At 52.1% G+C, this 61,963-nt stretch overlaps 1 protein-coding gene across 1 annotated transcript; it reads right to left on the bottom strand.

Moving 5' to 3' along the window:
- Nucleotides 1–10,213: 10,213 nt before the first annotated feature.
- Nucleotides 10,214–48,026, bottom strand: LOC119089862 (kelch domain-containing protein 3). Its single transcript, XM_037212670.1, has 6 exons — nt 47,993–48,026; nt 47,799–47,960; nt 33,488–33,645; nt 27,398–27,593; nt 10,947–11,096; nt 10,214–10,323 (listed from the first exon to the last, which is right to left on the bottom strand). Exons 1-6 carry the CDS (start codon nt 48,024–48,026, stop codon nt 10,214–10,216), a joined length of 810 nt encoding a protein of 269 aa, XP_037068565.1.
- Nucleotides 48,027–61,963: the final 13,937 nt, after the last annotated feature.

Here is a 61,963-nt window from a genome sequence, read left to right as displayed (position 1 = left end):
CGTCTATATAGGACGAAACTGCTGTCATAACTACCATGACAGTGCTATACATGTGAAATAGCATATACGAACAAAACAGCGCAAAAACGGGTTGGTGAGTTCATAGAAGGCACAGTTCAAAGTTAACAGCATGACAAGATTAAAAGTTCAAATAAAAGTAATGCATACAAAGTTTGCGAGTCGAAACCGTACCGTACAACGAGCTAGGCGCGGTGTTCAACACGCGCTCAGGTACTGATGAGCTTGGCCCTCCGAAGATTTCCCACAACAACTTTCGGCAAGCACGGCGCAGCCACCCCCAACTTCCACCGTCTGTAAGTTATTGAATAGCCGGCGTCTTTGCACACACAAACGAAACATACCTTGTCAGGTCCCTGACCTATGGCGGGTGAAAGGCACGGCGTGGCTGTCAAGGAAGGCCATCGCAATGGAGTTGTTCAAAATGATGTGACAACGTAGCGTTAAACAAAGTCATAAAAAGATGAGATGGTGTTTTGGACAGCTACACTATTGCAATCAGGACTGCGACTGATTTATTTGACCTTGGGTCAGATATGAAATACATGTATAGCTGGAAAAATTGTTTAATGAGGCCGTTGTTGACGCGCGCTTTAAATTCCTGGATAAGGGCGACGCCAAAATATGTATTATTTTAGTTTTATGAAAAGGAGAGGTTACTGACCTGAACTGAGCTCGGCAAACACTTTGTTTTAAATAGTATACTGCCAAGAGAGGTATTTGGCGCGTATTGTAAGTTCACATGCCCAAATAATCCCCAAGGTTTTGGGCCATTTGCGCCTTCCAAAAGTCAGACATGGCCACTGGCCTGATATAAAGACCGCTGACACTTTGCTTGTTATCCATATTAAGGCTGGTTGCATGAGATCAGAGTGCACTTCGGACACCGATCTGGAGTTTGACCTTATCTGACCGAAGGCCATGGCCTAAGGACCTCAGCAATGGGCAAAGCGAGTGTAGATAGAGCCCTATCCGACCTGCAAAGTGCGGTGTCTCTAGCGTTCTCAGCTTTTGAGACCTCAAGAGGTCAAATTGCAACCCCTACGCACACTCGCACGCGGCAGATTACACCAGCCACTCGGGGGCGTGTTAAGCACACAGTGCGGGAGGTCTCCAATGGTCGCTGGTCGACGAGCGTCGGATATTTGGAATGGCCCGACAAACGGGTGCTTTAGATAGGTGATAAGCCTGGGGGCGGATGTATGAAACCTCGTGGACAGTCATGTTGCCGCAGGCTTGTCGTCGCATCAACGTAAATATCGTAGCCCTCACACATGCCGACTTCTAGGCTTGCTCGCATTGTACACGACTCGTTGGGGGACAAACAGGTGGGTCAGCCAACGGTGAGCTCTAATGGGACGCTTTACCTGCGCATGGATGTAGCAGAGAACGACACAGACACAGACACAGACACAGACACAGACACACACACACACACACACACACACACACACACACACACACACACACACACACACACACACACACACACACACACACACACACACACACGCACACGCACACGCACACGCACACGCACACGCACACGCACACGCACACGCACACGCACACGCACACGCACACGCACACGCACACCACACCCCACACTCCACACCCACACCACACCACCCACACCCACACCCACAGCCAGTCACAACTTTGCTAATTGCTTGTTCAAACACGTACGCCAGCGCACCACCTAAAGACAGGGAATGCCTGAGGCGGATCCATAACACTTTCGGAGATAGAGGACTGGGTCCTGAAACATTACCAGCATAAAGAGCCTGTATTAAATACGGAATCTTCAAGATGCTGGGGACGAAGACAAATTGCGAGCATTTAGCCACGGCTTTATAACTGGGCTCCGTATAGTGGCCATAAACAAACTCACACAAACAGGACGCTCAGATTCAGGAGACCATTAAGGCACTAGATTCTGAGGCATACAAGCGCCACAAACTGTAGTACTTCAACTCCTTTCAGGCAAAAAAGTGAGATCTCAAGGAAAAAGAACACATAACCATATCGAAACTCAGGAGCATTCAGCCATCCGTCACACATATTCACTGTCTACAACACATCAGCGTCTGGCGTTCGGCCAAACCCTGCTGTGTGGTCCTGCTGTCCGTGCCCGGAGGGGACGTCCGGAAGCCGACGAGTCGCATGCCACCGGCAAAACCTCACCACGGGCGGCGACACGCGCCGCATTCGTAACTATTTACCGCTGATCAGCGACAACGGCAGCCAGTTAACGAGGTATTGATTCGGTCGCCGCCTGGGACGTGGATTAGCGCGCCCCGCTCGGCTCCGGCGCCTCTGACAGGACGCGGAGGCGTGTCGCTTCTCTGACGGGAGGCGGGGGCGTGCCGCTCTCGTCTCTGGCGGGAGGCGGGGGCGTGCCGCTCTCGTCTCTGACGGGAGGCGGGAGGCGTGTCGCTTCTCTGACGGGAGGCGGGGGCGTGCCGCTCTCGTCTCTGACGGGAGGCGGGAGGCGTGTCGCTTCTCTGACAGGAGGAGGGGGCGTGCCGCTCTCATCTCTGACGGGACGCGGGAGGCGTGTCGCTTCCCTGACGGGAGGCGGGGGCGTGCCACTCACGTCTATGACGGGAGGCGGCAGCGTGCCGCTCTCGTCTCTGACAAAAGGCAGCGACGTGCAGCTCTCGTCTCTGACGGTGGCGTGCCACCCTCACCTCTGAAGGGAGGCGGCGGCGTGCCACTCTCGTTTCGGACAGGAGACGGCGGTGTGCCGCTCTCGTCTCTGACGATGGCGCGCCACTCTCGCCTCTGACGGGAGCCGGCGGCGTGCCATTCACGTCTTTAACGGGAGGCGGCGACGCGCCACTCTCGTCTCTGACGGGAGGCGGCGGCGTGCCACTCCCGTCTCGTCGTCAGCAGCAGCGGCAATGTTCGCATGCCCAAAGGCTAGATGCCGCTCGCAGAAGAGGTCGGAGTGTCAAATGCTCGTGCAGGTTCACAGCGGGAAGAAGAAAGCTTTAATAAAAACTGTTTGCAGATGTTGAATCAACTGCACTTATGTAATTATATGAAATGCTACGCTAATTTGAGGACAAATTGCCTTTTTGAACCCTGCCTTAGCCTAGAATACCGTAGCCTTGAAGTGGAGCAACTGGAGCAGCAAACGCAGTCCGCAGTTCTTGCTAGAGGAGAAGACGTGGTTAATGACTCGAGCCGGCGGTCAGACGTAGACAAACCGGCTATCGGAATGCCTTTCGGGTCCATCCATTGTTTAGCAAGCAGCTATTCCTCTCATTTTTTCTCTTCCTTCTCATCTGGCTCTATTTTTGTTGCCGGCGGAACATGTCTCCTTTGGATGCACGCGTCTATTCGAATGTCAGCGTTCAGTTGTAATCCCAGTGAGGAACCGACAGTGAGATAAAGCGCATGGGCCCACACTGATGCCACGGTCGTCCGTCTCGCTGAGCTCGGAATAGACCCAAGTTGAAAAGGTCACCGACTCCGTCAGCACAAACTTTTACCAAGTTCGCCGCCATTTCGTATAGAAAGGTCACGGCTCGCCGTGCAGCACGTAGAAATAGATAAATCTGCCTGTCCCACCACTAAAGCACCTTGGCCACCGAAATCAGCACCCAAACCCAGTGAGCCTGACGCGACCGGGCGCTGATTACGAAATGTGCGCCAACTGCGAAGGAGGGTTCTCCGATCGCAAAAACTGCTTCCGGCTCGGCGGGAAGCCTGGAAGGACCAGCATGTTCAGCCATCCGGCCCATCATTCCCCCAACATGTCCATGGCCCATCAGGCAATTCTCCCGATGAGCCCATCGCTGGTTCATGAGCTCCACACTCTTGCCCACAATGCACGTCGATCAAAGCTCCACTTCCGAATCGTCTCCAGACCCGGACGAGGTCCAGAGGCGGGAGGCACAGGCCTATCACATATCGTCTCCAGACCCGGACGAGGTCCAGCGGCAAGAGGTACAGGCCTATCACATATCGTCTCCAGACCCGGACGAGGTCCAGCGCAAGAGGTAAGCCCCATCACATATCGTCTCCAGACCCGGACGAGGTCCAGAGCGGAGGTAAAGACCTATCACATATCGTCTCCAGACCCGGACGAGGTCCAGCGGCAAGAGGTAAAGGCCTATCACATATCGTCTCCAGACCCGGACGAGGTCCAGAGGCGAGGTACAGGCCTGTCACATATCGTCTCCAGACCCGGACGAGGTCCAGCGGCAGAGGTACAGGCCTATCACATATCGTCTCCAGACCCGGACGAGGTCCAGCGGGAGGTAAGACCTATCACATATCGTCTCCAGACCCGGACGAGGTCCAGCGACAAGAGGTACAGGCCTATCACATATCGTCTCCAGACCCGGACGAGGTCCAGCGACAAGAGGTACAGGCCTATCACATATCGTCTCCAGACCCGGACGAGGTCCAGCGACAAGAGGTAAAGCCTATCACATATCGTCTCCAGACCCGGACGAGGTCCAGCGACAAGAGGTAAGGCCTATCACATATCGTCTCCAGACCCGGACGAGGTCCAGCGACAAGAGGTAAAGACCTATCACATATCGTCTCCAGACCCGGACGAGGTCCAGCGGCAAGAGGTACAGGCCTATCACATATCGTCTCCAGACCCGGACGAGGTCCAGCGACAAGAGGTACAGGCCTATCCACATATCGTCTCCAGACCCGGTATGAAATGCAGCAGCAGGGGGTGGTACCGGCCTTCATATCAGCCGACCAGCGGCTGCTATACAGCTGGGACGGGCAGGCCAAGGTGCTGACGGGCAATGCCAAATCGTCTCACATATACAGGATCACAGAGAGATCACAGGCATCGAACCGAAGGCGCGTCAGAGTTACAGCAACAGGTGGAACTCACCAACACAAGAACAAAGAGAGCTCAGAGTTAAAGAGCCGAGGGTGATCAGAGGTAAAGGACCAGAGGGTCATTGATAGGCGGCAGGGGTGCAAGGGACGAGCGGGGGGACACGCAGAGAAACTCAGTAATCTCTGATCAGGAGCGTTCACAACGGTATGGCCCAGCAGGTCTGCCAGCCGTGTGGTCTGGGGCGGTGGAGGAGCTCACGGCTGGCCGTGTGGCCCTGGGCAGTGGAGGAGCTCACGGCTGGCCGTGTGGTCCTGGGCAGTGGAGGAGCTTCACGGCTGGCCGTGTGGGTCTGGGCGGTGGAGGAACCAAGGCCGGCCGTGTGTCTGGGCGGGTGGATGAGCCCACGGCCGGCCGTGTGGTCTGGGGTGGAGGAGCCAGGCTGGCCGTGTGGTGGGCGGGCGGTGGAGGAGCTCACGGCCGGCGTATGGTCTGGGCGGTGAGGACCCAAGGCCGGCCGTGTGGTCTGGGCGGGGAGGAGCCCAAGGCCGGCCGTGTGGTCTGGCGGGAGGAACCCAAGGCCGGCCGTGTGGTCTGGGCGGTGGATGAGCCCAAGGCCGGCCGTATGGTCTGGGCGGTAGAGGAGCACACGGCCGGCTGTGTCGCTCACGTGTGACAGCCCTCGGATGGCGTACCCCTCCGGCGATATCAGCCCGCACAGTCTATGTACGTAATCATCTCAGGCTTACATATTACCCGCTTAGCTACCCCAAGCATCAGACCTACTGGCCGCCAATCTAAATTATTCAGAGATGTTGTCTTCCTTTTAAGACATCTGACCTACTGACCGCCAATCTGAACTATTCAGACATAATGCCTGCCGATTAAGACATCAGATCTGACGATAGGCGCTTGACACAACGCGCGCCTATCTAAAGGCATCAAATACCACCCTTATTTGAGATGCTAGGCCTGCCTGCCTGTCTGTGACGTCAGGCGTGTGTTTGTTTATATTATGAGTTAAACGCACATCTGAGGCATCAAGCCATTTACGCGTCAGCCATTGGGGACGGGGACGTCGAGGTTTTGAATGCATGGCTTCCACCCAACTAGCCACCGTTGACACGACGCTTGATTTCGGACAACAGATGCGTTCCGTACCGCATTCCTTTGCGAACCGATGATAAGAGTGATAGATGTGTGAAACGCCAAAAGAAAACGCTCGCTAAGCAGCGCTTGTCGTGCGTGAGAGTGAGCCCACAAACCAAGTTGTGTCATTCCAGCTTGTCGCACAGCTTTGCTTCAGGTGTTTAGGAGTACAGAACTGCAGAACTGGCGCGACGGGGAACGACAGATACAACACGGCGCTCAGGGACTGGAGCTTAATGAACAGAAAAGTGACGTCTGGCGCCTCTTAAACGCGATATCCCACCTGCCCAGGCCATACAAGACATCCGCTTGCCTCCGGTGGCGGCAGCCGTCCATTATTCTCCTGCCGAGCCGCAGCAGACGTCCATTATTCTCCTGCCGAGTCGCCGCAGACGAGGGCTGCTTCCCGTCTCGGACGCTACAGAGCTGACGCCACTCACGGCGGCCTCGCAGCCGAGCCGGCCAACAAACGCTGGCAAGGCTCAGGCTCAACCCCCCGCCGCGAGCAATCGACCCGGCCTGTGTCCGACGCAAAATCGATGACGTCAGTGGGAAAGGGAAGAGTGAAAGTTGCTTTTTTAAAAAGGAAACACTCGCGAGCCACGCGCGGTGATGAACATTTCGGATGCCAAACATGTAGAGTGGGGCGGCTGGATAGGATGTGAGCGGCCTGCGACGGTCATGCTTAAGGTGCAATAAAGTTTAAATGGCTTCTGAGACTGGAGATAATGGGAAAGAATTGCTGGATTAATTCAAGCTCAAACTATCATTTAGCTGGCGAGGCTTGCTAACAGCACTAACTCGGGAGGAGACAACATCAGCTGTACAGACGGGATTTTAATTGCCCCGGCATTAGCAACCGGCCCTTTTAGCGCTTTAGAAAAAGCCAAGTCTGGCTACATTAGCATAGCAGGCACATTCGAGCATCGTTTCACTGGCGCTGTTTCTAAGACAGCCATAGCGCACGGATCACTTGAGATATCAACTCTTGCCAGAGAGAGCCGTTTTTTACACTCTCAACCCACGAGGGGGAGTTTGGCAGGCACCCCACTAACTCTTAAACTAGGACGGCTATAGCATCAGAATGAAAACCAGCGTGCTTGCTCGTGGTCAACGATATCTTGAGATGTTCAGAGCTTTCTGTGTGATAGCCATAATCCAAATTGAAACAAAATGTTCTCGACTGTATACCTACCACACTGCGAAACCAGAAAAATGCATTGAGCATTGGCGCGTTCTCTGCTTTTTCCGGTTTTGAGAATATTCAGATTTCTTGGTCTAAGTCAACTGAATGCCCCCACCCCACAGGTCAGAAAGCATCACCACAGGGGAATCATTCATTGGACCACATGGCATATAGTTCACTACTGGTAGCTGTAGCACTAAACAAGGAAAAGTGACGGGGAAAACCCGATGTCGGGATCACCCGCCGAAGCTATCCAGTTGCACCTGTTTTGTTTTTAGTTCAGTATGTAACAATATATAAGGACAAGCTACGTCGTTGGGGTAACGCATGTTGTACTGCTAATAAATGCAGATATTTGCTTAACAATAATCGGATGAACTTACTGTGGGCTTGCTTTCACTCTTCCAGTTATGAATAATTTGCAACAGATGCATTTGACCTTGACGGGTCAAGGCCAGGCACGCTTATAAAGCCAAAAGATTCGTCCCGGTTAGCTCAGGTAGCAGAGCACTGGATTCGCAATAAAAAAGACCCTGGTTCGAGACGCAAGCAACGCCACAGGGACAATTCGGGTTAGCATGCATACGTGACTGAAAGTCCAACCAACCACAGTCAGGTGTTGTTGAGTCAGGACTAAACAACACCTGGCGATCGGAGAGTTAACTGGCGGGAACGTGTACCAACTGATGCATGGAATGGTGAAGATTCAGCTGTGGGCGGAGCAGAAGGCTGAGACCGGAACTGTCTGCTTTTGCATGTGATTGTTGTTATGGAAAAATGGTCGAACACCCTTCAGTCGCGTTTTTAAAGTATTTGACCCTAGGTCCAGTCACAGTGTTGTCCCCCCCCCCCCCCCCCCACCCCACAACTCATTGCGTTAAATCGATTAATTTAAATCGGCGAATATTTCAAAGCGATCGGATGAGCGGTTCGTAGCACCAGCATGTATGCTGGATATGCCAGTTCTTTGGTCCTATCCGAGTAAGGCCCTATATACGAAGTAAGGTCACCATGTGATTTCTTTAACTCTGCACAAGCCGCCGCGTGACGTCAGTGGGAGCCGCTTGGTCGGTGGCCCCCGGCGACCACCGAATAGGAGAGCCAAGATTTCAGCCACCAGAAGCCGCTCCAGCAGCAGCAGACCCATGCGCCGCACTCCAGCAACGGCAGACCCAGGCTTCCCACCCGCCCCCCCCCCCCCCCTCTCTTGCAGGTTCAGACCCGCTGCTCGTCCAGACTAGCCTAAATCCCCTTTAACACCGGTGACAAAACTTTTAAGATCAACAGGTGAATATCATTGTAAAGGGGATGTTCCGCATTCGAAGATATTGAAGCAGGCATCAGATGCGGTGAAATTGGTATTCTTTTTAGCGTAAAAGACTGCTCTAAAAACACAATTCCGTGTTCAGTAAAAATGCTCCTCAACCCGTCATTGTCTGATTACGTCATCGTACCTTGAAAAACATTGAGAGCCAAGTGACAGCCATTATATCTGGAAATCGTGCTCACAAACACCATATATGAACGACTCGACAATTATATTTCGTTTGGCCGTGATCGTCATACGGTTAACGGAATGACAGAAGTTTAATGACATGATTATGACGTCATAGACTCTTGGAAACCTTGAAATGATCTCCTAGAAACATTCTGCATCCGGTGTGTAGCTCCGAAACTACGGGGGTTTAGGCCTCAAGAAGGGCATGGCTGTGTGCTGCACCAAATGACCCTCAAGATAGCTATTTCAGCTCAAAACCCCCATACAAACGTAAAACACTCCCTATTAAGCCGCGATGATCACGCCCAGCCCGGCCCCAGCGGTCCACCGCTCATCCAAAAGTTGTTGAACAATCAAAATGATCGCTGGATTGTTGACGTTTATGCCACTCCCATCGACGTCACTGTGGGGTGGTTGCTAGATAACTTGGTTTCCCTATGACCCTCAACACTGGTGGCGACCCATCTGCACAGTGTTAGGCTAGTCGATTTGTGCTATGCGCAAATGTCGTTCCTTCGTAATCCTTGCGCAATGTTTGGGAACATATCGCTATGCATGGTAAGCAGGGCCCTGTACAGGCCGTAACAGCATCTCAAGTAATTGGTCTCGCAAATTTAACTCGTAGGCCCACAGTTCAATCGCTACCGGACTTCACGTACATGCTTACGTGCTTCATCCTCCGTTGGGCCCCAGTGCCGGCGCACGGCCAGTGCATTCAATTGACAGCCGCATTCCAGTTCATCCTCACCGTCCTCTCTCGCGCTCAGGGATTCTTCCCTCCACCCATTCATGCTCAAGTCCGCCATTTCTGCCACGTCTGCGCTTCTCTATGGATGCATGCTATCAGACAATAAGTTCCTGGCAACCTGAGCCTCTACACGAGCCTTGGAAATATTATATATGGTCAGATCCAACCAAAACAAGCTCACAAACAACACGAATCGTAACGCTAAGCTCATCTCTCGCCTCCTGTTAACGCATCCGCTCCTCTTATCCGGCGATTCGTTCCCGAGTTGTTCATCGGATTGCCAGCCATCCGTCACCAACCGGTCAATTCGCCTCTCCCCACACATGTTTGCAAATCTGCCCCCTCACCGCCACACACCCTACCCCCACCGACACACATACACACACACACACACGCACGCACGCACGCACGCACGCACGCACGCACGCACGCACGCACGCACGCACGCACGCACGCACGCACGCACGCACGCACGCACACACACACACACACACACACACACACACACACACACACACACACACACACACACACACACACACACACACACACACACACACCACACACACACACACACACATTCGTCCCACGCCGTCGGGCCCCCGGCCCGAGCGTGTGCCGGAAACACCCACCGAAGTGGAGCCGCCAGACCTCGGCCGTGGTTTGGCCACGCGACTGGCCGCCGTACACCAGCATCCAGGCGAGCAGGCGGCAGGCGGCGTGGCCGTGCAGCGGGCCCGGCGGAGAGCCGCGCCACCGCACCGCCGTCCACAGCAGCGAGTCTGCAACACAGCACGCCTGTTAGTGCCGTCCACAGCAGCGAGTCTGCAACACAGCACACCTGTTAGCGCCGGCCACAGCAGCGAGTCGGCAACACAGCACGCCTGTTAGTGCCGTCCACAGCAGCGAGTCTGCAACACAGCACGCCTGTTAGTGCCGTCCACAACAGCGAGTCTGCAACACAGCACGCCTGTTAGCGCCGTCCACGGCAAAGAGTCTGCAACACAGCACGCCTGTTAGCGCCGTCCACAGCAGCGAGTCTGCAACACAGCACGCCTGTTAGCGCCGTCCACAGCAGCGAGTCGGCAACACCAGGAAGGTATCACTCGCCCTCTTCAGTAGCGATATTGCAACGGGGAAGGTTTGTTGGTTCTGTGCACAACAGCTATTATGCAGCACTGGAATGCCTCCTGCTCTCTACATTCGGGGATCTGTAGCTAAGGAGATGTCGTTACTCCCGACAGCAGCGAGTCTGCAACAACTGGAGGCTAAACGCGATAAAGTCTTCCCCCAGCCACAATAACATCCAGGCACTGAATGAAGCACCGCGCAATCGTCTCCGTCTTCAGGCGGCCTCTTGGCAGGCATTGCGAGTTATGTAGATGATAGTACAGTTTGTTCATGTGAACCAAACCGCAGATGCATCGCTTCACACACATCTAACATGTCCAGGACCTGTTTGGTGCCCCGTTGGCTACCCACCACGGGTGCCATGGTGAGTTCCCCACTGGGCGGGGGGGGGGGGGACACGTACCGAGGTCGAGTTTCCAGAGGTCGGCGCGCTCGGTCAGGTCGGTCATGCCGCCGAACACCCACATGGCGCTGTCGTGGACGACGGCCGAGTGGGCGTGGCGTCCCTCGGCCGGACCGGGCCCCGTGCGCAGCTCCTCCCACCGACCCGAGGCTGGCGGCAGGCGCGGCACTTCAGAAACGGGCACGCACACACGTGCGCGCCCGCAATCGCGCACGCCACACGCACGTGCGCAGCGACACACACGCAGGCGCAGCGACAGCGGGCTCACACAGCACGTAGTTGATGAACTGACGCAATGGTCTCAATTTGTTCAGACACACCAATAGGTCCTGTGGTGTGACAGTGTGTCACCAAACACACCAGCTTCTTTAGCACAGCACAGTTCCTCTAAAACTTGTTCGTACTGTCCCTTTACCACCTACTTGTTTGCCACTATTCCGCTCGCGAGGAAGTGCTTACAGCTTCGTGCGCGTGATGTTTCGCGAATGCTCCCGTGATAACTGAGCCAACTCTGTCTATCTTCGTGGGTCGGTTAATTTGTATAATTGACATTGCCATCACATGCAGACAAAAGAGGGACGGCTTATGCCAGCAGACGACAACCAACACTCACAGAGCTACCGGGCAGAGCACAACGGACTCGCGCTCCCAAAATCCCGCAGTTGGCACACAGAGTCGCCGAAATTGACGTGCTCCAACTGCATTATGAAGTGAGTCTATGCCATTGACGGGTGAGAACAGCTGTGACCCGTGCGTGATAACCACCACGCCATGTGGCAATGATCCACCACCTTACTTCAAAATTTCCACACACTAAGCGACAGCGCCAGGATGTTGCCGCTGCTATAGTCTGCCAAAACAGACGTGCCACCGGCGCTGTAAGGTGCGAGCCTCGTCTGCCAGAGGAGGCGTTTCCCAGAACAAAACCCAGCAATACCGCCACCCTGAAAAACCGGAGAATAATCCCAAGCGGCGGACCCAGACGCCTGGTTTGGCGCGAGGAGCACACCACTGCATTGGTATTTCCTCTAAAATGTGAGACACTTGATTTAACAAAATGCATCAGAAATTGACATATGCAGCCCATATCTGGAAGATCGACCACAACCAATAATTTTGTACTGACTCTCTTTAAGACTAGAACTTAGTAAGTAAAACTATTCAACTTTGCTTTAAGTACGCCACTGGTGGATCCATCCAGTTAGGGATAGGGACTAAGCCGTTCGGGCAAATGACGTACAATATACATGCACGAGGATGCGTTTTTACGAGGATATTCCTTAAATTATTCAATGCTAAGTTACACGATAACAGAGATAGTCGACTACCTGAGATTAAGCTCCGGGCATCCTGGCTGCACGCCCGCGTGCAGTCCGACCGGCCTGCTCCTCATGGAACCACGCATCATGAATGCATTTCAGCTTTTCACCTGTTTCAACTTGTACCCAACCTTTGCCATACGCTGGTTACACTGTTCAAGGAGCTTAAGGATGAGGAAAACATGCACTAAATTCCAAACTGATCCACATTTTTTAATTCTCTTACCTTCATTCTTATCTAAATATGGCGGCCTTTCTCTTCGTCTGTTCTCGAAAAAGTTTACAAAGGTCACCTGCCCCTTCATTTTCACCGCAGTTCTCTTCCAGTTACTGTCAGGCCCGCCTGGGTACTGTCTCTTTGAAAGATGGCTCCAACCAATCACCTCGCGTGAAAATCCCATGTTTTGCGAGGAAACGTACTCATAAGCATAATTATCCAAACTAAGAGAAGAGGCTGAAGTGCTTCCAGATGGAAACACAAGCAAACTTACACAACTCATCCACGTTCGCTATTCTTGTTGCTCGTTTTATTATTGCCAAATCAGTTCCCAACAGACCAACATATTTGGGATCAATGCCCCTCTTTTGAGCGTATGAGCAGGGGAAGGCTGGAATGACCCCTGCCATCGATTGGCCGATACAAGCGGATGACTTTGGTCGGGCGCTTTTTCATCCCGATGAAGCCCTGGAACTCTGCAGCCGTCAGACCTCGCTCCGTTCGCACCGCACAACATGTGCCATCCCGCTACGATTGGATGAACCAGGGGGGGGGGGGGCGCACCTAGGGCACCGAAGCACACGGGCTTGGCTGAATAATGGAGGCTTAATCGAGTCCGAAGCTGATTTGTCACAATGCATTTTATTACCTGATTACAACCTCCTGATTGAATCCTGACATCATGCTCGCTCCAACCAAAAAGAAAGAGCCTCACGGAAGGAACAACAGTGGATTGGTCTCAACAAAATCTCGTGAGTTGTGATCGGTTTGATTTTGCTGGGCACATAATTGAACATTTCTTCCTGAAAATCATACTATTTTAGACATACATGCCCAAATTTACAAAAACATCGTACCTAGAAAAACAAACTCTGAACGTTCAAACTTTTCGTTTAATTCTGAGCACACCAATATGTAGGGTGGCGTGTGCCAGCGTGCTTTATAATGCAGGGCTTCATTAAGGTACCAGAGTCGACCTGCCCCGGGCGATCGGTGGATTCCTCGGTTCCCGACTGCCAGCCACGCCGGCCGTCGAACGCCTTGCAGTGTTCCCTAAAAACCGCCGCTATCCAGAAACCAGAAGTGCTGGACACAAGGGTTTGCTCTCAAAACACACCGTACCATGAATTCCCCACAGGCTCTTACCACTTGAGCGCAACTGTCAAATAAGCCGGAGAGATATCTTCAAAAAATGGATGGCGGAGGTCGCCTCGACCACCTCCCCATCAGGCGAGCGCTAGTAACACAATGGTATGCGAGCTGCTAGGCGTGCAGATTGTGTACTCGCAGATCAACTCGATATTGTGCAAAGTAAACCCTGTTGGGCCCGTGGCATAAACGTTCTGGCCGACCAGATATCTAAAAAGTAAGGCTTCATTAGCTACAAAATTGACAAAGGGGTTCATAATACATTTGTGTCATAAAGCAGGCTGTCTTGAGGTACGATTCATATCAGATTTTCTGCTTCAACAGAGAACATACGGTTTAGCACCAACACAATCGGTGTATCGTAAAAACGTATTTGTTGTCATCACGTCCTGTTGCAACACTCTGATAACAAGTATGCCAGATGCGTGATATAAATGACTGGTTATTGATCTCCGATCAATTCAAGCAGACAAAAAAGACGTGCTTAGAAGTTAAAAAGCCCAATGCCAGGGTTCGGTGATCTCACATCAGCATCGTTGGGGCGCATAGGTAAAGTTGCTCTTGCCAGCATAGCGATCACCAACCAGAAGCGGAGTTATACGCTCAACTGAGCTTGCACATAATGAGTGGTCAGCTTCATCGTCAACATTAGGCCAAGTCACGCTAATTCAGCCCTTCAGAACGCTATGCTGCATCTGCTTTCGTTTTCTGTTGGGGAGGGGGCTCCCTGTCACAATTTCTCACCCGAATTATCGCAAGACTTTCAATGAGATACCACAGCTGGTCGCAATTACTTTTCACTCCCGCCTATCAACTTCTGGTTGGTCTTCACTGAACGGACATCGAAACAGACTGAGCATTGCGTTGGCTTAGACTGTCTTGAGGCAACCGACGAGAAACCTTCAACGTGAGGTTGAGAAAACAATGTAAAATTCTGATCGCAAGTCGGAGACACAGACTGCCGACATCGCCCGACGGCGCAGGTCATGAAAATGGACACTAAACGGCGCTCAGCCTGGGGACCAGGCTGCAACCATGTAAGGTATCAGAAATAATCATGGTCTCGATCCACATTAATCTAACAGCTGCCCACTTTATTTTATCTGGACCCTCTCCGAAGCTTTGTGTGGCTTGCCATCCACCCAGCTCCTTGCCCTTCCATCCTCTGTTTCCACGCATCTGCTGCGTTGACGGTATTGCGGGCAACTTCGGCCGAATACAAACGCCTCATATGAGCATTATTGGATCATATTTTGGTTGCAGATGGCGCCTCGGCTAGAAGAACTCTCGAGATGGCACCGAACTCCAGAGGAAGAACTCCCGGTACTCCAATTGGCGACGCCCATCCCCTTAACACGACTCTTCGTTTTGCCCGCCCTAACAATGCCCACACTGCGGCCCGTGAGTGTGCAAGAAAACGAGGGATGCAATCTACCTCAAGGGCGTGTGACGCACGCAGTTTAAACGCTCTGGTTGAAAATCAATGGCGTTCCGCTTATGGACGTCAAATTGAAACCGGGAAACCTTTGGTGACAGTTTGATGGGGCCCAAGGCTGGGTTTGCCTCTGGCTTCGTTGGCTTCAACCGATGGGGGCGTCAACCCAATGCTAGTGGAGCGGAGGTAAAATAGATTTCATTGCAGCTTTGGGACGTCAAGAGAAGTAAAATGCATTCAAGCAGCGGCTTAAATGCAGCAAATGCGGTTTGACAAATAGTGGTTACAACTCACAACTTTAGAGAATCAACTGGCCGATACGCCAGTGGAATACTAACGACCATTTGGCGTGACGTTACAGGATGAGCACGTTTGGGAACACGTTCCATGTTCCCTGAGGCGCATCCCATGTGCTTATCTGCCCAGGCAGATGGACTAGGCGGACAGGTTTCGCCGTAATGATCGGGCTGCACTGCAGCCTACCATTTTGGGAATATCATAGCACTGATTTCGGCAAAGCGACCATGCCTGCCGTTTGAATTATTTTTCATCGCATCAATATTATTTTATTGAAATCAGGCTTTTGATAGTCAGCATTCCTAACGGTGTTTTAAGTTGGATATCACGAATTTGTGCTGCCCATAACACAAACTTGACATGCTGTCATTGTTCAAAATACAATTGACATTAGCAATGAATGATTATCAGCAGCAGTTCCTTGAACACGCTGAAGGATTTAAACACTATCACGACGCTGCACCGTTGGCTTGTATGTGAGCATGGTCATATGCCAACGCCATAAGCTGATACGTCAGCTGTCTTGTTTATGCTTTTATGCTTAATAGGATCGTCGCAAACGGAGCCCTCTCCACTAACAGGCGAAGTCGGCAGAAATAAACACAACCTGTATAGCGCACGCTGACAAAAATCTACATTTGAGGAAACATTCGTCAGAAACTGCACTGACTGTGAATATTACCGCAAGGATTCTGAGAGCAGTAATCTCATCAGCAGCCACATTGGGTTCGACGGCGTCGCTTCATACAAAAGCGTCGATCAGCTTTGGTGCCCCACAGAATAGCCTGAATCTCACGGCGGTCACCCGCGCCGAGCGAACTTCCATCGGTGCCTGTGTGCGGGTCGGCCGCCGAGGCATGTACAAGGTGGCGCCGCGCGGTAACATGTGGGGGTCTAATTTTGCTGGAAAAACGCTCCAATTGCACGTAATACTGCACTCTCCGTGACATTCAAAAAATAAGGTGAAAGTGGCGCAAAACACTTTGATACGAAAGAGACTGCAGACATGGCAGGAAGGGGCAGCACTTTAAACTTGGAAGTTAAGAGCGAGCGAACGAGGGAAAGGCTACAAGGTATTATTAAAGGCGAGGGGTCGGCTGGCTGGGCTGGCAACATTTGAGACACGAGCGGCAAAGGACAGCGTGGTGTCCAGAGTGGCTGTCGGGTCACGAACCTCTCCAACGTGTTCCACCTCCGTGCCACTGATAACATTTGCTGTATGGATGGAAGCGTGCCTGAGGACCATCATGGCAGATTGGCGTTTGATAGCATTCAGTGGTGGTTCTTATCTGACAGACCAGACCGTCGGACGATCGAAGGATTGTTGCCACTGTGCCTATGTATGAAAAAGTGTGTCAAGTCTGTGTAACACCGCTGCTTGAAAATCGCACATATACTGTTCAAAATAGCCAAAACACTTTCAGCTTCAAATAGCTCATGAGCATAGCATAAATAAATAAGGCGATACGAAGAACACTGCACGGCGACGAACTGCCGCCGCAGGCAACGGTCGGCGACCCCGAACCGGCCACTGATCGTGGGCGGTGGGGGATGACACTGTTCCCTTCGGCGACCAACTGCCGCAGCGGGCAACGGTCGGCCACCGCCGAACCGGCCACTGACCGCGGGCGGTGGGGGACGACACTGTTCCCTTCGGCGACCAACTGCCGCAGCGGGCAACGGTCGGCCACCGCCGAACCGGCCACTGACGGCGGGCGGTGGGGGACGACACTGTTCCCTTCGGCGACCTACTGCTGCCGCGGGCAACGGTCGGCGACCCCCGAACCGACCACTGACCGCGGGCGGTGGGGACGACACTGTTCCCTTCATGGAACTCTGCATGTTCAATATTTGCTCCAAACACACGAAACCACACAGCTCAACATGCTCAACGTGATCCACATTTCGGTTTGGGGAGGTCCCATCGAAGAGCAAGCTCGGCCGGCCCAAAGCATGGCAAGCCTCGCCAAGCGTCTGGCTACTGGAGCCCGCCCGCGGCAGTATATCACACCTTTGCCAAATCAAACACAGCGGACCAAAATGGACGTCACGGTGGCGGAGCGGCACCGTCCAAAGCTTTGTCGACTCTGGGAGTTCCTGGGACGTGAGTACTCCTCTGGTAGACTTCGAGTCGTCGGGCAAGAATTCACGCACGAGTCTGCCTCTGGAAGTCGTCGGGCAAGACCTCACGCATGAGGCCGCCTCCGGAAGTCGTCGGGCAAGACTTCGCGCATCTGGGAGTCCGCCACTACCGGGTCTCACTCCGTACAACAACCTTTCTTTGGGTTTATGCGGGCGTTCGCGTTCGTTCATGACTAATGCATGCCACGTGCTCCGAATAACAGGGGCTACGGGGATCAGCATTACGTGTGGGTGAGCAAAGGGCGGATGACCGGCACGGCCGCAGACCTGTCCGCCTTCAACGTCAGTGGACCGTTGATCCTAGTCATATCCTCCCAGCAGCAGCAACCGAAACAACGGCCTGGTGCACATTTTGCCGGCATGCCTTTTATGATCAGCTAGCCTCCTTCCTACGACAGCTGCTGGCGGTATCAGTAAACGCTCCGCGGGTGATATCGCCACCATCATCCGGATGGCCGTGTCATAATGACACTTGCCCGAGACTTTGCTCAACAGGGCGACGGAGATCCATAAATCGAGTCTGGCGCCATGCATCATGGGGAGTCAGACAGGCGTGGTAATTGGCAATCGTAGGGGAATGATTACCGGCTCATTTCCAGAGTAATCCGATGCCGCAGGAATATATAGGTGTACGACGCAGGCGCCGTCCTTCTCCTTAATTCCGATGGAATATAATGCGATTCGGGGATTGAATTCATTTTGGGCGGGATTGGGCTTGAAGTTGGCCTCCGTGATTGAATCGGGCGCGGAGTTAACTCACACGAATTGAATCACTGAATTGAATCGGACACGAAGTTGATTCACACGAATTGAATCACTGAATTGAATCGGATGCGGAGTTGATTCACACGCTGTGCCAGCCAGATTCAGACTATACGCCAGTTCCCAACAGTCGCTTTGAATCAAATTTAGACTCAGCTCTATTTGCTTTTATTCGGGTTCGGAATCGATTCCGCCAAAGTGGGGTCAAGTATAATTATGTTAGGCACAATGAGCCATTGGGCTATCTGGACCCCTCACTATTTCCATCACATGGAAAGGCAACTGGGGTAATGAGACGTGGACGATGGAAGAAAGGTGGATGGGAGGAAGGGAGTAGTGTGAAGAGGCGCCGGGCCTAACCAAGGAGACCTGGTTTACATACAAGAAGAAAAGCACAGAGGCTTATGACAAAGGAAAGCATGTTCATAGTTATCCATGTGAACGTGTCAAAAATCCACATTCAAACACAAGCCAGGTCGGCCCTCTCGGCGACTAGCGTCCTCGCTCCCTCGCACTCAACCATCAGGTGCAGATGGCAGGACGCCACCGGCACCGTGTCCGAGCACGGCGCCGAGGACGGAGCGGGGTCGCGCACGGTGGTCGGCCGCCCCCACGTGCGCGCGCGCGCCTCCACCAGCCGATGCCACCCGCCCTCCGGCGGTAACGTCGGCGCGCCCGCCCAGCATGTGTTGCTTCCCCTCCCTCGTAATGACTCTCTTACGCGAGCGCGGAGGGGAGCGGCCGGCAGTGGTGCATACTGGGCAAAAGACGAGAGCGGAGAACGAGAGCGAGGATGGGCGACGGGGGAGGCAGGGGGAAGGGACCGCCGCCCTGCGCACGCGTACAGAATGCCAATTGGATGGTTTGGTTTATGAGGCACTGGCGATGAAGCAACGAACAGGGAGAAAGGACATATCTGCAAAAAATAAGATAGACATAGGTCGGGAATATAAGCAGATGCCATCGACAAAAAAAGAGGACAAAAAAGAAACAGCAGACGGCGGCACTAACTAGAACAAAAAAAGTACAGACAAAGAATGTAGAGAAATGCTCGGCGATCTTTGAGAAAAGTACACAGCTCACCGCTCGTCGAACGTAAAACAAAACCAAAAACGATCACAAGGAGATATCGGGACATGATCTTCGAAGACAAGCAAAACAAGAACATGGTGTTGCGAAATTATATCCAAAATGGGTACAAAGGCATCGCACATGACGAGAGGGTCACTACACTGAAGACAAAGTATAGTTTTGCTGATAGCTGGTACGCAAAAACAACCTGGCCTGTAAGTGGAAACTGAGGTGTGCAGGGACCTGTGCAACCTCATTCTGACCTGTTTCCATATGTAAAGTTACGTCCATAGGTGTGCAAAGCAGACAATCACGTGACAAAAAGTCGAGTAAAAGAAGTCAAATGACGAGAAGTCCACAATGCTACGCAATACAAATGTAATAAAAGTTTAGTTCAAAAATTCAAGCCAAGACGAACCTATAAGGAACCAGTCACATGGGACAAAAACCCAGGTGGCAGTCAACGGTCGAGCAGTTGAGGAATACAGTCCAAAGAGATAGGTCTTATAGAAAGCGATCCAAGGGTACAACAGGCAACAAAGCCAAAGCGACATTGTGATATTGGAATAGGATGACACTTGAGATTAACAACATAATTACAGAATAGGATCTCATAAAAACACAGGCCAAAAAGTGAACGGAAAGGCAAAAAGTGGCCGCGTTTCATCTTCACTATCGTGCTACCAATACCCAAAATCCTGTTCTATGATTGGTCTGGTGGCCATAATGGATTCGTGGCGCGGAGGGTGTGACGTCACACTTGTCGACTACAGGGCTCGCAAAAAGTTTTAACATCTCGGTAGTCGGCGGGGCGTTCATGAGCATGGCGGCACGCAGCGCAGGCGACATCATGTTAGTGCTTCGGCTATTTTAATTAATACGTGGGCTACTAGGGATTTAGCGGGACGTTATCTTTTTAAGCTTGCGGCTTGATGATAGGTGACTGCTTCTAAGCTTACAAACTTATTTTTCCTCCCAAATTTTATGGGCACAGATGTGCGGGCTAATGTAACGCTTTCCAGTAGTCGGTAGCTGGTATGAAACAGCCCAGCATACGAGTGGGCGGGGCTTGTGTTGTCTGCCAATAACACGGTAGATGGAATGAAACGCGGCCAGTGGAAAGATCAAAACGGTTCAATGGACTTAAGACAGCCATGTCCGATTCGGGTGATTTCAGAATATTTTACCAATCGGTACAGATTTGTATGTTAACACTGGGACCGAAAATGACGAGCTAGGCTTAGAGTCTGAACATTTGCTGATATCTCAAACGTTGAACTGCTGGTTATAACATTACATCATTTGGAAATTCATCTGACCAAAGAATTCTACCAGTGCTGGCAATGACATAGGGCATTGTATGATTCAGTGACACGTGCTCTTATGAGAATAAAAAGCGTAGTGAAGATCCACAAAATACTAACAATTCAATTAAGCTGACTTGTTCCATTCTTAAACTGATCCCCAGCACAAACTACTGGTAACAAAGCTTTCGCTAAAGTCGTCTCTTATAACTTTGCCTAAACTGCATACACGGAGGGATTTTGTGTAATGCTCGTTTTTTTTAACTACCTTCTGGTGGGCAAGAATTATCTAGCGGTTTCAAAGCTTAGCAAAATTCGTCGCCAGATAGTACGGAAAACTTGAGATTACCCAACGGGGCTGTAACCCGGACCTCCGGAATGCCGGTCCAGTATGGTAACCAATACACCAATGGTGCTCAATAAATCGACCGCACGTTCAACCTTGATGTTGTAGCACATGTGAATGGTAAATATGTTAAGTTTATTCAAGCTGGGTATGTGGATATTTGTGTCGGGCTGTTTTTCGACTACTCTAGCTTCGGCGGGCCAGAACTCGGCGGGCCGTCTTGCAGTTCAGCGATATTGTTCGACAGATAATGCAGAAAATTTGCGGTCTTGAACTTGCATTGAATAATGCCCTTTTAAAATCTCGTTAAAAAACCGTTCCAAGACAACCGTTTGCAAGTGTAAGTGGCCGCGTCGCTACTGGTCTTCGATGCTCACGCAGGCTTTACAAATGCTTGAAATAAAATGGAAATTAAATGAAATGATCGTGCACCTTTTGCTGGTAAATTGGATGTCATACGCACAGGTGTTCGTACCATAAGTTACCGCGTGCCCGAAGGAAAAGCACAAAATTGCCTAAATTGTCAAAATTCGCATTGCTGTTGTCCGTCGATGCTTCTGTATGAATTGCAACACGGTGGTGACCTGCTGAAGCGGCTTAATATTTTTCATATCTGATGACCAATCTGTCGACTTGATTCTAATTAAATATGGCGCCATGGGCTGGATTTTTTGGGAAGTGGCCGTCTTCGGCGGTGACTTTAAGGAATCTTTATATCGACAAAGCAAAACTACATAAAACTGATTTTATCATTACCAAACCCGTATCAGCCCAACGCAACCCATACGCATTCTCAAGCCAAATGACCCAACGCAACTCTGCATAGCCAATAGCCATCATGCCGCCGTTCCATGTAGCCAATTCATCAAAACATTTTCAAAGGCATGCAATGCCTGAAAATGTGAGATATACCTTGATAAATGATACCTTATATTATATATATATATATATATATATATATATATATATATATATACCTTGATAAATATACCTTGATAAACGCCTCTCAAAACGCGCCTGGGTTGCCGGTTGAATGTCCTTCCCTTGGGTGAGGGTCAACTTGGCCCCACTGAGATCTCAAAAACAAAGGAAGCTAAAGACACCAAAGTAATAGGGTGTCTTTGCCTGTATGTGAACTCACCTGCATCAAAAGTTGGAGTTCCTAGGTCATGACCTTAGGGTTGAATAAGTTCAAACACGTTCACACTCCAGATTAGTGTCCAAAGTGCCCCAGAACCAAGATACCTGTTCTCAGTAAAAATCATTGGTGCTCATTTAAGTTCAGTGACCTTGCCTGACCTTCTAGAGGTCATGTTAACCAAAATCATACAAAAAATGCCTAGTTTTGCATTTGAATTAGCATCAATGATTACGCTAGGCAATCTGTTGCTAAAAACAAAATGTTGATCTAGGTTATTTTGTGTCAGTGACCTATCCTAGCCCTTAGGAAGTCTATGGAAGATATATAATGCAGTTCCTGTCATCAATAAATTCGGAATAACCACCAGAAACTACCCCATATAGCAATCTCTACAGTAATACAACAGGTTGGTTTGACCCAGGTTTGACCTTCAAATCTGACCCTACGCCAATGGAATTGGTTAATTCAATTGTTATGTTGCCTAAAAAGCAATCTCAGAAATGAAAAGCTTCGTTTAATACCCTGTCGTTTCATCAGATTGAAGGGCTCCCCAGAAATCGTCTTCGCTGAATCCATGGCCTGACTTTAACCCAACGTAGTCCAGCGACTTTACAAGGCATATCTATACTTTTGACACCAAACAATCCGCTATTCAATTGCCTACAATTATGAAAAATTTGGCATGGCTACACCGTGCCGTTTGGAAACGATTCTAGAAAATTATTCGGGGTCAGATTAACCACCAACCGAGCGCATGTTAAAAAATAACGGATTTTTTCTGTGACTGAGCATAAAGCGAATAGATTTACATCAGTTTGCGCTCAACCAAATATTTCGACTCCGACTGGTGTCAGTAGTTAATGGATAGGACAGGACAGGACAGGACCTTAGATAGGACATTTTGGAATATCAGGTTGAGATAGAACCTGCATAGTTGAGATACAGTTATTTTGGTATTCCTGTCCCGAGGACGGCTCTGGTATTGTGAGCGCACCAGTCCTTCGATCAGGACGGAGAGGGCGGCACTGGTAATATGAACGTACCTGCCCTACGCTCGGAACCGAGTGGGCGGCACTGGTACTATGATCGTACCGATCCTGCGCTCGGTACCGAGCGGGCGGCACTGGTACTATGATCGTACCGATCACACGCTCGGTACCGAGTGGGCAGCACTGGTACTGTGAACGTGCCGATCATACGCTCGGGACCGGAGTGGGCAGCCACTGGTACTGTGAACGTGCCGAATCACACGCTCGGGACCGAGTGGGCAGCACTGGTACTGTGAACGTGCCGATCACACGCTCGGGACCGAGTGGGCAGCACTGGTACTATGATCGTACCGATCATACGCTCGGGACCGAGTGGGCAGCACTGGTACTATGATCGTACCGATCATACGCTCGGGACCGAGTGGGCAGCACTGGTACTATGATCGTACCGATCATACGCTCGGACCGAGTGGGCAGCACTGGTACTATGATCGTACCGATCATACGCTCGGGACCGAGTGGGCAGCACTGGTACTATGATCGTACCGATCATACGCTCGGGACCGAGTGGGCAGCACTGGTACTATGATCGTACCGATCATACGCTCGGGACCGAGTGTGCAGCACTGGTACTATGATCGTAGCGATCATACGCTCGGGACCGAGTGGGCAGCACTGGTACTATGATCGTAGCGATCATACGCTCGGAACCGAGTGGGCAGCACTGGTACTGTGAACGTGCCGATCCTGTTTGACTTGTCGTCAGTTGACTTCTCTCGCAGTTTGTTTTGTGACCGTGTTGACTCGTGTCCCTTCCCCATTTGACATTGCACCAGGGCACCAAACAGAATGTGACTCAGGGAGCACGCTATCGTACGTGACGCACGTAGGCACGATCCGACAGCCTCGTGGAGGCGGTGCCCCGCACGGTTCGACAGTCTCGTGAAGGCGGTGCCCCACACGATCCGACAGCCTTGTGGAGGCGGTGCCCCGCACGGTTCGAAAGCCTCGTGAAGGCGGTGCCCCGCACGATCCGACAGCCTCGTTAAGGCGGTGCCCCGCACCGTGAAAGCGGTGCCTCGCGCGGTTCAACAGCCTCGTGAAAGCGGGTGCCTTCGCGCGGTTCAACAGCCTCGTGAAGGCGGTGCCCCGCACGATTCGACAGCCTCGTGAAGGCGGTGCCCCGCACGATCCGACAGCCTTGTGGAGGCGGTGCCTCGCACGGTTCGACAGCCTCGTGAAGGCGGTGCCCCACACGATCCGACAGCCTTGTGGAGGCGGTGCCCCGCACGGTTCGACAGCCTCGTGGAGGCGGTGCCCCGCGCGGTTCGACAGTCTCGTGGAGGCGGTGCCCCACACGATCCGACAGCCTCGTGGAGGCGGTGCCCCGCACGATCCGACAGCCTTGTGGAGGCGGTGCCCCCGAACGGTTCAACAGCCTCGTGAAGGCGGTGCCCCCGCACGGTTCGACAGCCTCGTGGAGGCGGTGCCCCGAACGGTTCAACAGCCTCGTGAAGGCGGTTGCCCCGCACGGTTCGACAGTCTCGTGAAGGCGGTGCCCCGCACCGTGAAGGCGGTGCCCCGCACGGTTCGAAAGCCTCATGAAGGCGGTGCCCCGCACGGTCCGCTAGCCTGGTGATGGTGGTGGCTCCGCACGATTCGGCAGTCTGGTCGACGCGGTGCCCCGCAAGGTTCAACAGCCTCGTAGAGACGGTGCCTCCGCGCGGTTCAACAGCCTCGTAGAGACGGTGCCTCCGCGCGGTTCAACAGCCTCGTGGAGGCGGTGCCCCCGCATGGTTCGACAGCTTCGTGGAGGCCGTGCCCTCGCGCGGTTCGAAGTCTGATGGAGGAGGTGCCGCCGCAAGGTCCACCCGTCTGGTGAGGGTGGTACCGCTGCACGGTCCGGCAGCCTGGTGAGGGTGGTGCCACCGCCCGGTTCGGCAGCGGAGCGAGCTGACACCGCCGTGCCGCAGGTCGCCTGGCTCGAGGCAACGGCGCGGCATCGGGGCGTCGGCGGCAGGCGCCGCGTCCCAGATACGATCAATACAGTGAGTGGAAGTCACCGGCCAGTGATCTGCCATGCCGGTGAACAAACAGGGGGCGGGACCTGCTCTTGATGGAGGGGTTGAGGGATGGCACGGGGAGGGGCGGCGACTCCATCCGGCTGCTGCCACCGTCGTACGGCAGCAGCATGGAGAGCACCGGGGCGACACCATCAAGCAAAACACCCGCCGTCGCCAGCGCGGCGCTCGAAAGCAGGCCTTAGCGGGATTATGGCTACGGCGCTGGTGTTTTGTCGGCCGGCGATGATAACGTCGCCGCGTCCCCTCCGTCCCTTCTCTCCAGACACGGCGAGACGATTTATCGTTCCGCAGATCCCTTTTTATTTCTGGGCCACGAAATGAAAATCAGAATGGTTCCCCGAGGGCCCAGCGGCAATATTTCAGGCTACGTCGTCCAGTCTTTTTTTGCGACGGTGAGACCCAATAGAGAAAAGAACGGCCACACACCAAAGAGCAATGCTCGAAGCCAGGTTTCTCCTCGATATCAAAACGCAACAAATTGGTTTAAAGTCGTTTCCCCTGCCACATCGATCACAACCCGCCGTGGTCGAAAGAAATGATTGCCTGATTCGGTATACTGTGGCACTGAGTACAAACTGCAGAGTTTGCTCGCTTTGGCTCCGCATGAACCGAACGATCAGATGCCAACTGGCCAGTGCGGGATGACTCAGTGTGGACCGGTGGTTTTGTAGCACTTTACAGCAGGGCAACAAGCCCGCCGCAGGCCTGCCAGAATAAAGTGGCCCGTAGGTATAAATGTCCCAGGATTGGAACAAGACAACTTCGATCACGGAAGTTCATAGTAAACCCAACAAGACCTGTAGCGCAAATCCTCCCGAGTTCAAACCGCCCGAAGAGATGAAAAAATAACATAATATCTGATAGTTCAATGGTGCACGCGTTGCAGATTTATCGACTTATCCTATCAATGATAAAGGACAATCATGTGAAGTGTGGTACATAGTCGTTACTCATGCTTAGAACATGGCCAAAGGGGTGAATATGATTCAGCCCGCATCTTCTACAGGACTGAAAAACAGACAAGCTTAGTTTTTTTTTAAAAAAAAGGTCGCGTTCCCAACACTTTGGCTAACTTCTGAACTCGCTAATCTTCATACAGATCAAAGACAACTAAAAAAGCATATACAGAACGTCAAAGGGACAGATCAAATAACGATAAAATCTCACACACCATTGGCCGCTTTCAGCCAAATCATCATTTCATTCCCTAACTCTCTCCTTTTTCCTCCTCTCAGAATTCTGACACCAAGTGGAAATACACCATTGATAAAATTATTGTGAAACAGGTAAATATTGGTTTTTTTGTTTTGAGCTCTTGTAAATGTGATTCTCATTTGTGGAACATTCTTGCGTGTGCGTCATGCCATGATGTGGAACGTAATAAGGGCATATTATCTGTTAAGGGTATAGCGTAGCCTTTATATAGCCAGCCTACATGTTCGTAAGATATGATATTCTAAATCGCCATAAATCATTAGCGGAATAAGATCGTAATATGCATATAAGATAACGTGATGCAGTCACGGCAAAACTGGTACAAACAAACGGACATACAGTCAGTGATATTGCTCATAAATGATCTCGCTTCAGGGCACGTTGACGGCGATAAGACACATTTAGTACAAATATAAGCACTTGTAAGTCAACATGCAGTTCTTTCATCAACGGCATATTTCCACGTGATGTAAACATTCGGTGAGTAAGAGGAGAGGGAGGGAGATGAAGAATGCATTGATGGTGTGGCTGAGGAAGGTCTGACGATGTGCAATATTCTATTCTTGGATCTGTCGATTCTATGTTATATATATGCATTGTTGTGGCAGTGGACTTTACACATAAGAATGCCGGCGAAATCAGATCTTAACCAAATATTGACCTCGTGAACATTTTTCTAACAATGTCTTCTTGTGCCGACTTTTCAGCCCCGAAAAGCCGCAAAACGGCACACATTAGCTCTCTTTGTTGGCCCATTTCTATGACATAGTCAAAGACTATTTACTATGCTTCGCCTGTGCTCGAAAAAAAACAACATCCAAACTACAATTAAGACAATGGTCTGGTCATGGTAGGATGATCCCTGTCCCAAAACACAGCTTGAACTCGCAATAGGTACAACCTCATAAGTCAGCGAAGGCCCAGTGTGGTAAGTGACGTTCGCCGCCCGGACCCACGCCTGCGCCTCGCTGCCCACTCACCGAACTCATAGCGCCAGAGTTCACCGGTGGAGCCCAAGAGGTCGCGGTAGCCGCCGTACAGGTACATGGCGTCGGCGTGCACCACGGCCGAGTGACCCCGCAGGCCCCTGGGTGACCTCTGGGCGGTCGGCGGCGACGCCCGCTGGCCGCCGCGGGCAGGCGTCGGCCTCGACGACAGCTTGGTCCACAGGTTCGACTGGAACAGGGCGAGATATGTGACGTGCGGTGACGCAACTGTCGGCAATGGTGATTGATGCGGTTAGTAATGGTGAGCATGTGAGACGCAGGGACGATTTCAAAGTGAGCGACGTACGAAAAGCGACTTGCAGAGCACGCCTCCCCCTCCCCATTTTCTCCCAAAAGTCTGACAATTCCGCTTTCAAATTCAGCGAAAAAGGATATTTGCCTTACTTAAATATGCATTGCCGATGTCAACACGTGCCCTGTTCCGAAGTCAAATAGAGGAACAATGCCGAAAGATTTAATATCCTTGAGCCGCGAAATTTTCGTATCCCTCGCATCACATGGTTTTATAGTATATTTTATTCATAATCTATATGCATTTCCTATCTTATGTGATAATGCACTAACAGTTTCCTACAAATCACGTTACGAAGTGTCTGCAAAACGACTTTACAAAAGTTTGATTGCACAAGCTCGTTGCCTCTAATGGCGCAAGGTGCAGCAAGATTTATGGAAGCTTCCAATATTCCAAATGGAGGAACGCTACCCATTTGCCAAGCTTTCTCCATCTGTGATTTTCCAGGAGAACAGTTTCCAAGTAATCGAGGATCTTTTACAGTTTTCTGAGCAGCCGTTTATAATTTTGGACTAATTCCTGCCGTTTGCGCAAATATCTCTTGGATTGTTCGTCCTCGGAAACACGGAAATTGTAATGTTAAGACATTATATTTTCTGGGCACTTCCCCGCCATATTTTGAGCAAAACTTGTAGTTTTCTCCATCTCCAGTCTTGTCGACTGTTTTTTTTTGGGGGGGGGGGCTTACTGAGTGTGATATAATGGGAGAAAGTAATTTTCTCCAGCACACGGAAAAGCCCAAAAATATGGCGTTCTTACATTGCATTAGCTCGTAGTTGTGATACAAACCTTCCTATCCGTTTAAATCCATTTCAATCTTGGATCTTAATCAGATCATCCACCCTAAGATTCAAATCTCAAAGTGCAGCGACATCCTAGCTCTACTTATCTCACTCCTCGCCCCAAGCCAGCAAGACTCCCTACTCTGGGCGCGCGGCCTGGCGCAGCCCAGCGCGCCACTGCGCGCGCCTTACCCGGTGTCAAACCGACCGTTTCCGGTTCAAACCGGCTTATCCACGGACATCCGATGCGAAGATGAGGCCGACGACCCCTCCCTGGTAGCGTGCGGCGGACGGGGCAATCAGGCTGCCGATGTCGATTCATTTCAAACGATTTACGCAGCTCTGATTGCACGCGGAACGACCGACCGCCGCGCGAGATCAGAACCGAGTGTTCCTCGGAGCGCAAAGCCGCCGACGAGGAACCGATTGCTCAGATCAAACGGCGGTGACGGTTGGCTGGACGCCTTCGTGAGCAGTTAAGGTGCTGGTATATCGCGGGATTTACAGGCAGACACTGAGTCTGATTTTCCCACCCAAATGTATTGTTTAGCTGAAACGCGCTACTAAGGATTACGCCCATTTCTTCCATATTATACCTCAAGATGGCGCGGAATCTTGACGAGCGATGCAGAATCGGATATGGGCCCAACCCGCATGACAAATGATGTATGTGTTTTTTTAAACACTTGCATTAGAAATAATAAAGCTGTTCTTTCAGCTGTAGTATGGCTAGCCTACCCCTAGGGATGTATTTTCAGACTTAAACTTCATACCTACCCATCACCCATGAACAGTTGACCGAATGACCACCCCTGTCCACCGCGGCACACAAAACGTTGCGTTAATGCCGGCATTAGTAACTGGGAAGTTGAAGGGCGCGGCACTTCCGCCTAACAAATGTGAAACCTACTAAGCAAAACAAAAACAAAAAATCAACGGAACAGCAAGCAAACAAAAAAGCAAAAAAAGGTTAAAAAGGTAAAGGGTAAAAACAAAAAGCAAAAATAGGGTGAATCAGTCACCATTAATATTGTTATGAAAGCAACTGTCAGTGAGAGATAATTTAAAGTACCCAGTTTCAACGGTGACTAGTGGCTTACACCATCACCCAATTAGTAGAGAGTTGCAGAACGACGTCAGGCTACTGAAATACAAAGTGTCTAGAGACAGAACGATATCCCAGTCTTGTTGTGTGCGCGCCGCCACCCCCACCATCCGCCAACTACGCAGGTCTGATGTCAGGTGGTGTCAGAAAAGCCGATGTGTCAGTCAGGGTGGCGCCGTTATGGCGCTTTGCGGAAGACGAAGTGAATCTGATACACACCGCAATGCATGCCCATACAAACCAACGTCACACACGTAACTCATTTAAATGTGTGTACGTATATATGTATATATATATATATATATATATATATATATATATATATATAAATACATATATATTGTTATTATAATATATTCAACTATCTATACTCTCCCTCTCTCTCCCCCTCTCTCTCACCCATTCCCATACCCACGCGCGCACACTTATACACCCATCTACACTTATACGGCATGGCCCGTACCGTATGCACGATGGCAACCCCATTCGATTTGGTGCCTTATAGCTGGTGGTGCAGAAACAGTGAGATAACCAAGTCCGTTTGCTTGGCTAGGTACTCTCAGCACTCACGAAACATCCACACGCTCATACGCTAACATGCTCCAAAGCTCAGGCTGACTTCATTGCGAGCTCAGGGAGCACGCCTGGGAGGCACAGGCTTCACTGGATAATGGAGTTATGATTTGCAGAGCTCCAGCCAACGACACTCCATCACATGCCAGTGACAGGGCGTGGGACTAAATCACGCCCTTCAGGCAGAATGTTGCAGGCTTGGTGAGAAAGTTGACTACCTGATTTAGCCTTTCTGGACTGGCTGGTTCCAGCGCCAGTTCGCCTCCCACTTACGACAACAAACTGCTCGAGGTTCGCAGCTGTTCCCGGGACATGACCGGATGGGGTGTCACTCGCAAACTGCTCGAGGTTCGTAGCTGTTCCCGGGACATCGCCGAATAGGATGTCACTCACAAACTGCTCGAGGTTCGCAGCTGTTCCCGGGATACGGCCGAATGGGATGTCACTCACGAACTGCTCGAGGTCCGCAGCTGTTGCCGGGACATGACCGGATGGGATATCACTCACAAACTGCTCGAGGTTCGCAGCTGTTCTCGGCACATGACCGGATGGGATGTCACTCACAAACTGCTCGAGGTTCGCAGCTGTTGCCGGGACATGACCGGATGGGATGTCACTCTAATTCCCGATGACGACGTCGTGGGTGCATCTCCCATGGCTTTGATGTTCATGTCCTATCTAAACCACGACTGGACGGACATACCTTTTTTCTCGCGAATTTCTGGCAGGTGTGATTTCTTCAGTTCCTAACAACTTTAACCTAATGAGCACGTTTTTCTCTCAGGTTCTCGTGGATGATATGCCTGAGCCGTCAGCTTGCTTGAATTTGTCTGGTAGACATTATCCTGATCATCTAGAACCTAGACCCCGACCAGCATTCTTTTTTAGACGGGGGCTTGGCACGCCAACTCTTTTCCTTCACATCTACATTTAGTTTTTCCCCGATAACCTTTAGGGTCATAGCCCTAGCTTCTGCTGGAGGTTCTTCAGGCTTTGTTTCTGAAGTCCACATCCATTGAGTATGTGACAGCAGTTTCTAGGATATTGCTCAGTTCCATGGGCCAATGCTTCACGTTTACGGCCAGCTTGCGCAGGTCACGACTTTCAGCTCTTAATGCAGCTAGCTCCCGCTTAAAGGGTTCCACCTCCTCACCTACTGCTCCGACAACAAGCTACCTGATCAGTTCGATTTCTCTCCATGAACTCCCTGATTATCGACGTCAGAGTTACGTTAAGGCTCCACTTCCAGCGATCGAAATGCAGCAAAGATGAAAGGCCTATCCCTTTTTCTCCCCGTGCGATTAAGCCAGTGACACAAAGCTGGCGCAGGAGTCAGCGCGTAGACGTCTCCGAATGCGCCGCATACGCCGCAACAGGACACGTCCTCTCCTGACGACTGCCCAAGAGAGAACAAGTATGGTATGGCGTGGTTGGACATACGTATGGTTACTGGGCCATCCCCGACAAAAAAAAACCTACACCACTCCTATCGACTTCAGCATGGGGCACTGTATGTTCATATCCTGAACAGAACTGAGCTAACATAACGATACTTTTTAAATGGTTGCAATAAGAATGCAGTTGTAGTTCATAAACGCCACACACTAATGCACCTAGGGTTGATTTATGGCTTGTCTAGCACATGATAAACCAGCACATGTGCTGAATCAACACTCCAACCAGCAGTCTGAAATCCCATGCAGCTTCTGACAGGACAACGACCTCGCCAACATCGAAACTAAATCAGCTGTGCAGCCAGGAGAGGAATATGAGGAGACACCGCTCGTATCAATATGTACACGTTTCAGGAAGCATTTTGCACGCAGGTGCAGATACCTTTATTTATTCTGCTGATCATACGGGAAATGCAAATTATCTTTAAAAAGTTTCGGCTCTGAAACTCCAACAAAACAGTCAACACCTATCGAACAACAACGGATGCGCAAAAAATGCTCCAAGCTTATCTCCGGCGTCCCTTTCAGCCTCGTCCTAACAAAGCCCCCCGGAGAGTTGGAGAATTGGAGCGGACTGAAGCCAACCTCCCTCGAGACAAAACACTAGCGCACGTCATCCCGGGAGGCAAAGCCCGCCGGCCGACGGCTGCAGCCGGGAGAGAGCGGCCAGGCCGGTTCGCTGTGTGAGCGTATCTTCTCTTTGTCTCAGCGTGGGTCGCCAGGTGGGCGTGTCTGCTCTCTGTCTAAGCGGCGAGGCCGGGTCGGCAGGCGGGCGTGCATGCTCTCTGTTTGAGCGTGGGGTCGCTAGGCGAGCGTGCATGCTCTCTGTCTGAGGGGAGGGGGGGGGGGGGGGTGGGAGAGGTCGCCAGGCGAGTGTGTCTGCTCTCTGTCGGGGTCGCCAGATGAGCGTGTCTGCTCGTGGTCCCCAGCGGCGAGCGTTTCTAGTCAGATGAGCGTGCCTGCTCTCATTCTCAGCGGCGAGCGTGTCTCTCCAGGCCCCTCTCCAGCCTGAGGGCCGGCTCCTGACGGGCCCGCCCTCCGGCGGAGATCGCTAATTGGGCCGTGGAGTGGCCCGCCTTCCGCCCCAAAGCGCTGAGGGGCGGCCGGCGCTGCACGCCCGGTCCGTAACAAGCAGCCAGAGCGGTCCGGCGACGGAAATGGCCTACTTCCGGGCCGCCCGCCGTGCCGCCAATGCCGAGGCGGCAGTGGGGGGGGGGGGGGATGGGATGTACTAAGGAGCGTATTTACTACATAATGAAATGCTGTTTTCTAGAGGGGCATTTTGCACTTAAAAACATACCAATAGTCACAAGTGAGCTTATTTCATGATATCTAATGTTTGTCTCAATTTCTTCAAAAGTGGAACATTCCGTTTAAGCAAACATGACACAATTTTCCGAGATTGCCTGCCCTAGTTACAATGTTAGATCCACCATTGGTGCGGATGTGAAACAAAACATGCGGAAGTCATCTGCGAAGATCCGCCACACCCCTCGCGAAATCGAAACATATCATTTGCTATGGTCCGCTATGCCACGCTGCAAAAAGGTGTTTACAAGGCTCCAGCATGCTTACGCTCTGCGGCAGAGGGCAGCGAACTTGGTCTGAGAGATCCCCACCAGCAAAGGCGAAGATAGCGTGCGACGAAGGTGAGCTTGAGAACAGCATCTGGACATGGCATTTCCAACCTAGCTCTAACTTCAAGTAACTACATCTAGAAGGTCATGATCTGCCAAGATACATGCCTAAGCACTAACTGAAGGATGCACAAGCTCTTTAGCGATGAGTCATTTTTCGCCCTGCCACCACCACCATCGCCACAAAGCTGCAGTGGTAACGCGCGGACGTCTGGTTCACCTTGGTATCGTAGCGCCAGAGAGGCGTCTCGGCGCCGCTGGAGAAGCCCACCTCTCCGCCGAACACGTACAGCTGGTGCTGCCAGCCCACCATCGTGTGCTCCTGCAGGTTCAGCGGCCGGCTGCCCTCGGCGCGCACCTCCTCCCACTGGCCCCCGTCTGGAAGGGAGCGCAGCACTCAAGCGATCGCCGCCGACACCACCGCACCGCCAGCCGGGGTCACACAGGGACGCGGTGGGCGGGGTCATCGCTCGTCGTGACCTGTTTCTATGGTGCACGGCGAGGAGGCATCCCCGTCGGGACCGCAATGGATCGGGTGCCCCGTCCACCAGAGGTGCACCAGAGGTAGGGGACACCACCACGTGCCCTTTGTCCGTACACCACAGGGTACGGACAAAGGGCACGAACGAAGATGACATACCGGAAGTATGGTACGAACACCAGAGGGACGGAGTTCGATTCCCACAGTGTCCGCTATCCCTGCCAGGATGGCAAGGATGGCGAAGCCATGTAGCCTCAACAGCTGATTACGTCGGAAACCCCAGTGGCAATCGGGAACCACTGTTGAACTGTTGAACAGCGTGGAGACACTTCCCACCAGGACACAGGACAGCGCTCGTCAGTGATTCAATCGCTCCACTTTGTTCGCGCGCCAAAGTCGCTGCGAAAGTAACACGCATTGCGGATGAATTCGTCGTCGCGGACTGCGCGTATAAATTTCTAACATTTTCAGCGGACGCTTAATTATCATTATTCAAAAGACGTGTTCCCGTATTCAAATCACAAATGAAGAACGGCCAAAACGTGGTTGATGTAAAAGAACACGGAAGACGTCTGGGGCAAAGGTCCGCTATCTCATATTCTTAAAGGTTCCGGGCTCGTCTGAGGACGTGACAGAAACGACCTGACATGCTTTGCTGCTATGTGTCTCCTCGGTGCGTATACACGCGCAGCACATGCATGGGATTGCACTATGTTGCTTAGGGATATACTAATATGAATTCACCCGGCCCTTGACTCTAGCCCAGGGTGGACGAGGTCCGGGGCCCCGCAGCTGCACTGCGTGACCGTGCCAGCGGGCTCTGTGGCGATGAGGCCGCGCCAGCGGACTCTGTGGTGATAAGGCCGTGTCAGCGGGCTCTGTGGTGATAAGGCCGTGCCAGCGGGCTCTGTGGTGATAAGGCCGTGTCAGCGGGCTCTGTGGTGATGAGACCGTATTAGCAGACTCTGTGGTGATAAGGCCGTGTCAGCGGGCTCTGTGGTGATGAGACCGTATTAGCAGGCTCTGTGGTGATAAGGCCGTGCCAGCGGGCTCTGTGGTGATGAGGCCGTGTTAGCGGACTCTGTGGTGATAAGGCCGTGTCAGCGGGCTCTGTGGCGATGAGGCCGTGTCAGCGGGCTCTGCGGCGATGCGTGTCTGAGCTGGGGTTCGTGCCGGCCAGAGTCCAACGGCGACATGAAGTGAATTGTTCTATACACTTCACACCCATGGATGAGCGGCGCGATGCTTAAATGAGAAGTGAGCTGGATACAGACACAGGGCGAATGAAGAGTAAATCATGGACGAAGTGAAGAAAATGGTCTAGGCAACGACGACGCCGACGTTTTCCTTGAAACAAGCAAAACGGCTAGCAAGACGGGTCAAAAGCAGGAATCCGTAAAATAAATGTTACAGAGGATTCGCATGGTTCAGTAAATGAAAGCTTCCTGATATCCAAATTTAAGTCACGCGATGACCTTCATCAGATAATGAAAATCACGCATCGAAAAACGATTTTGATAGATCAGATAAAAATTATCACTGGCTGCTAAGAAATCGAAACAAAACTGGAAGCCGCCAAAGCCAGGCTGGAACCAAAGGTAGTGGACCTGAAATCGCACGCAGCCGAACATGACCAGATTGACAAGCTTAGTGTACAAGTGACTTAAAAGTGTAGAAGTGATAAAAAATGTCAAAGTGACCACCTCCAAGCTAGTGACAGGCCATGCAAAACGCCGCTGAGCTCAGACGCATGCGATGGAAGTCGTCCGTGCTGATCCCCCGGCGCGCCGCCCTGGCTCCGCCGCTGACGGCCGACCCAAGCTCAGACACACGCGATGGAAGACGTCCGAGCTGATCCCCCGGCACACTGCCCTGGCTCCGCCGCTGACGGCCGACCCAAGGGAGTCCGTCCGTGACGTCATGCAGCGGGCGTTTCCACTGGTGGAGGTAGTGCCCGAAGACCTGGCAGCCGTTAGCCTTAACAGCGCCAGGGCACCCCTCTGCAGGCTTCCGCAAAGGCCCCAGGGTCACTAAGGTAGCATCTCTGCGAGAATACAATGTTGTTGAAAGGTAAGCGGTATGGATGACAGTGAGCTGTTCAAAAGGTCAGCGGGATGGATGACAGTGAGCTGTTCAAAAGGTCAGCGGGATGGATGACAGTGAGCTGTTCAAAAGGGAAAGCCAGACGCAAGGTAAGCGAAAAATCTTCAATCAGCTGCTTCAGCTGCAAAAAAACCGTCGGTGGCAGTAATGCGTGTTCAGTCGTAACATGGCGGTGTCCTGTAAGGGAACGGCTCGGAAAATGGCGGTTGACAGTGCTGAGAGAATCAACGACCTGGTCCGTGGCTAGACGGTGGCACCAGGCTCACGCGACTTACGCAGCCATCACGTTATGCTGGCAATGATCTATATATATATATATATATATATATATATATATATATATATATATATATATATATATATATATATGTATATATATATATATGTATATATATATATATGTATATATATACATGTATATATATGTATGTATATATATATATATATATATATATTTATATATATATATATATTTATATATATATATATATATATATATATATATATATATATATATATAGGTATATATTTGAGGTAAAGTAACGGTCCTCGGGTCGCAACATGTATAAAGATATATTTGTATATATATATATATATATATATATATATATATATATATATATAAGTGGTATAGCAACGCTATTATTATAATGACCGGATCGGCGCAAGGGCTCGTATTCGGTAATGCTGAGCTGGTTTCGATGTCTGGCCCAGTACAGAGGTACATCAGGCCTGTCATTAAACAGAAGAGGAACAAGAGGGCTTTGGACAGGCAGGAATACAAAAGGGTAGATTATTTGTCTGGTAGCATGCTGGGCGGTACCGCCTTTTGGTTAGACGCAGTTAATGCCTGAATGGATGTGGTCCACTCAAATCAGCTCAAATTATCGGCAGTCAGCATATCAATGGGCCAAGGTGGACCATGGACCAAGAGCCGAACCACAAATGTAAATCGATTAATCCGTCGATCTGTGCTGCAAATAATCAACATCTACAACATCCGCGGCTAGAAACTTCTTAACGAGATCGACCTTCGTCTCGAACATGGATATGGTACTTGAATGAGGTGGCAGTCGATTTATCACGCCATATCTCCCTCCTGGAAGGAGGTCCTCGCCCAGGAGAAGCCCATTAATAACGCCTTCCTGACGCTTTCGAGCAGCTTAACAAGTGTATCGGAGCAGCGAAATCTGGGTATGATTCACTGCTGTCAGCAACGCACATTTCGCAACCTGTTAAATCAAAAAAGAAATGAGAGCATAAACTGCGGGCGACGAACCGAAATCAGTAGACTAAAATATACAGATAATCCTATATCACAACAGATGACTTCAAACTGAGGTGGCTGCAAACCAGAAAGCTGCACAGATTTTGCCAACGAACCAATTGCCCCACCTCCTCGGAATCCCAGCGACCGATCAGTGCCAGGGTTGCCGGAACTACGCGGGGGCATTTGCATAATTCCAGGCTTGGCTCTCAGTCGATGGAATTCTGAACGGACTTGATCGTGGAGCGCCGCTTACCGAAACCTTTTACAGTGCGCCACGTTATCACCAACAGATTGACCTCCGTTGATCGTGATGAAGCCCCTGCTCCTGTCTGCTATTTCCGTATGTGTGATGTTAGCTTTTCCCGTTCATTTCAAGAGTTTATTAAATAATGTATTTCGCAGTGTCGCAATCAGGAACGTGATCCGTCACTTGCAAGGTCCAATCCTTTTGTGCACAGTTAAGGAGGTGAACAATGTGCGGCGTTCAGCACGAGAACGCTGACCAAGTTCGCTCGCACGTGGTCTTTTTTCGACATCTAACAGTCTGGTGTTAGGATGGCTTTGTGCTTACAGGCTTCCACAACTGAATGTGAGGAAAAAGGGAACACGATCGACGGTCGCATCTTGTGACATGTGATGGTGTATAGTATGTTATACGTTGGAATAAATGGGGGAAATAATACAAATGCACAAATGTGAATCCAAATCAGTCCAAGCGACCCGCAACAGGATCACGATATTGACATCATCAAATGCTCACGATATCATAACGAGAATATTGCCTCTTCTTGACAAAGGCATTGGAAGAAGCACCACTCATAAAAGAGGAGCAGGGCGAGAGCACCGAGCAATAAGAAGCAGCTGTGTCCAGCAGGAGCCTTGTTTTTGTCAGCTCGGCACAAAACCTGATCCGAGTCTGCAAACTACATAACTGATTCTCTTCGTGGCCAGGACGGCTGGGAAGGGGGGAGGGGACGCTGCGGTCCGGCTACTACTTTGGTATAACTATATGGACCCCATCACGGGGGCTACACTGACCGTAGTCACACATCATACCACCGATGGAGACGCCACGCAAGAATCGAACACATTGCCAAGGACGCCCTGACGTTGGGAACTTTGTCGAAGTAAAGATGCCATACTTCGGATCCGGAGAAGCGCAATCAGGCGCGCCGGCGCCTCACAACTGTGCGCGGAACATGACAGAGTTGGTGCTCGACTCCGACCAACGTCATTAAAAGTCACCCGTCGTTGCGTTGTTAAAAGTCCCCCGTCAAGAGCCCTCTATTGGTCCCGCCAACAATACGCACCGCATGTTCACAGTCAAATTTGATCAGTTTTTGTCATCGCCATTGGAATGAGAGAGCCACCATAACGTTTAACACTGACGCACGGCCGAAAGAGGTATAATGCAACGATGCGTGATCCAAGCGTAGGCGAACCACCAGCGCCAAAAAATTAATGACGTCGAACGACGCAGGACGCATCACCACCTAGTTGGTCAGGTAAACGGGACGGGATATCAGGCAAGACAGCGTCACGCTCTGGAGCCTGCGGTCTCCACACGACTGTGAGGAACACAGGCGGCGGCAGGGGCGGGGCCTCGAGTGAGCAGCGGACAGCCATCGCTCCCAGCGACCAGACACGGGTATCAGCGACAGGCGCTGCCTCATCAGCCCCACGGGACTGTCCCGGGCCACTTCGACAGGGATCGTCCTCTCCCGCAGCTCTCTCCCGCTCGCTGCCTTGGCGCGATGCGCCTCTAGCCCGCCAACGAAGCCATTTATCTGTGCGGGCCCGTCTGGGGAGCAGGGCCGGCCCCGCCCCTCCTCCCGGGGGGCGTAGAGACGTCGTCGGCGGTCAACTGTTGATACCGAAAAATCGTCCGCGGCCGGCACCGGGGTCTGCGGCACGCGCCACACCGCCCGGTCAATAGACGGTCGCAGTCGGCCGCCGGTGGACATGGGCTGCACGCAGCCAGGCTAACCCGCTGCCTCCGTCTGCTCTCGGACCACCCGCAGCTACTGCCTGCCCTCTAACCGCCCGCTGCCGCTGCCTGCTCTCGAACTACCCGCTGTCACTGCCTGCTCTCGAATCACCCGCTGCCTCTGTCTGCTCCCGGACCACCCGCCACTACTGCCTGCCCTCGAACCACCCGCTGCCTCCGTCTGCTCTCGGACCATCCGAAGCCACTGCCTGCTCTCGAGCCACCCGCTGCCTCTGTCTGCTCTCGAAATACCCGCTGCCACTGCCTGCTCTCGAACCACCCGCTGCCTCTGCTCCCGGACCATCCGCCGCTACTGCCTGCTCTCGAGCCACCCGCTGCCTCCGTCTGCACTCGGACCACCCGCCGCTGCTGCCTGCTCTCGAGCCACCCGCTGCCTCCGTCTGCTCTCGGACCATCCGCAGCCACTGCCTGCTCTCGAACCACCCGCTGCCTCTGTCTGCTCTCGAACTACCCGCTGCCACTGCCTGCTCTCGAACCACCCGCTGCCTCTGTCTGCTCTCGAACTACCCGCTACCGCTGCCTGCTCTCGAGCCACCCGCTGCCTCTGTCTGCACTCGGACCACCCGCCGCTACTGCCTGCTCTCGAGCCACCCGCCGCCTCTGTCTGCTCTCAAACCACGCGCTGCCGCTGCTTGCTCTCAAACCTGGAACTGTGTGTGGTCCGTTAAACGTGTCACGTGTGGTCCGTTAAAATCGGAGCATCGGATCTGCTGATACCCTATGGATTTCTGCTCGGAAGTGAAACAAAAAACAAACGCAACGTAACTGCATAGACGCCAACAAGGGACAACGCCCGTAATGATTTTAATTGTACACGTCTATGACCTATAGTGATCCAAGAAGCCAATACAGTTATGGCCAAACGCATCCAAAGTCGATAACTCCGGCTCTAGGACAGATATCCGCGCTTTTAACGGTATCAGCATGATTTGTTTGCGCTTCCACATCTGCACTACCTACCGAAATGCTTGCAACAGTACCTCAAGCTTAATTAAATGACACGCCTGCATTATAAAATGTTTCCAAATTTCAACTGAAATCATGTGTCCTTTTTGAAAGTACCACTATTACGATGACACCATTAGCGCACGCCCTACTGGAACTACCCAACAACCTCCGTTTACAGGGATCCAAATCGCACCCAGACCTATTTGGATCCCCATAATGCTAAGATTGCTTCTCAGTACGTAAGATTGCTTCTCGAAACCCAGTTACTGCTTTCGGAACCAGGAAAAGCCTAAGAACAAGTTTGGAAGCAGACTCAAAATCCATCTAGAACCAGGATCCAGCACTGAATTGTGCCGACAGAAACAGCAAGAACTAACGTCTAGGTTGACCACACGCCAAGACATCCAGGGATATTAAATATCCGGATTGAAATATGAATAGGGATGCAGTAAGAGCGAAGACCCAGCCTGGAATGATTGTGCGAGATCCAGCAAAAGTTTAGATCCAGCCTGGCGTTTGCCAGAAGTCAATAAAGAAGCCAGAATCAGACTAGCATTATTCTAGTGATCCAACAGGAGCAAGGAGCCGGTATAAAGTAATGAGAGCCAGCGAGAAGCAGGATCCTACCTGGAACGATTGTCAGGAAATGGTGGATATCCCTACAGCGCACTTATAGCATGCACGTTGCACTTATAAATATTACCAGTGAATGAGCAATAAAACTCAAATTTCCGACCCCAGTCTTGCAATGGTGTAAATAATCCCAAATCCCACAGCTAGAGGTTACGAATGAACCAACGAGAGGTAGGAAATGGAATCTAGTGTTTTCTGAGCGTGTTTTCTGTGTTTTCTGAGCGTGTTTTCTGTGTTTTCTGAGCGAACCATCAGGAGGCGGAAACCTGAGGCTGGTGTTTGTGAGGAGCCGGTATGAACCATGAACCAGTGCCTGGTCGTTATGATTGAGCCTGTGGGAACCACAAACCATGGTCTGGTTTTTATGAAAGAACTTGTGGAAACCAGGGACTAGCTTTGGTATTTGTAGAAAGCCGAGGAAAACCATGAATAATGTTCCGATGTTTGAGAAGGAAGCAGTTAAAACCAGGAAGCCACATTTTTATTTGCGGCAGAAACAATGGGGACTAGGAACCAGTGACAGATATTGGGAGGTGAAACTATGTGTCTAAGCCACTTATCGTTTAAACTTGTAGAGTATGTCTCTGGTGTGAATTATACATGTTTATGCTTGCCGATGGGTGCACTAGTATGTCTCTATTACACCCGTACTGAAGATATACTAATGCATTATGCACGAGTTTGTGTAAAACAAAAATAAATCAGGGAAACATCAAAATTAAGGCTGAGGATTTAAGGGGAATTTCAGGAAACTATGCGTTTGTTACTTTCAAAATTGGGTTGTGGGGCGGCCGAGTATTCAGAATCCCAAAAATGGAAGCTCAATTACGTGCATGTGCTTTCATCATGCGAATAGCTTGCAGACGATTTATGAGACAATATCTAATCAATAGAGTGCCCACAGGAATCTGTAAAGGTGCCCAAGTGATGGCATGTTAAGACCTTCCCCGCCGGCTAACTGGTCAGGAAGCCTTCCCTCTCCCCGTCCCCCCCCCCCCCCCCCCCTGCGGCCGGCCAATCGATCGGCGGGTGGCCGGCCAGCCAGCTAGCTGGAAATCTACTTTGCGTTCATCCATGATTTACGAGAAACCCGACATCAATCAATTGATATATTCAAATTCGCTCTAACCTCGGGCTCCGATACGCCGGAATTACATTTTTGTCGTTCAAAAGTCCTAGCCTGAAGATGATTAACGTAATTTACACCGCTAGTAAGCGTTTGTACGATGGATAATCATGAAAATAAAGACAATCACCAGCAACAAAGCTTTCTAAGAAATGGCCACCAGAAGCCGTTACAAGCTACCGAATTGACCTTATAAAGCTTGACCTCACTTTTAGACCAAAAACGTCGGAATAAAGCACTAACTACAGCAATCCAGCGAAGGTTATTTCACATGAGCCATTCTCTTGCAAAAGGCCCACCCAAGCAACGGCGAAAGGCTTGCTGATGCAGCTTATGACAACGCCGCGGCTGCTGAGTGCGCGCCGTCCGTCCACGTCCTCTGATCCGTCAGCGATACGGAGAGCGCGCCGCGCGCCGCCGCTCGGCTCGACCGTCGAGTTATCCTCAGGAGGCGGGTGGGGGAGCCCGCTGCGCGTCTCCCCCAACCAGCCAGACCTGCACGAGCCGTAATCAAGACCCCCACACGCGGAGCGAGCGAATCTCGCCGGCCGGGAAGCATGAAAAGAGCAACGTCTCGTCGTCAAATATTGACAGCGCTGTTCGCTTTGAATTCTCGGAGCGGCTTTGAAGAAGCAGCTATTGGGACGCACGGCGCTGAACGCGTTCGACTCAGCAAACGTTATCTGGATACTCGTTTCGAAACGTAAAATCATGAGGGCTTAGAGGTATTTTTGCACACTTCTTGACGTACTTTTACGTGTTGGACGAAAAAGCCAAGTGTTCATATATTTCCAGGATACAGCGTGTCGTATCGCTATATCCCACTCTTCATCTTTTGAAGGTCGCTCACAATCCTACAGTTTCACCCGTCCATAAACGGTAGCTTTCCAGCAGCTAAAGCGTGCTGCGATACAGCGTCACTTGCCTTTTTAAAGCAATGAAAATCATTCGAGTGGATTGGAGCAGTGCATTGGATTAAAAAAGACTTATCATCCATTCATTGAGTGCAATGGTCCCCTATATCACTGAACTTAAACGCACATGTGTAAACCGATTTTCCGTAGGAACAAACCAAAGACACAAGCTGAAGGCTATGGGAGAACGTAAGTCAACTTCCTACAAACATCGCAAAGGAAGCAAACCAGACGTATTCAGCTCGCCCGGCTGACGACAAACACGCAGACATCAGTGAGTCGTGGCTAAGACACCACGCAGTTTCATAAGCGCATGGAAAGGCAGCCAACAACGCGGCTCCATATGGCGGACAACGCCCGTGATCACAGCGCCGGAAAACATCACATCACATTCGACGTGCCGGTGGCAAATTTGTTACATGGGGCGTGCCTCCATTTAGCTGTCATTTCGTGTCGCCTCCGGAGGCGCAGTCGTCTGAAGGAAATCTGCCCAAGAGCTCAGATTAATAAAACGCGTTTCAGGCGAACAGCGGCAGGAGTTTCCGGCCCGGTGAGTCCGCGGTGGGGGAGATTCGGAAGTCCCAGTGGAGGCGTGAAGCATGGCGAAATAAAACAGCAACGCGTCCGCTCGGTAGTGCGACGCAATGTGTTTTGTGATCGGGATGTATGTCTCGCGACGTAAATATCACGTAAGGTAATAGCCGGCTCCCTTTTCTAACCTCCCTTGCGTGACGCAGCACTTCTTCCGTGTCGTCGTGGGTGATGTCAAGCAGGAAATATCCGCTCGAGAACAAACAAAAACTTTCCTCGGGCCGGAACGGCTGTTGTATCCTTTTAAACGCTCGTTTGGCGTTTTTTAGCGTTTACACCACTCATCAGATTGCACTGTTCCAATAAAACGACAGATACGTTATCTCATGCAATGCTCGTCCTGAAGATCTCACAGCAGTTTTCGGCTTTCCACAGTATTATTTCAGAATTTCGCAGAAGAATGGATTTTTTGGGGATAATTATGCAAAACAAAGGCGATGCCAGAGGTTATCATGCCAGACGACGAATAGCACCTTTAGTGACTGACGTAACTGAGAATGACAGGGCTAGACGGTTCTGACCGTGGGAAGGAGACAAAAGGTTGATTGCAAAGTTAAACTTAAACAACAAATTAAAAACCACCACGTCCCACGCCTCGGTCCGAGAATACGATCTATGTAACCCTCTGGCTATATCACTGTGCCTTCCGACCGATCATGACTTGCGCTAGAAATAGGACTTGATGCCTAGGTAGCTGTCCACATCCCACGCCTGACGCAGATCGCCTCCGGCTTATTCCCCCGCCGGCAGTGCACACGGCCTTGAGGGACTGAGGAAGTTTCTTTGCCAGCCGTTGAGCTTAGTACAGAATCGCAACGGAGGAGTTTGCCGGGCTTTTTGAACCCTGAGTTGGGACATTAAAGACGGTGTTCCACATTTGTATGGTGTTTTGAAATGAAAAAAGTAATTTCGAAGATCATTTAGTGCAGCTCACAGCCATAACCTTTTCAAGACTCAAAACCCTCCAACTTCTAGGTTTAACGCTCGCGAACGTACGCAGACTATTTTGTGCAGACTTCCCAAGGGTACCTAGGTATGCAAAACGTAACAGGAACAAAACGCGAATACAGCGGACACCAAGCCTGGTGGGAGCTCTACCCACCGGTTTTATATAAGAACCTGCTGCCAAATACTGACTCCAACCTCTCAGTCAGCTCAGTCACAAGCCCGTGCAAGGCAGCGTCGGCAAAGAAAGGTGAAAGCGACTCGACATTCTCGCGAATGCCAGTAATGTACTAATGCGAATGCGAGCAATGAGCGAATGTGGTAGCGCCGTATTGTCAATGGTTAAGCGGCCAAATTGAGCGCTTGAGACCAGAGCGCGATCAGCGGCTTCAACGGGCATGCTATCGCTGGCGCGGCCAACCTGTCTCCGAAGTCGAGACCTTCCGCTTGCTCGCCGCCTCCGCAGGACATGGCTCGCTGTTTTCGTACCGGCGGCCTCCTTCCAGTACCATTCCCAAGGTCTCGGACGACAGAGGTTAGGCCTTGATCGTCTCAGGACCCAGAGTGGCGTATGTAGCCCTCTGACTAACATTCTGAGACCTTAGCCCTGTCCCAGCTTGCCTGATGGACCCATGGGCTCGGACGAGTCCCTGCTCGGTACCCACTAGGCCCCTTTCCTTAGTGTTAGGGCCTTTGACTGACAGAATGGTTCTCTCACTGCCTCAGGGTCATCTGAGCGACGCAGGAAGCTCTATGACGAGACATTCTTGGACGCCTGCCCCGCGCATTTCGTTTGTTACATTTGGCTCGTGGGGCCGTTGAGGAAAGTGACGACATACGTCCCAGGTATCCGGTACCCCTTTTTGGAAGGCATGCGGAAAATGGTTTGGTACATTGTATGTGCTCAGTACGCCAAAAAGTTTGACCAAATAGCTCAACATTGAATGTCATCAGGTCAACAACCTTTCATCACATGTTGTGATGTCCTTTTTGCACTAGATGGTGCGGGTCGTATACATTCGGCCTTAGCCCGAGACCTTCAGCTTTTTATCTGGGGGAGCATTTCTGACCACGGGCCAGAATTTTACCGAATCACGCGCAAACGTCTCTTCGAACAAAAACACGGCTGACATTTGAAGGACCTCTTGAGGACTGTTCTTGTTGTGAATGGTTTACAACCACTCTCAGCGGCGTTGATGATAAACAGTATCTGAGGTAGAAGGGTACATTCTCAGAAACATTCGATGCTGATAGCGGCGACGGTCGCAGATGCTGGCACCTTAATGGTGCCAGACTGAATACACACCTTCCCTCCATGGTCTTCCCACCCATTTTTATAACCCATGATTTAATAAGTATGGTGGGAAAATCGTTGTAACTTTGTATCCATGTTCCATCATATAACAGTATTTGGTAAAAGGCATGGAACGCTTTTTCCGGAGCGAATCCCGGGAATTCCGAATTACATGGCCTTGGTGGCCGTAGACCTTCCGCCCACGATCTTTGGTTACTGGCAGAGATTGCGACAGCAACCTCGATTCCGAAAAATGATTGTATTGGCCTGTGTGGCATCACATATTGCTCTTGCATAATACCCTCGATATTGCACTAGAGTTTCGATGTAGGGCAGAAATTGCTAGAGCGATCTCGGTCCCGGAATATCATTGCGCCGGTCCCGAATGGTATTGCATATTGTAACACGCTCGCGCTGATGTCAAAGGACTACGACGCATAGCAATGAACATATTACTTCACAAACAGGATGACGGCCGGCCCGGACCTGTCGGCGGTGTTGACAGTTACCTATTGCCCGCGTCGAATTCGACCGGCCTGCTGTCTCACTCATAGGTTGGTAATAACGGGCAAACTTCTGCACGAATGTAAATGTGATAATTTCATGTCCATCGTGATGATAAATAACTGCGAGGCTCAATATGTTTCATCCAATGCAAATTCAGCACTGAAACAAGGTATATGACAATGTTTCTACAAAAAGGATCTTCCCGCAACCAGAGCCCGCATAAAATCACTAAAACGCAGATTTGCGTATAAGCATCCCGGAAAAAAACTAATGCTTGCCCGTGTGTGTGGTCTTAGCAACGGGTGACGTCATCTCCAATGTTTGTCAGTGTGTAACCTCAGCAACGAGTGACGTCATCTCCAACGTTTGCCGGCGCGTGATCTCAGCAGCGCACCTGTGGACGATGTCCCCTGCGAGTAACAAGATCACAGGGAAACGTCACCGATTCCGGGCCACGTGCTTGCGGCCGCCAATGGCCCAGCGGCAGCGCGCAATACCGCAGTCCCATGGGCATCGATCGGCCGCTCGCACGGCGTCCCTGAGGGCTGCGGCGGCCAGCCGGGCGGGACCGGGCCGCCACGTTATCGCGTGCTGGCGCGGGCCAGACAAGCGCGGCCCACCTGCAACGCCATGACGCGCCCAGCAGTATGGCTTTGGTTTTTCTGCCGATATGACATCACCAGTGATGACGACATACGATGTATCACCAATGATGACGTCATACGATATGCCATTATCAGCGATGACGTCATTCGATGGAAATCATAGATTACTGAAAACAATATGGCGGAACGGCTTCAAAGTGAAGGGCTCTGCTTACCCAGGAATCCACTGTTGCGTCGATTGCATGCGGTTGCACTTCAATGGAGATCGTTTAATGATACTGATTATTTAATGGGGATGTTTGTCGTCATTGGGGATTTACGACGCGCTCAGCAGCGGAGGTTTAATGACTAACGATATATATATATATATATATATATATATATATATATATATGTTGTGTGCCAATTATGGTTATGGTATATATATATATAGATACATATATATATATATATATATATATATATATATATATATATATATATATATACGACTTACGTTCGCTTACCCTGACCGCGTCGTTTGACACACATGCCGACTGTAGAGCAGGCTGGTCATTATTCGTGACGTCATGCTGGGCACATCGCATGCTATGTTGTGTGCCAATTATGGTCGCCGCCAAACGCCATCAAGGGCATCGGCTTGCTGGCGGTTGATGATGGTGAATCACGCCGGAGCCTCCAACTTGAGGTGAGAGTGTTCAGGTCGTAACACGTCACAATCGGACAAAAACGCGCCCTACAACGGCTCCTCGTCGCGTCCAGTGTTCTCTCGTCTGCACGCTGTTCACATCTTCGTTCTGTGCCGACAAACTTCGTGGATATGAGGAATCAAGAATGGAGCATTTTTCAGACTTCCTTAAAGAATGGAGCTTTGACCATTGCGGGAACAGGCTGGCAAGGTGCATACACTCCCTGAGATCGAGAGCATAGGCAGTGGACGGGGAGCTGCAACAGGCTGGCCGGGTCCCAACACTCACCGAGATCGAGAGCATAGGCAGTGGACGGGGAGCTGCGACGGGCTGGCCGGGTCCCAACACTCACCGAGATCGAGAGCATGGGCGGTGGACGGGGGAGCGGCGACAGGCTGGCCGGGTCCCCGCACTCACCGAGATCGAGCCGCCAGAAGTCGCGCAGCGGCAGGTTGCCGTTGCGTCCGCCGAGCACGAAGATGGCACCGTCCAGCAGGCAGGCGGCGTGCTTGGAGCGGGCGCAGGGCAGGCGGCCCTCGGCCTCGCCCACCACCGGCTGCCACATGGTACGGACGCCGCCTGCGGGCGTCAACCAGCGTCAGTGGCGTCACCCGCGTTCACTGTCACCAGTCCGCACAGACCCATGCCGCTTGGGCCGGGTTCACCAACCGCTCCGGCGCTGCCGCTGCCACTGCTGGCGCTGCTGGCGCTGCTGGCGCTCAGCGGCTGGTCACACCCCAGAGGGCTCTGCAAGAGCCGTTGATCGTCGGCAGTGACACGCGGCGGCTCCCACAGACGCGACACCGCTCCTAGGGGCTCGAGCGACACGCGAGGCCGACCTCTCCGCGCCACACGCGCGTCTGAGGCGAAACGTGCGCAGTGACGCACGCCACTCCGGCGACCCTCCGCTCTGCGCGCGATAAGATAGAGCGGAGACGCAAAGTGCGAGATCTGACGCGAGATTAGGCATCTCGGGTCAAAGGGCTGCACAGATTTCAGACAGAGACAAAGGGGACTGGAGATTCTGCCCTATGCCCCGCACTGCGGTAGGGCAGTTGGCAACACAGAGCAAAGCGGGACAGCAGAGCACAGCGCATGGCACGGGGTAGTTACAGCACCGTGGTAGCACGGCTGTCGGTAGAAGCTCATGCACTAGCACTAATGCTGTGGAACCGGTAATGCATCTTGCGACGCGCGAAGCCGTGTGCGTATAGTAAATATCATATGTAATAAGACATATTCAGAAGAGTTTTAAAAGTCACGAATCATGTTTCTGCTCCAGGTTGTGATTAACACAGGGTTAAATGAATTTGGAAAGTGCCTTGCAATATCCGAGGACGATGGCGCAATCCAGCAAAGCCATTTGTAGAGATGGCGCTGCATGCCGAAGATGACAAACCATAACCAGCAATTCGGCTATTCCTGCCCTTTCACACAACCACTTCATTCTTATTCAAAGGTCGCTTTCGTGAACATCACATTCCCTGCAACTCGCGGCCTCAGGGGCGCAGGCAGGGGCGCAGGGGAACACGCTCCCCTCGGCCCCCTGGGAGCCGATGATAATGGGCCCGGCTGGAAGGCTCGAAAGGCCACAGGGGCTGGCCGGCCGACGATCGTATCGACGCCCTCTGGCCGTCTGCGGGCCGGGCCTTGGAAGGTCAGTCAGTCTGTGCCCGGCACGGAACATCGCGGCGCGCCGGCTTCTGAGGAACATCATACGCAAGAAGACCGCGGCGCCGAATACGCGTAATATGCTCGGCCTCTGAAGAACACCGTACGCAAGAAGACCGCGGCACCGAACACGCGCAATATGCTCGTGTTCGTTCAGAGCATGATGGCGGGAATGTGCGGGGGCAGGGCTCCACGACGTGCCACAGGCAGCTGACATTCCTTGGATTCTCAGACCGCGAATCAGGGAGGCATCCGCCGGCAGGCGGAGGGCGTGGCGGTGTGACGCGCGCTATCGTCCGCACATTGTGTGCGTTGACGCGTGTTGTCTAGAGATTCAACATTTTGCTATCAGTGTCCACTGGCCATCTACGCCGGTACCGAAGTGAGTACTGATGCACTGGAAGAGTGGCTGGTGCAGCATGGCCGGTACGTTAAAGGGTACGGTCGTGTACAGAGCACCGACGCCGCTGGCCCAGATGATGCTCTGGTACCGCAGTACCCATTTTGGCACCGACTACCGGTACATCGACGTATGCATATCCATGTACCATGTACCATGTGCCAGCATATTATGTACAAAAGTGGCGCCGCTCCAATTCACACACATGCCACATCAAGTTACTCATTATGTGGGTTTGGTTTGGAAGTATTCTCAGTCGTAAGCGAGCGCGAAACCACGGGGAGGCGTAGATTCGACAGGCGTGTAAGCTTGTCTTCTACCTGAAAGGGCTTCTCAGCCCGCGGGCGCCAGAGGCGAGGAGGTGAAACAGTAGCATCGTCACCAAGTGATCTACACGACGGTTATAGGCTTTGACAAAGACACATCCAGAGGGTTTGCTGAATTGTCCTGATGCGTTTTGCATCAATAAAAAGTGGGTTCAAACTATACCTGGTTTCCATACGCTGCACCTTTTCTCACTATCCAACCAAATCAAACCTCCCCTTAAAAACAGGCTCTGCCATTCGTCCCCTTCTCCGAAGAAGAGGTCGTCCCGATTCGCTTGCCCCGAAAATACGCCCCGTCACGCCTCTCCGCTCGAGAGCGTCACAGTCGCACTGCACTGAAGACAGGCCGTGACGCCTCGCCGGCTCCGGGCAGCCGTTGCGGCCCGGCCGTCCGGCGGCGCGGGGTCGAGCCGAGTCGCCGCCGTCGGTCCGAGGCGCGTGACCGGCCCGTAAATCGAGGTCGCCACCCCGGGCCCATTTCTTTAGCACCTCAGATCCCTGGACGCTGGTAATCCTCCGCAGCGTGCGGCGGCCGAGAACGATGCCGTGACGGCCCGCAGGTGCAAGTGGTCTAGAGACGACGGACAGCGGACAACGGGCAACCGATAGCCGACAGCGGAAAAACAGACGGACTGACAGCCAGACGGACAAACGGATGGATGAATCGGTCACCAGCGGACGCAGACAGGGACGTGCCGTGTCTGCCCTAGCGTGCCCTAGCCGGCCACGGCGGCCGGCCGAGTTCGCGCGTCCGTATTGATTTTCGAGGCCCTGCAAACGCCTTCTGTGGCCGCTCCAATGCGCGTGCTGGCACGGGCGCCAGTCTGGCGGCGGGCTGACGAGCCTGCCGCCGCGCCGCCCGGCTGGACGCGCTCTGGGCGTGCCGTCCGGATGGGGACAGACAGTCACGCTGGGCGGCGTGCCGTCCGGGCGGCGGCAGACAGCCACGCTGGGATAATGTCCGCACGCCGTGTCGCGCCGATGTGGAAAACTACTTTTACTGGGATGTAGTCGAGCCGTCACACGCATCAGACAGACCGTCCGACGGGAGGGGCAGGGAGGAGGAAAATAGAGCGATCCTCTCATGCCTGACGAAGCACGACAAAGCAAACATGCAGTACTTTTCGCGGAATTTGACAACAAGCGGAAAACATCGGTTCATAAACGACATCAAATCAATTAAATTTTGGCAACGTATTTTAGGATCGAATGTCCCAGCAGCAGTGATCACGTTGCTCAGACAGAATCTCGTGCTTCGTTGTCCTCAGACATCGGCATCACACGCCATCGGAAAGAGGAAACATCGATGACCCGATCCTTTATTTGCTATTTCTTGGGTTGATTGGAACGAGAGGTTCTTCGCTTCCGACACTAACGGAGAACCGTCAGCTTAGTAACGAAGATGAAACGGAGTTTGACACGGACGCTGCCCTTCGACGCGACGTTGTCACGCCACATAAATGCTCTGCTACTTCAGCGGAGCGTGATGCGCCGTTTGTGATTTACAACCCAAGCCGCCTGATTCCTGGCGGTGCGGATGGACACCGACACAGCGGCTGCACACTCCTGGCGATGCGGCTGGACACCGGCACAGCGGCTGCACACTCCTGGTGATGCGGCTGGACACCGGCACAGCGGCTGCACACTCCTGGTGATGCGGCTGGACACTGGCACAGCGGCTGCACATTCCTGGCGATGCGGCTGGACACCGGCACAGCGGCTGCACACTCCTGGTGATGCGGCTGGACACCGGCACAGAGGCTGCACACTCCTGGCGATGCGGCTGGACACCGGCACAGCGGCTGCACACTCCTGGTGATGCGGCTGGACACCGGTACAGCGGCTGCACACTCCTGGTGATGCGGCTGGACACTGGTACAGCGGCTGCACACTCCTGGTGATGCGGCTGGACACCGGTACAGCGGCTGCACACTCCTGGTGATGCGGCTGGACACCGGTACAGCGGCTGCACACTCCTGGTGATGCGACCGGACACCGGTACAGCGGTTGCACATGTCGCCGAAGTGTCAGATTAGGCAGGCGCCGGTGCCATCCGATGGTAAGGAAATGGAAGGTAGGAAGACCATACGCCTGAGGTGACTTACGAAGGATTTTCAGGCTCACCCGCGTCCCACGAGATGGTCACTTTTTAAAAAATAACTCCATTTCGCTACATTTCGGCCCCCAAGTGACCTCCTCGAAGCGCCCGCAAACCAAGCGCAGGAATATGTGAAAGTCATGGACATATGTTTCATGCCAAACGCCCTAGGGCTTGTTCATCAAAAGACAGATGATGATTTTGTCAACGCATGAGATGCGAAGCAATTGCGCTGAAGTCAAACGCAAATCTATATCGATGGTACATACATTGCCCGGTGCACTCATTTAATCACAATGCATCTTTCCGGCACTCGCAAATATGACATGGCGTGGGAAATCCTGCATCCAGAAGCAAGTGATCCGATCGGGAATTCATCTATGAAGTAAAGGTGCATGCCTGCATGTGGGATTGGTAGGATGTTATGTTGGTGTACCACGTCCTCCATACAAATCGCAGCCCGCCCTATGCATGGCTAAAATGTCCACTATGCCTACCACCATACCACCTCGCGAGACTCGAATGCACACTCCGCCTCTTCACCCGGCCCTGACCCGGCTCCTAAGCGGCACACCATTGACCGGAGGGGCAGGTTTGACCCATCTCCCCGCTTATCTCAAGAACGGCCGGGCCCAATTTTAAATTCAAATGACAATCGATGGCACTGTGGCGTGCGGTCTCAGACCACACCACAAACTAAGCGGCTTCCGACTCCCCGCCACAGCGCCGCCGCGGCACACCTGAGCCCTGTCGCCCGCTGCCGCCGGTCCGGGCCCGCCAAGGTACCGGCAAAAGGCGCTGCGATGGATTTCTAGCCACAGTATTGAGTCCAATGCTTATTATTTTGAGCGTACCACTTATCAACATTTGTGTTATTTGATATAGCTATTTCAATGTGTAAAAATGAAACATACAACTTTATGTCGTATAAATGATGAAGTAATCGGCTCACATTTCCCATTTGCATATATGAAATATATTCGTTCATTCGGTCTGTACATCACACTGACTCCGGCACGCACTCTTGTTAAAAATCAACAAAGACAACGTCACACTGACGTTACTCATGTTTGATCTATTATGGCTTCCGTTTTGTATTTTGGCACAGTGCAAAGGATTGATGACTGGAGCGCAAGCAAAAATCGTACAAATATCTCAACGCTTTTTTTGCATTATTGTGAATCATCGACAGGGCCGGGCGGATTGGCCAACCGCTCGGTTAATGCCGGATAAATCAGCCGAAAATGAAGTGTGTGGCAAAAAATATACGAAGTATTAAGAACCTAAGCACTGAAACAAAAATAGCAGACAGTTAAAAGTAATGCGGGGTGTCAGCATGTTAACCACGCATGTGCGGCAGGAGTATCAAAGTATGCAATCAGCATGCACATTAAGATAAATAATTCATTGAGTTCTTCCATGCGCCTGCGCCTGCGCCACCCCATTGCGATTATTGTTTACGGTGGTTACCGGCGTGTCATAGATGCGATGTCCAGTCCCTCGTGTATCGTGGGAGCCCATGGATCGGAATACAATACTGGACACGGTGAGTCTGTCACACGCGATGGCATACGGTGGACCCTACTGTCATAATGCAATGTGGTCCGGTTGACATTCCGGCATAATTTGGAAGCTGTGAAGAGTACGGACGGATGGTGAGTGGATTTTGCTCTACAATGGCGGTGTAGCTCGGACTTGACTCTCAGAAAATAAGCTACAGACAGCATCGTGTAGTTAGAACCCTCATAGACGGTCACAATTCAGGTGGACGACAGTCTCCTTTATCGCGCATCACGTCCACCACGCCAAACTTGACAACGTCTTTCCAGCGGTATCCCACCGTCATGCCGTTATGACCTCCGGCGTCGCGCCGCGCTCATACCTAAACTTGACCGACGTGAAAAAGAGGAGTTTGCTTGACTTTTGTGTGTGCGGGGGGGGGTCGAGTGTGTTTTTATCATCGCCGCATCTTCTTTTTGTCCTGTAACCTGTGACCCATCAGCGCACATCAAACATGAAGCCATACATGCGGAACGATCCGTAGTGAATAAATGAAATATGACACGACGCCACCGTCTCCAAATCAAGGCTCAATCGCGACTGCGTATCCCCTGTCTTCTACTTGTCATGTGCTTGGCAACAGCTGTAGACAAAGGACCGTCACGGTCTCTGCGGAGCGGCCCCAGTCGCCGTCACTCGTGAGAAATGGCCGGGCACGGTGGCACCGGCCGTCGCAGCTGCGGCGCGCTCGGCGATCCGGCCTCGGCGCGACTTCCACGGAGGTCAGTGACCTGCCGCCACCACGTGACCCCGCACGGTCTGGTGGGCCGCGGCTCGGTCGTGATTCGGTAACAGCCCGCAGTCCTGAACACAGTCGAGGGACGTCGATTGCGGGAGGGCACCACTTAAAGGGAGTGTTCCACATTCATATGGGGTTTTGAAATGAAATAGCCAGCGTAAAGGCCTTTCGGTGCTGTTCATAATTTTGCCCTTCTTGAGACCTGAGCCCCTCTAGTTTCTGGGTTGCATGCCGGCAAAAAATGGGGAAAGGTATATCGGGGAGAGTATTTCAAAGTCACCTTGACATTCATGACGTTATAACAGCGCCATTAAATCATCCTGCCATTCCATAAGCCATGCGGCGATCCGGGCCAATAAGAATATGAGTATCGAGGAGTTCGTATCTGGCGCTTGTGAGTGCGATCTCCAGATATAAATAACGTCAATTGGCTCTCAATCAAGTTTGTGCAAAGTACAATGGCATAATCACACCGTGACGCATTAAAGAGCATATCTACTTAACAGAAAATTGTGCTCTCTAGAGCAATCTTTTCCACTTAAAAATTGCACCAGTAGTTAAAGGTAAGCCTGTTTCATGATATCTGTTTGCTTGCTGCTTTCATCATATCTGCTTGCTTATTATGCTTACTCAAATATCTTCACATGTGAAACATTTACCTTAACAAGCCTAAAGAGCAACTGATACACCGGGCTTTGGTTGGACGCGTGGATTAAATAATTATTTCTGACCGCAATATGCTCATAGATCGCAGCAGATCACTACCAAGTACAAACGACTAATGTGCAACAGACCACCATCCCAGCTTCACCAACCGACGTAGTTCCGGACCCAGTGCTACAGAACTGCACATATAGCTGTATCATGGTGCTCCGCGGCCCAGTGCCGAGGAGCGTGACTTTCAATTACGTTTAAGAAGCTCCACTCCGTGGGATGTCTGCTGTCATAAAGATTACTGTCTTCAACCATGCTGGCGTGGCAGGATGGGATTCGTTGAAACCAGTCAGGGCCAAAAATAGGCGCTTGGCGGCGTTAACTATTAAAACCGCTTGAATGTCCCCTAAATGGATTGTGAAAAGTGCTACCTCTGCGACAATCGTAACAAACCGCCCCGAAGCCCATTTGTCTAGAGATTCCTGGCGCGTTTCTCAGGGAAGGGCGATTAAAGGCGCGCCAGGCGATTAAAAGGCGGGCCAGTCTGAGCTTTAGCGCAGAAAATGAATTTGATACAAAAGAGAGAGAAACGTCTTCAGGTCCTGGTTTCTCGCCATTATGAGTTTAAAGCTATCACACTGATTATAAACGTCATTCACTATGCTAGAAGGTACTGGCTAAACGACGTTATAGTACCAAACAACGATTGTATTGGTATTGTTCAATATCTCGAGCTGCGCTCATCCTCAAGAATGACCATCTCAAGGTAGCTGTTGCTGTGCGACAATTTTTGCGCCATTCACCCTGACGAAAGTTTGATCGGCCCGTTCGACGCGGGGGCTCCAAAAACACTCAACATGGGTATCATAACATTAATTCCCCAAAAGCATCAAATCGAGGAGGTACATGCCGCTCCAATCTTTGCTTTCACCAGGAACCAAATTCCAAAAGGACAAGACAGCCCATATTTAGGAATGCCCAGCTGCATGGTTCACTCCAGCCGGGGGCGCTCCATGACATACAGACTGTACGCCGCCCGGGCGGTCGATCCTGGAGGGCGGGTGTGCGCGGGCCGCAGCTGGCATACACGACCAAGGGCGGCCGATCCTGGAGCGCGGGCGTGCGCGACCGCAGCCGGCATGCACGACCACGGGCGGCACCCCGCCGGCCAGGTGCTCACGGTCCTGAGCCGGGGCGTGGTCGCTGGAAGGCCAGGCTTTATCGGGCCAGGATCTACCGGGCCAGTGGCAGGTCTGGTAACACCGACCCGGGGTAGAGCCGTGGTATCTCAGGCCAGTGGCATGTCTGGTAACACCGACCCGGTGGTAAAGCCGTGGTATCTTAGGCCAGTGGCAGATCTGGTAGCACCAACCATGGGAAACACCGTGATACCCCAGGCCCAGGCGCCGATCCTGAAAGAACTTGTTCGCTCGGTCGATCTCTACATGATCGAGCTCTCAAGCCCATCCACACACATGAAGAAGCCATTGACCCTGGCTGCCCCGCCCCATTGGCTGCAGCGCCGAGGCCCGCGGGGGCTCAATGAGGCCCCGCGTCTCGAGCTCCCGCCCAGCTGACTGAAATGCCGATGCGCCCGCAATGCGGTGCTCACCGAGGCCTCGCGTCTAGAGCCAGCGGACCTTGCTGCCAGGCTGGCGGAAGGCACGGGGACAAGCCCGGAGCGCACCTGCATCACCTCTGGTTATGCTGATCACTGGGCGACAAGGCAGGCCGACACTCGTCCGCGCCGCACAGCTGGGATTGTCGCTCGACTGACGTGTAGCTGGGAAAATTATTGAGTCCAGGCGGCGGTCCGTGAGGCGGGATGCCGTGTGAATGGGTCAGGTGCGGAGTGGCCAGAGCATGAGGCCAATAGAAGAGACGACAAATATAAAACCCTGGCACCGCTCCATGGCGGCGCCAGTCCAGAAGCACGGGTACCGGCCTTAAACTGGCAGCGTTCGGCCGCTGCCGGCACTGGTGACCGTTTTCAACGTACTCTACGTACGCCAACGTTTGCGATACCGGCCAAGTGCCAGCATCGGCCAGCCCCAGCACCGCTCCAGCACCTGCCACGGGACTGGAGTGGGCTGCGGCTAATGGTATTACAGTTTCACAGACCTGGTTCCGGACCTTTTTGAGTCCAAAGCATCCGGTGCTTAATGCACACAACGTCTAAGTGTGACTTAGAGGTTTGTAAGGACCTCCATGCATGCCGGGGACCCACTGAACAGGTGGAGGAAGGGCCACAGGTTCGGCCGCGAAGAAGTATGCCATTCAAAGGCTTGGAAAACGTATAAATTTAACTGAGTGAAAACACACCGCAGTTTGCTCACGCTCAGCAGCGCTAAACGCTTTCGCAAGCGAGCAGCTACGCCACGCGCGCCGCGCTCAGTTGTTTATCACCCACGGCATCCTGTCCGCGAGAATCCATGCGCTGTGCAAACGCAAACCGCATCTCGCTTCGAAGGAGCACTTTCCAAAAACGTTGCTTACCACGGCGGCATGCTATGGCAAGCCTGGAACCCGTTACCTACCTGTTCTGCCACGATGAAATATCCCCGCCAGCGAAGCGCCACCGCCACAGCACCCGCTGGAAACGTCCGCCACCCCACGCGCCTCACGCCCCGCACACCAGCCCACGAACTGCTCCTGGTGACGGGAGGCGACTGCGCGGTTGGTGCTGTAGTCAGCTGTGCGGGCGTTGGCGGCCACGCCGTTCCGTTATTGGTGGACGATCCAGACACGACGCGCCGACCGTGGCGCCCACACAGTGGCGGGCCCAGGAGCAGCGCATGGGAGGCAACGCTCGGGAAGCGACGACGCGTGAGGGGCTCCACATGCGAGTACGTGAAGACTACTGAAAACCTCAGGACTGCCGAACACCTCTGAAAAAGCTATAGACTGGGACATGACGCATTACATGCCAGAGGGAGAATGCGAGTGTCGGGCTTCATATGTACCAACTAGGCTTCAGGTACAGAGCTGATGTGCCCGCACGACTTCACGGAGGTGACACGGGGATCTAACGGCTGGCGCCATTCGGGTGTTATGATGTCCATTTTAATGGGAAGGAAACAAATCGTTAGGGAGCCAATTCCCTGAACAGAATTGCAAGCGTTGCTATCTTCGTATTCACGCCGGGGTGCAGGGCACCCATCTTCATCCGGCTTCCTTGACAACGCCTCCAACGCTTGCGCTTCGACAGTTTGTGCCGTCCTGCAAATGAAGCAGTGTTCAGAGGCGCTGCTTAGCAGCCCCTACGAAGAACAAGTCCTGATCTCGCCCGTGCAGTCGGGACGCGGTCCCCTTCCCCATTGCCGTCAACGCCCCTGGCGCCCGCCGACGGCCGTCGCTGTCGACAGGCCGGCGGCGGCGCCGGGGCGACGTACGACGGCGCGCGCCAGTCAGCCGCCCCGATGACAATAGCCACTCCGTGGAACCGGATGCCGTGAGAACACACCAGCGCGCGCGCCCAGCCCAGCACGCCTGATTTGGGAGTGACGGCGCGCTGCCAGCTCCACTTAATGTGCCGCCGGCGTTGATGGTTTGAGGCACGATGCGGCCTGTCGCGGCCTGGAAGTGGCCAGGGTGTTATATGGAACCATGGATCCAGTGCACCTGTATTCTCATAGAGACTCGCGTTTTACGGACCGGTTTATGCGTGTAGCTATGACTGCACTGAAACCACAGATTGTTCCAATACACTATGCCTAGTGCATCCGCACTGGAAGCTTTTAACACGCGTTCGGGTGGGGGGTCAAATTGACCCCCGAGGGCTTTTCCAGAACGGTTTCCGAACGGCGCGGCGTAGCTGCGCCAAATTTTGCATATCTGTAGACAATTAATAGTGGATCGTTAGAGCCAAAATTCAAATTTACCTTGTAAGGTCGCTGATCTATGGCAGGTCAACGTTGTTTTATCATTATTGAAGAAGCACTGTCATAACACCGTTGAAACACTACACTGTTGTTTCTGCGGTATGATTCCGCCACTATCTATTCCACCGGTTCTGTGCTGGGAACTTCCCTGCATCGTTCCACTACGCGTTACTATGTTTTGCACACGGTGCACGAAAAAACCGGCTGTGGCTGCTGGACGTGGCTGTTTTACTTCAGCTGAGCAGAGATCTGGCGGCCCACTCCCGCCCGACACCCTGCCGACACTGTGGCCCGACATTGCCTTTACTGTGGCCCAACACCCTGCCGACACTGCGGCCCGACAACCCTGCCGACACGCGGCCCGACATTGCCAACACTGCGGCCGGACACTCTGCCGACACTCCGGCCTGACACCCCACCGACACTCAGGTCTAACACTCGGGCCGACACTGCGGCCCGACATTGCCAACACCCGGTCTGACACCATGCCGGCTTCTCTTTCACTACCGTTAATGAACACGGCAGCGCAGCCAGGCGAAGCAGAGGGAGGGGGGGGGGGGCAGCAACAAGGACGCCTACATCTGATGCCAGCAGAACAGAGCGGCTAATCACAAAATCTCTCTGAAAAGCATGGCATTCCTTCAGCTTTGGAATAACATGGAAAGGACAGGTTTTCCTTAGGAAAGACTGTTTTAAAAAAATAATAATGCATTGGGATTATTCTACACCAGCACCATGAGACCGAGCACGCTTACCTGGCCTAACAACAGACGCCAGGCGCTGACCTTCCAGTCACGGCTGAGGTCTCTTAGTGCCACCAACGGTGTCAACGTTGTGGTATGTTCTGAATGGCGCTGGCCCGGCCCGTGCCCTCCCCCTCCCCCTCCCTCGACTGTCCGACTGACGGCGTCAGTGTTGTGGTGCGCTCCGGACTGTGCGGTCTCGGCCTGTGCTCCCCGACAGCCCGGCTGACGGCGTCAGCGTCCTGCAACCCTGGCAATATGATCCCGACCTGACCTAGCCGGACCCAGAATCTCGAGGAGAGCCGGAGACTTCCAGCAATGAGGATGTTGGTGATAGAACATCACAATACGCATTTTATCTCCAGAAAATGCATGCCGTAATGAGATGTTTTCTAGAAAATGCCGGTGACTATCGCTGTTCCTGTTGGGTCGTATAAAATGGGGTGGTTGCGCTGTGGGTGGTCAGGTTGACTTAGTTTGTGCCAGGTTGTGCCAGATGGATTAGAAGTTGTGCCAGAAGTTAGATCAGATCAGAAGTCAGGCCAGGGGGAGTCAAGCCTTCACCCCATTACCATTTGGATCATTGACGACCACTTCCCATGGGAATCTCATAAGAAACTCTCCCATCCCTGCTTGGTTTCGTGGCGGGCTAAATAATTCAGGCTCAAATACTTTTGGGACTCAAATACAAATGCGGACCGGGGCTTCCCTAGACTCGAACCCATGTTCCGTGAAATGATGGGACTCACACTCAAATAATTCGCCAAGGGTAGAATCCGGATTCGAACTGACTTGACTTGACTTGAGACTTGAGACACAAAGCCTTGAAATCGGACCAAGCCTTTGGTTTTTAAATACCGATGCCTACAACGGGGTTAAGGCCAAATGTACGTGTGGAAAATGCACGTATACATTGCGTACGCAACTGTTTGTAAGCAAACGGACGTGAGGTATAAAGTTCGAATGCTAGAAGTACGCACGAAAAAGTTCGAAGGCACCTGGTCGTGTGTTTGTAAGAACGTATGGGTAATGTTGGCAACGCCAAAAGTTCGTTGGGACAAATATTTGTTCGGAAAAAGCTTACATGCATTAATTATATACGCCATTGATCATAAGGAATTAAATGTGCGCAGATGTTCAAAGCGGATAAAGTTGGTTTGGCAAAAATACGTACAAACACGTTTGTGAGCAGCATAGGCGCGTGAGTGGGGGGCCGAGGGTGCACTTCACTTTCTGAGAATGATGAGCATTAAGCCTGTGGTGATGCACGGGGAAAATTCATTTCGGCATGGTCGATTATATTTTATGGATGGTGGTCCGGTACAGACCGACCACCAAGGTATCAAGTTACAGCTCTTGACAGCCATTAAATACTCTCGAAATTCGGTTTCCGATGACAAATCCAAGGCACAAATTCAAGTAGATAATTTCAAGCTCTATCCGGCGCACAGTTTAAAAAAGTGCCATGAGCAGTGTAGGGTCGGGTGCGAACAGGGTCTTAATCAAAGGGGGTGCACCAACCTATGCCTAGCTGATGCACCATTCTCTCCAAAACTCGTTTCACTTTATATGAGCAATCACATACCGGGTGCCACTGGCGCGTCTGCCCGCCGTATGCGACAACCGAGCTGACTCGTCGCATCCGTCAGCTGGCATCGGCTGGGCGCTCGAGGGCATCGGGTGAAGTCGCCACCAGAGGCGTCGTCAGGCTGAGGAATAATGGCGGAGCCTAACAAGCTCGGCGGGTGATCCACAGTGGACTTTTTTTTCTTCTAATGTTTGTATCTCTAATACCCTTTATATTAAGGTAATCTTGCGCAGTTCTTGCGAAGAAGGTCATGCCATGAAGGTCATGCCATGAAGGTCACGAAGGTTGGGTTGGTCATAATACTTGCCTTGACCTATGCAATGGTTTCCATGGCCCGCCGCCCCCTACCCCCAGCTCTCCTCAGTTGACGGGATGTGAAAGGCCCGCTCAATGTGCATTCTAACGCTCAGCTCGCATCTGCATACGAAGTTTTGCGCACGTACGTGCCATCGCCAAACGAACTTCATCGCTAACACATTTTTGTACAAACTTTGTGTACTTCAGCTATCAGATATTGACGTAAGAACACTTGCTTATGTTTCTTTGTGGAGTGAACGTTTTCTTTGACGAACGTTAGAGCACGAATATTCAGGTACAAACGCTTGCTGACGACCTTTTTCCATGCGGACTTTTACGAGCAGAAACATTTGCGTATGAGCATTTTACGATACAATCTTTATCGATTAGTACCTTTTTGGTTTGCGAACATTTACCCCATGCACAGCATATGCTGCGCATTTTGTTCCGAAGAGCATGAGGCATACATAGTTTATCTTACGAGCAATAACTATGCGTACTTTGTATCCCTACTTCTGTCGGTAACCTGCCCTCCGCCCTATCCCTACTTCCCTTTGCGTACGTCATTATACTGCGGCCTTTGGTAGGTGGCAGCCCATACGGCTTGCTACATGTAAAGATGGCG

This window comes from Pollicipes pollicipes, unplaced genomic scaffold (assembly GCF_011947565.3).
Source record: "Pollicipes pollicipes isolate AB1234 unplaced genomic scaffold, Ppol_2.1 Scaffold_3087;HRSCAF=3621_pilon_pilon_pilon, whole genome shotgun sequence".
NCBI classification, from domain to species: Eukaryota; Metazoa; Arthropoda; class Thecostraca; order Pollicipedomorpha; family Pollicipedidae; genus Pollicipes; species Pollicipes pollicipes.
This window is presented reverse-complemented; position numbering and strand designations above follow the sequence as displayed.

Coding starts and splice junctions, on each gene's coding strand:
- LOC119089862 (XM_037212670.1), bottom strand. CDS start 48,026: ATGGGTCTGTGCGGACTGGTGACAGTGAACGCGG. Junction 47,961..47,992: donor ACTGGTGACAGTGAACGCGG/GTGACGCCACTG, acceptor TGACGCCCGCAG/GCGGCGTCCGTACCATGTGG. Junction 11,097..27,397: donor ACTCTGGCGCTATGAGTTCG/GTGAGTGGGCAG, acceptor GCCTGCCGCCAG/CCTCGGGTCGGTGGGAGGAG.